The following is a 68,878-nucleotide window of genomic DNA, read 5'->3' on the forward strand; positions in this document are numbered from 1 at the left end:
AACTAAAGAAAAATAGTCACAAACACTTTTGAAAACATAACCTACAAAAGTTTAAATTAGCAAAATTTGCAACAGATTATTATAATTGACAGTATGCAATAGAATATACTATATTACTCGTGATAAATAGGAGGCTGTTGCTTTCCCATTAAAGGTTTACATTTTACGAGAAAATAGTTATTTAAAAAGGTGAGGCCAATAATAATTAAAAATGATAATTATTGACATAATGATGAAGTATCAGGAGCCAACATTAATAGTTTATATCTATATTGACCTACAATTAAGCATGGATATTTGCTAAGTACATTTTAACATTTAGTGAATTGTTCTACACCTAAATTTCTATAGATTTCATCATAACTTCCTCCGCCAATTGCTGATGTCTTACTCTATTTCTGTGTTGCCTTATAGTTGAAGTACTACATTATTTTAATCAGGTCTTTTTTGTTAATGATAGGATAATTGTTGGAAAGAACTAAGAATTTTGAGTGAATAAGGCCTAAAACTCATTGTAAGTGGAAATACAGAATAAATATGTTTTTGTCAGTGCTAGAATAAGCTGTCACTGACATTCTCCTTGTATAAAAGATACGGTGAAGAATCACTAGTTTGTTTTTTGTTTGTTTGTTTCTGAGACTGAGTCTCACTCTGTTGCCCAGACTGGAGTGCAGTTTCGCGATCTCGGTTCACTGCAACCTCTGCCTCCCGGGTTCAAGCAATTCTCCTGCCTCAGTCTCTCGAGTAGCTGGGATTACAGGCTCCCACCACCATACCCAGCTAATTTTTTGTATTTTTAGTAGAGACGGGGTTTCACCGTGTTAGCCAGGATGGTCTCAAACTCCTGGCCTCGTGATTTGCCCACCTCGGCCTCCCAAAATGTGGGGATTACAGGCGTGAGCCACCGTGCCTGGCCAGAATCACTAGATTTTTATATTCTGTCACCAGCCCTGGCATACCCAGTATTGGGCCTATGCAAAAATGAATAAGCCAACTAAGTATATAACTTTACTTTGGGGAAAATGTCCAGAAATATTCCACATATCCACCACAACTAGTTACCAAATCTTTTCAATTCGACTAGAATTAAATAAGTAATTTCATTGAAAGCATCACTTTGACAGAGTCAGTAAACTAGAATTCATTGCCTCATTTGCAGAGTAAGCCAAAAAACCCATAAAAAACAAAAACAAAACAACAAATACATTTATCTCATGGAGAAAATAAGAATAGATGATTTAGTAGAGTTATATCTTCTCTATTTTTTCCATCTGATGGGTTATCAGATTAATCACTGTTAGCTTAGAAACATGAAAAGTAAAACCTAGGAAGACTGAGATATAGAAAGAAAAAAGATAGTGAAGAAGATGGTTCCCAGAAGATACCAGGACAGAGATCGGACGTGGTAGAAGCAGGTTATACCCTCTTTAATTCTGAAAAGGATGCCACATGTAAGGAATAGAGTCACCCTGTTAATGATGATAAAGATTAACACTTTGGCACTCTGATTTTAAACAATTGTCTCTGGAACCTCTGCCATCACAGTCACAGACACTGTTGTCAAATTAATTAATTTTCTTTTTTTTCTATTTTTTTTCAAATTTTTTTTATTATACTTTAAGTTCTAGGGTACATGTGCACAATGTGCAGGTTTGTTACATATGTATACATGTGCCATGTTGTTGTGCTGCACCCATCAACTCGTCATTTACATTAGGTATATCTCCTAATGCTATCCCTCCCCCAGCGCCCCACAACAGGACCCGTTGTGTGATGATCCCCTTCCTGTGTCCAAGTGATCTCATTGTTCAATTCCCACCTATGAGTGAGAACATGCCATGTTTGGTTTTCTGTTCTTGCTATAGTTTGCTGAGAATGATGGTTTCCAGCTGCATCCATGTCCCGACAAAGGACACGAACTCATCCTTTTTTATGGCTGCATAGTATTCCATGGTGTATATGTGCCACATTTTCTTAATCCAGTCTGTCACTGATGGACATTTGGGTTGATTCCAAGTCTTTGCTATTGTGAATAGTGCCACAATAAACATACATGTGCATGTGTCTTTAGAGCAGCATAACTTATAATCCTTTGGGTATATCCCCAGTAGTGGGATGGCTGGGTCAAATGGTATTTCTAGTTCTAGATCCTTGAGGAATCAACACACTGTTTTCCACAATGGTTGAACTAGTTTACAGTCCCACCAACAGTATAAAAGTGTTCCTATTTCTGCATATCCTCTCCAGCACCTGTTGTTTCCTGATTTTTTACTGATTGCCATTCTAACTGGTGTGAGATGATATCTCATTGTGGTTTTGATTTGCATTTCCTGGTGTTGCGTGTCTCAATTTCCTTTGGCTAGGAAAAGGAATTCCCTTCCCCCTTGCGCTTCCCAGGTGAGGCAATGCCTCGCCCTGCTTCAGCTTTCGCTGGTCGAGCTGCACCCGCGGACCAGCGCAAACTGTCTGACATGCCCCAGTGAGATGAACCCAGTTGAAAATGCAGAAATCACCCGTCTTCTGTGTTGCTCACGCTGGGAGCTGGAGGCTGGAGCAGTTCCTATTCGGCCATCTTGGACACGCCAATCAATAAATTAATTTTCAAATGGATATAACCAACATTGAATACATACATACTTTAAGTAGATTGGCACCTATTACATCAACAAAACTAAGTCATGCTGTAATATTTGATTTTATGATTCTTCAGTCAATTAATTTCTTCAGTCAATTCAGATTTAATAGTAAGAATTTCTTGCAAGATGCTTTATAATAAAAATATTTTAAGAGACATTCATGGTTGGGCATGGTGGCTCATGTGTGTAATCCCAGCACTTTGAGAGGCCTAGGTGAGTGCATCACTTGAGCCCAGGAGTTCAAGACCAGCCTGGGCAACATGGTGAGCCCACATCTTTACTAAAAATATAACAGTTAGCTTGACATGGTGGCACATGCCTGTAGTACCAGCTACTTGGGGGGGCTGAGGTTAGAGGATCACCTGAACCCAGGAAGTCAAGGCTGCAGTGAGCCAAGATTGCACCAATGTACTCCAGCCTGGGCAACTGGAATGACACACTGTTTCAAAAAAAAAAAAAGAAAGAAAAAAGAAAAAAAATCACAAATATTTGCTCTTTCTGACCTTTCTTTCAGGAAAACAGGAAGAGAACAGGTAAGAGTCTCTGCAGCTCAAGCCTCTGTGGCTACACTGTTAGGGAAAAAACGGAAAAGGAAATCTGAATCTGATAGTGGTAATGAAAGATACAGTCAGGGAAAGGCTGTACCAAAAAAGTAAAAGCAGTGCTGAAGCATAACAACAAATGACATCAACAAGGACCTGTTCCATGGGCGGAGACCTACGCATTGCACAAGGTCTCACACTTAGAAGGGTTCCACACTTGGCTCTGCTGCTGCCATCATGAAATTATGAATAATTTTTGAACAAAGGATCTATATTTTTATTTTTCGTCAGCTCTAGTCCTAAAACTGGCTTAAGTTAATTGTGTTTCCTAAGCAAAGTGAACAGGCAAGTTGAGAAGTCAAGAAGAGCTCAGAAACCACAACAAGAAGCCTTCCAGAAAGGAAAGAAGGCTATTTAAAGATCAAGACACAAAAGCAAAGAGGGATTGGTTCCTGGTATTTGCTGAAAATAGTTGTTCTGAAGATTGAAATTTTAGATAAGTGCCAGGATTCATGGATAGGAATATGAATAGAAACTATCAATAGGAAATATATAAGTGAAGAGATGATTATTGGTAGTCCTCAAAATTTTAAGGGAGATTTTTAAAGAAGTGTCATTTCAAAGAATAACAGGTGCAAGAACACATTGCAGTAATACTAATTACAGAGTAACACTAATTAACAGAAGCACTCCATTTCAATGAGCAAATAATGTTTTATCAAAATAATGAAAGTATATCCAGTTGTTGGATAGATTTTGGGCATCTAACATTCAGAATGGAGCCCCGGAATAGATAGAGTCTACTTTAAATTTTCAAGTGGAGTTACGAGGTAGTATCTTCAGTTTTTCTTTGACTTTGTGTAAATCAAACATGACTATAAAATTTTAGTAATTTCCTTGAAAATAGAATTCTTATGTACATTCTACGTTAATATATGTTTTTTATTTCTGATAAAATTTTATAAAAATCCTATAAAGGATCATCTCAAGAAATAATACTGCTTGCACCATCTCCCATTTTCAAAAAAGCATTTCTACATAAACCTCTCTACTTGGAGATTTATTTATGGGAAACAAATAGTAGATTAACACATGTCAAAATTGTGTTTATGAACAACTTTTTTCTTAAAGTTACTCAGTGCTGTAGTTTAAAACAATTCTCTGTCAAGTATCAGAAAGTGTTGGAAATGAAGATGATTATAATTTTATGCTAAACAATAAATAAACTGACATTACATTAAGGCAAAGTGCCAATGTAATAGAGTTTAATATAGTTTTATTGGGAAAGAAATTTCATTTACAATTACATAACATCCAGGCTATACCCCTGTTCAATAAAAATCTAAGGGAAAAAAATGAGGTAGCATAAGAAATAACCCCACATGTTAAACCTAATGATCCACTTGTTTGCGTGGATGTATGTGTTGATTAACTGTTAAATATGAAAATCCTACAGAAGATGTAACACTCCCTATTTTGCTTAATCCTTGTCCAAAATATACAATCTGGTTTGTCAGTAAAAACAAGTGGTAAAAATAAGACAGAAATCCAAGTAATCATGTATTTTGTTACTCTCTATCAAAAGTGCAATTACTAACAGCAAATTGAATAAATTATTTTCTCACTAAAAAGATTGTATTCTGGATCAATGTGTGGATGGATGGTTGGACTGTAAGAGCAAGGAGCCTCCTTGAAGGGCACAGGCTTTGAAACTGAACACATACTTGAATTGTACCTGGAACATCCTCAATTCCTGCTTTATGTTGGAAATTTAGATATCATCTCCAAGTCTCAGATTTCATACCTATAAAACGGGTTTCATAAGCTCAGATTATTGCAAGAAATAAGATCACCTGGAACATAATAAACGTTGAATAAAAATAAATCTACATTGGCTTATAAATACAAATCTACATTGGGTCTGATTGCAACAGACTCCATACCTGAAATGGAATTTTATAAGAAAAAATCTAAATGATGGCATTTAAAAAGCTACAATTAATTTCAATTTGATATGTGAAGAAATATAGGGTTATGAAAGAAGTAGAATATTTGGGAGAAATAGTCTGATTTTATAGGAATATTTGAATTATCCTAAAGTGAGTGAAAACTGGGATACATTAGACAAAATTTTAGACATAAGCAAACTCCACATGCTTCGACTTAGATAAATAATCAATAAGAACTATGATGGCTAGAACTTGCGTTCATTTCCCCATGCAAAATGAGAATAGTCCTTGCCCTTATCTCTGTCATAAGAATATTATCATAAAACATGCTTGAAAGCACTTTGAACTATTTGAAAAGTTTGACACATGCATTTGTGTACATAAGCTCCACTTCCTCCTGAGGGGCTATGGTATTATTTGGATTATTTCTTTAAGTGGTGTTCCAGGATGGGCTCTCTTGGCCACTTTACCATAACTCTAATAACTGCGTTGCTGAAAATTACTTCTTGTGTCTGGTTCTCCAGCAGAAATGATTAAATAGCTCACATAATTCAGAATCATGAATTTCAATTTTTTATTTTGGACTCTATCCATGCACAGAAACTTAAATAAGTGGCACCAAAAATATCTTTATTTATACTACAATAAATTGCTTTACCCAGTAAGGTCAAATTACTCTCCTTGTGGCATTACCTTGAATACACTTAAAGAATTAGATAAATCACAGATGACCTTTTTTTCCTTTCCTCCATTTATCTGATTAAAGTCACACCTGATTTTAAAAAATCATACTTTGGAAGTTTTATGAACTCATCTGACTATGTCAAAGACAGATTTTTGCCAAAGGCAAAAGACCCCTGTTAACAAGCATGGAAGCCAAGGATCTTGATGATTACTTCAACAAGTAATAATCAAATTCCAACAAGGCACAGTGTAAAACAATGTATGCTCTCTTGATGTTAAAATCCCTGAAATGCCTCCCTTCCTCTTGATTTGGACCGTGTTATAAGACCAAAAATTTTCTTTTTAAGGCACTAAAAGCTCTTATGTGCTTTACAATGGGGTATATAAAAATATGAGTTTCTCAAATACATAAGAAATAATTCAGATGATCACAAACACTAGCAACCTTTCTTTTATTATGGCCATGATAATCAGATCATTTTCTCAAAAGAATTGCAAAGACATTATTTTTTGCACTGCTTTTGTTCCAGAAAATAGTATCCAGAGAAATCCCTGGTATTATTTGCCATCATCTTGACATATTGCTACTTCTACAAGTAAAAATATTTGCATCATTGACATATACATCCATAGACTTGCTAGCTTATTTCATTTGACATTGTAACATCATATCCGTGGGTTTATATTATAAGAAACTCATGAGAATGTCAATGACACGAAATTCCATTATGTTGGAGGAGAATTAGTGACATTAGAAAAATAGTGTGAAAAATGACTGTATACTTCATTTCTGGGAACCTTGCTTAAAATGAGAAATACTAGAATTATTTAAACTAATTTCTATATGATTTTCTCTTTTGAAAACATTATTTTTTCATATTTAAAAGATAAAGTAGCAAAATGTGTTGGCTAAAATAATCTGGTATTTTTTTTGTCTTGGTCTCTTAATTTATTTGACAATTTTAATGGCAATGTTACTCAGGCCAAAAAAGACAGGGAGGGAGGTCTTCTTCACTTGTCACTTGCTGCTCCAGCATGCAGCTCCACAGCATGAGTACAGAAAAATCTGGTAGGGATTAAGGCAGAGTATTGAAATCTTAAGCCAAATACTATTTCTGTTACTAATAAATTAGAAATCACTAGGTTGATTTAAAAGCCATCTGGGGATAAAACTCAAGTACTTCAAATTTCACAGTAGATAAGAGGGCCCTTTTCTTTTATTTATATTTTTATTTTATTTTAATTCCATTTTGAAGTATGACATCCTGTCTCATCCCTTGGTTACAGCATGGGACAAGTTATTTAGTGACAGCTACAGGAATAGCCTCCACTGCAGTTACTTTCATTCACAGCATGAAGGAAAATGAGTTGGATGCTTTTCAGTTGACAGGGCAGAACTATGAATCTTTCAGATGTTCCCGATTTTGTATGCTGCTAGCCAAATCATTTTTATTCTTCTTACTGATATGGATATTAATGTGCAAGTTTCCCTAAGAGTCTCTTGCTTTTATGCAAAAGAAGGGCTGGGTGTTTTGCAAAAATGGGATCCTATATGAGTTTTCTTTCTGACTTTATGGAGTTCAGGAATACCTCACATTCATTTATAGCTCAGCTGACAGGGGCACAATGCACATTATTACTCATCTGCTCGGTGATTTAAAATCACCTGTTGGCGACTACTGCTGATATTAGCTCAATTATTTTGTTAGATGTATTGCTTATAAAATATATGTATGATGAAGACAAAAATCTTTTGTAGATTTCTAATCATAAATCTTTTTTAAAAACTGTAAAATTTCCATTCAAGGACAAATTCAGTTCTCAGTAGTTAAATGATGGACGTGCTATTTTGATAACAAATCATTATTATTTGGGCCTTCCGGGTGGAAAGTGAACAGCTTTTGTAATCAGGCAGAAATGACAGGGAGTTTTAGTCCTCTATTTATTAGCTGGGAGACATCAAACAATGGAAGGAATAGAATTGATTTTTAGGATAACTTTGAGAATTAAATGAAATAGTTCCCATACAGCTGTGATGGTTAATTTTGTACATCAACTTGACTGGGCCTGGGGATGCCCAGACAGCTGGTTAAACATTATTTCTGGCTGTTTCTGTGAGGGTGTTTCCAGGAGAGATCAGCAAGTGAATTGGTGAACTGACAGGCATCATCCAGTCCAGTAAGGACCTGAATAGAACCAAAAGGAGGAGGAAGGTTGAATTCACTCTCTACCTTAATGCTTGAAGTGGGACATCAACCTCCTGCCCTCAGTGCTTCTGGCCTTCAGACTCAGACTGAAATCTACATCATTGGCTCTCTGGCTCTCAGACTTCAAACTTCACTACTGGTTTCACTGTATCTTCAGCTTGCAGATAGCAGATGGTGGGACTAAGCTTCCACAAACATGTGGACTAGTATCATGTGTGTATATATATATGTGTGTGTATATACATATTTCATACACACACACACACACACACACATTTTATTGGCTCTGTTTGTTTGCAGAACTCTAATACAATAGTACCTAGCAGAGGTCTGCCAGACATGTACAAAAGTACCTCCATTCATAAACGTTTGGATTACCTTTTTCACAATAGTTCCAAGAAGAACACATGTTCATTTTTGCAGTAACAGTTTTCTCAGTAATTAAAAGAAAATAAGCTTTGACTTTAAAGCATCTAGATGGTCTAGATATTGTAGTCCAAGTCTATTGTGACTCAGAATTTGAGTGGAACTCAAGCATCAGTATCAATATTTTAGATAAATTTTAATGATTTATTTATTCATGCTTGTCTTCTAATTGCTCTTCTAACCTCTTCTTTTGGCATCCTTAAAACTTTGTTCCCATTGAAGAGGAAGCATGTGTTTGCAAGAGTTGTCTATTTTTATTACCTATAAGTTTGCAGAAAAGATGGAACAAGAGTGAGACACAGAAAAATACTTTCTCAGCCTACATACGTGGTGAGAGAGGCTGTGTTCACAAGGTTTATTTTACATTAGTCATTTTACCAAAAATATTTACTTAGACGCTGTTTTTCTTTCCCTACTTATTGATTTCAAATACATTTTACATGATTAATGTTTTTTACAAAATAATGTTTGGTTTGTTCATAAATGTTTGCCTTATGAATTATGTGAAAATGAATCTAATTTTTGGAGGACTGAGAAAAATTATATTTTTCACCTAAATCAATAAAGACATTTTAATAAACATATTCTACTTTAAAATTAATAATAGTGTTAAGTGGAAAGGATAAGTAGTATATAAAGTACTCAAAGGAGAAAAATGTATTTTATTGGCTCATTGCTGCCATCTGCGAATGCGCCAAAGAGTTTGTGTGAAAACATATTTTTCTGTCTCTGCTTACAGCTCTTCCATCTCTAGGAGACAACCCTAGAAGAGATTTAATAGATTACATCAAACTCAGGCACCTGTGTTACTTGATTTAACATATAAAATATTAAATATATATACACATGTTTTATATTACATGTACATTTATATGTACATATAATACACAATTATCTTGTATATAATACATATAATATATTCTTTCAGTTATAATGAACTATTGAAATAAAGCCTAGAATTTAACTTGAAGTCTTTTTATATCAGTCATGATAATTTTCATATTGCAATAACCAATAATTTTCTGTATTTTAGTAATATAGTTTATACATAACATCATCCCTTCTCATCCTAAATGCCCACCACCAGGTACACACTGTAGTCTCTTTGTATTGTCATTGTCTTCACTCTCAGAATCAGGCTGACAGAATAGCCCCACCTGGAGCATTTCAGTGGTAGAGAGATAAAGAAGCTGACTAATCTCGTAACGACAAATACCCAACCTAAGGTGACACTTGTCCTTAAAACTTATTGCACAGAACTAGTCACACACATCAGACAAAGTCAAGGGAGATAGGAAGTGAAATTCTTACATGCACCCAGCAGAACTGGCCCTTTTGGAAAATGGCTCTAGTTACTATTAAACTAAAAACTAAGTTGTTAGTGGCAGCAAGAGCATCTTGAACACGTGTATTTACTCAGCAGCTGCCACAGAGATTGGCACCAAGAAGGTGCCCAGAAAATAGATACTGAGTGAGGAAGATTATTGTTAAAAACAAAATTGAATGTCAGTAATTTTAAAAAGCTATCCTCTCAGTAACCTTAAACTACCTGTTGAGGAAAGATTGAGATTAGCATTACATAGACTCAAATCAAATTGGCTTGTGCTTCATGGCAAGTTGTAATCAATAACCTCTAATTCCTTATTTTTAAAATGCAAATGAAACCACCTGCCCTAGGGTAGAATGCAGAAGTACTTTTAAAGCTGCAATATGCTTATAATATTAAATAGATCTCATTTCTGCCATACGGAGATGAAGCCACGCAAGAAAATCCAGCTGGGATAGGTTTATAATCCAAATAAAAAAATCAAAATTGCAATTATAAGCACAGATGGAAATATACAGCTCTGGATGGTGTCACTAAGTATAAATCCAGGAACAATTTTGAAGCAAAAAAAAAATATTGATTAGGCAACATAGATTTCCTCAATTGGACAATCTGGAATGCCTGCCCAAATTCCCTTGATTTTTCCCATGCCTTGTCTGCCAGCATTACATGTCATCTTGTAGTCAGTTCACTGACACCCTGTAGCTCAGTTGAATAAATAAATCAGTAAACAAAGAAAAATATGCTGAGGCATGCTGTCACTTAAGAAATAAATGTAGTTGACTAGAATTATAGAGAAAGGAAACAGGATATTGAAGTATAAAAAGAAATAATGTGTGAGTGATTAAATGTGAGGTCGTGCACAGGGAACTGTAAGACAAGTGAAGGAAGAATTATTACAATGGAGACATTTAGACTAAGATGGACAAGGTCTGTGTTCAAAGTACAAATGTGTATAATTTTTTAAAGAAACCTTTGTTTTTGGTAGCCCATTAGGTTCTATAAACCTAATGACTAACCAACTCCAAAATATAAACTATTAGAGAATCCACATATAGGAGCTTTGAGGTTCAGCCATACTACTGTTATGCTGAGGACTAGCAATATTCATTGAATAATTGGATTGCATTGCCTGTGGCTTTTATATCTCATCTCACTTAGGCATGTATTTGATATTCAGAGAAAATTTAAGGTAACTAATGAATGCTGCAAGCACAAATGAATATTATTTTCATGCAGATTTTTTGGCAACTGGGTAAAACATTTGGAGAGAGTAACCCAATATCAGAAGCATGGATGGAGGCTTGAGGCTTTGCATTCTAATTGTATGCCCGCCTCTAGCTCCATACTTAATCTACTTGGGTCTTCCCTCTGTCTCCTGGCTGCACCATCTGGCTAACTGAACTGAGAGTTCTCATTGTATACGTTATCTGACAATAGACTAGTGATCATTTAAAATTCAAATAAAGAACTATCAAAGAATTGAGTCATAAATCAAAGTCCCTGTTTTTGTCTTATAAACATTCTGAACTTCTAAGTAGCTTTGGGCATCTCATTTACATTCTAGATCCCTTTATAAGGCAGAAGGATATAGCTAAAATACACAGAGAATTTGAAGCCTGAAAGTATTAGGCTTTGTTCTACCAATTACTAGCAGAACTAGAATGGATCACTTCATGTCTCTTAATGAACGGTAGTTACATCAAATTTTAAAAGCGTATAACAAAGTATTCTGTGCTGTCTGTGGGATTATATGAGTCATTCACTTAAACATTTTATATATTGTATGGCAATTTACAAGCATAAGAAAATTTATCAAACTTTAGCACACGGTTTCAAAGAAATAATTCTAGAAAACCACAAAATGCCCAAATATAGTAATATTTTTAATATTTCCAAATCAATAGAAATCTCACATTTATCCAAAATATGGATGCATGATCATTGCATAGCAAATGCTTTGACAAATACACTGATGGTTGGGTTCCCTAAGGAAGGTGAATCTTGGTGTTAAAATGGTTGGAAATCAGTGGTGTAGGGAATCCTTGTTGTATATACCTTAACGCTGTGACAGTTGATCATACAAATTGGTTTATTCTCATCATACCCAACTAAAAAGAGAATTGAGGCTGCGTGCAGTGGCTCACGCCTATAATCCCAGCATGTTGGGTGGCTGAGGCGGGTAGATCACTTGAGGTCAGGAGTTGAAAACCAGTCTGGGCAATAAGGTGAAACCCCGTCTCTACCAAATACACACACACACACACACATACACAAATAAATAAATAAAAATAAAAAAAAATTAGCTGGAGGTGGTGGCACACGTCTGTAGTTCCAGCTACTCAGGAAGCTGAGGCAGGAGGGTTGCTTGAGCCCTGGAGACGGAGGTTGCAGTGAACAGAGATTGCACCACTTCACTCCAGCCTGGGTGTCACAGTGAGACTCCATCTCAAAATAAATAAATAGATAAATAAATAAATAAATAATGAAATAAAAATATAAACATAAATAAAAATACTGAGAAGCCACTAGTGAAAAGCACTCAGAGCACAAAACATCACTTCAGATATGTAATTCTACAAACCTAGCAGCTGAAACTGCCCGCTGTAACCTGAAACCAGTTTTAACCAATAGCTACTGAAACAACCTGCTGCAACTCTAAGAACAGTTCTGTCCACCACTATCACTTACCAATGAGAGTTTGCCGGCTCCTCAAAACCTTGCTAGTGCCAAGACAATTTCTCAAAAAGCAATAAATAACTTTTCTCCTTTTTTGTAAAATGTCTAATCTTCTCTTTGTCCTTCAGACATACCGAAGACCACCTGGTCTGTATGTATGCCCCATATTGTAATTATTTCTCCCCAATTAAAATATTTTAATTCTAGAGATTTATCTCTATATTTTACTTTACTTTGACAACTTTAACATCTTGTTGAAAAATATGAACATTCTATGAGATAGCAGGAGAGTAACTTTTATATGCCTCCTCATGTTTATGTCCTTTTTTGGAAAAGTGTTTGATTTCCTGGAATAGAACTTTTAGGCTCATATTCCATTTGAAAGCTAGTTTGTCTTGTGTTAACTATAACAATATTTAATATTTGCCTCAATAATGGAAACATCCACAGAGATAAACTAGTTTTTGTGTAAGCTCCTTCATAAGGAAAATCATAGCTAACATTTTTTACATTCTTCCTATTTCCTATGTACAGAATTAAGACTGTGTGTGTGTGTGTGTGTGTGTGTGTGTGTGTGTAGTTTTATTTGAATAAGAGTTATGTAATGAGGTAAGCAGAGACTTGTTCAAGGTCACTCAATGCAGATGTTTTGTCTCCAGTGCCTTATTCAGTTGACTAAGAAACTCCATACATAACACAGAACTTTGGTGGCTAGCCAGCAGGATATTGGCATATGTCACAGATTTAAAGAAAATAAAAAGAAAGAATGGTTTTTCATACGTTATGGTATGCCTCAAATAAACCACAATAAAGTGCCAAACAGAAGGTGAATGTTCACTTTGTGGAATGGATTTTATACAGAGGACAAAGGGACTCAATTCATATTCAAAGCAAAGCACACATTTTAGGAACAGTTAAATGCTGATTACTCTTCTGCAATTCTGTTTTAATTAAATACTACCATTAAGCACCATACTAAATAATGTGCTAACATTTCAGTTTGCAGGTAAGATATTAATCTGAGGCTCACCACAAAAGTGTTAAAAGATTGGACTTAGAAGTCCAGTGGTTTTCACAGGACAGTCCTACTACAACTCTGTGTTTATAAAGACATCTGCACCTAAACTGTGTTCACCTACAACTGTGATGATCCAGCCTCTCTCAGTACTGCATACACAAATTCAAATGAAGAACACGAGTGATTAGAATTATGGAAATGGAACCGTGAGTTCTGTTATTCTTTTGGCTCTGACACTACCGGTTTTGAAACATAATATGCTATAAACAATGACATTGCAAATGAACAGAAAGTTTATAAGCAACCCCTCATTTGACAGATTATAAACTGAAGTTTGGAGAACTGAAGGTGTTTTCAAAAGATCACACAGATAGTTGGTGGTGCAATAAGGGGAAATCCCAACTTTGAGCAATTCGTGTTATTTTTATGGGTATTAATTCATTCTGGAAAATAAAAACTTGAACAAGATTACTACTTAGCTATATCTCACACAAAGGACTATAGGTATTGTTTAAAGTTTCAAATGAAAATTATATGTGTACAGGAAACAATAATCCAAGAGACTTAGACTTTACAGTTAAGCGACCCAATCTCTCAGAGCTGTGGTTTCCTCATATTACACAACTGTGTATGTGTGTGTGTGTGCGCACACATGTGAAAGTTCATTATAAAGTTAATAGAAGTATCTTTTGGTCACTTCATCATCATTTCAAGAGATCTTTGATTGTATAAACTTAATATGCTTCATATATGCTATTTGTTTTGATACATTCAGTTAAAATATAAAACTTTACAGAGACGAGAAGTCAAATTATTTTTATTACCTTGCCTTAGAATAAGCAGTCATCAGAATTTTATGGTACTGCAGACTTTAAGGAAAGATTAAAGTCTTCATTTGCTGATGTATCACATGAGTGCCCAGTAAGCGTAAACATAATCACAAATTATGTATTAATCTATAAAATTAGAATGCTAGCCTCCTATTAATTAGTTACTTAGTACATTAAGCAATTATCAGATCTATGAAAGAGTCAGTTTCTTCATCTGTACAACTGAAATATTAAAACCTCTGTTAGGACTTCCTGAGAGGCTAACCAGAAACAGTATATACAAAATACTCAGGATAATGCCTTCTGCATAGTAAACAGCAATAAATGTAAATGTTATTACTACTTTCATCAATAACTATATATTGAAACATTATATGTTCAATTTGTTTTACTGTAACTTGAGTGAAATGTAAGCTTTTGATAAATAGCTTGATGTCTCTTTTGCAATTAAGCCCAAAATCCATAATAGGAACATAGAGATTAAAAAACAGCAGTATTGGACAAAAATTATTTCAGAAAGAATAATGAGAATCAAAAATATACACACTCTTATGAGGCAGATGATATACTTTTGAAAGAATGATGAAGAGCAAAAACATAAGAATAAAGAAAAAGTTGTAAGGAAGAAGTTATTTATTATTAGGTTGGTGCACAAGTACGTGTGGGTTTTGCTACTAAAAGTAATAATAATCATTTTATATTGCCTTCAAAAATAAATAAGAATGTTTTGCTCTAGGAATGTCGAACCTCAAAGTTTTCTTCCTCGGTTTCTAAATTTAAAACCATCTCAGTGTGTAATGACAGACTCTTTCCCCAAAGTTTGTATTATCATAATTATTATTGCCAATAACATGTTCTAAATATCTGGAGAAAGCAAAAACAACATAAATTGTAGCTCTATAAAGATGCTCTTTGCATATCTGTACAAGTTTAAGCAATATAAATGACAGTCTTATTAAAACCAAGCAAAACAACCAAGGGTAGAAAAATAAAGACACTTATTTGTCCCAAAGCTGAAAAGAGAGAGATTTTTTTGAAGGGTTCATAATTTAGTATAGTTGAAGAGGTTAACCATTAAGATGCACTTCATAAAAAAATCCATTTCAATATTGCCTTTTCAATTCCATGGGCTGAAAATAAATAAATGAAAACTTCTGTTTGTTAAGAATGTCCATTACTTCAATATATGTGTAAATTGAATGTTGGAAAAAAGCTTGCAATAGGGTGTCAAGAATTGAGTAATTTGCATTCTTATATTTCAGGGAAAGTTGGTTTAAGCAAAATATTAATGTGACAAGTAACTATGAGCTTGGAGGTAGAAGAGCATATTAATGCACTGATCTTATTTCACTGAAGGAATATGACACTTCTGGACAGCTCAAGAGATTGGCTGCAGTATATGGAAGGAAAGAAAGGCGATCACTGAAGCCACACTGTGCTGCTCTATGACACTCAAGTCATAGCAGACATTAATAAGTCACTAGCTATTTTCACATGCTTGTCATAACCTTTGTGTCACAATTTCAGTGAAGAGAGAATATAAGACAAAGAACTTCAGGGAGAGAAAGTTAAAGCAAGCCTGTCGAGGATTGGCAGGCCCAAATTTGATCTGCCTTCTGTTTTTCTCACTGTTCCCTGAGAAGCTTGTGTCAATCTCACTTGGCCAAGTTTTCAAACATGGCACCTAATTTGGAAAGTGTCTGAACACAATCAAGTTGTCACAGCCCATCTTGTGGGCATTCTGACTTTCTGGTAATGTTACTAATTTGGAAAACAAAATTTAGAGTATTATGCTTTTATTAGCCTCTGTGAAATTAGAATTGATATTTTGCCTTTTAAAGTTGTGAACATAACATATCTTAAGAAGTGCTCTGAAATTAGTAAGACCCTTAAAGTAATATCAGTTCTTGTGTATGACTTTGTGATGCTCTCAAAAGAACTGATGGGAGGTTTATCCACAGACTCTTTAGTCACATATAAATAATGTATAGGAGATAAAAGCAAAAAGCCTAGGATACTGTGTAACGTTTTTGGGGTAAAGACATTTTAATTGAATAACTATTACTATGAATATCATTGATGCAAATACTATGCAGAAATCAATATGCATCAACCACTAAGAAACTTTAAAAATATTAAGAGAAAGAAATCAAGTAGGTCCTGTGTATATTTATGTTACTAATAGTGCTTATTTTTCTTATTTGCAGATCTGGACTTACTGCTGAAATTTGTGTTAATTGTTACTAAGCCATTTTTAAGCACCTAGATCATCTTCATGCCTTTAACAAAAGTTTTAAACAAATTCTAGAAAGAGATTAAAGGTTACTTCATTAAACCTAGGCATATAGAAAATAGCTACACAACACTGTGTAAAGAGAGAACAGTCAACACACGTTTACAGTTAGGAATTTTTAATCTGATGTTTTCTACAACAGAATAATTTATGTTAAAACATTTTCAACCAAAAAAGAAAAATAAATTTGAAATTACTTTTAAAAAAATCATATCTGTTTTCCTTCCTAATTGCATCACTTATTTTTGCTACAATTGAAGGGATTTCTTTTGCCTTTCATTGAACACAAAACGTACTAACTAAACTAGCATCAGCAGATTTAAAAATGTATATGCATACATATCATGAGCATTTATATTTAATTGTATTTTTAATAAGTTTTTGTGAAATAGATACAAAAATACATGCACCCTTCAAATTGTATCCTCCTTATGTTTCAGTTCCAGCTTAGGTTTGTCATCTTCTCCATAAATGTTCTAAGGACCCAGGTTACTTTTGACTGTTTTTACTTTATAACCCCATTGTTCTCATCTAGTTGTTTGAAGCTGCTTATTCTACCAACCTCAAGAAAGGAGAAAGAGAAAAAATAAAGAGGAAGCAATAGTCTCTTAAGGAGTTGGCATCAGATTTGTCTGTTTGGCAGCTGCTTATATTTTTTAATACTAAGCAGAACTTTAAAATTCATATAGTAACTCTCTGAGATGATTTTTTAATATGGATCCACTTTTCTGTTTGTTTGATTTTTGTTTCCAACTTTTAGGTTCGGGGGCACATATTCAGGTTTGTTACACAAGCAAACTAATGCTGTGGGGTTCTTGTGTACAGATTATTTTGTCACCCAAGTAATGAGCATAGTACCAATAGGTAGTTTTTCAATCTTCACTCTCCACTGACGCTCCACCATCAAGTAGGACCTTATGTCTATTTTTCCCTTATTTGTGTCCATGTATAATCAATGGTTAGCTCCAACTTACAAAAGAGAATATGCAGTATTTGGTTTTCTGTCATTGTGTTAATTTGCTTAGGATAATGGCTTCCAGTTTCATCCATGTTGCTGCAAAGGACATGATTTTGACTTTTTTCATGGCTTCCTTGGCTTCCTAGTATTACATGGTGTATATGTACCACATTTTCTTTATTCAATCCACCATTAATGGGCATCTAGGTTGATTTCATGTCTTTGTTATTGTGAACAGTTCCATGATGAACATATGCATGCATGTGTCTTTACAGTAGAATGATTTATATAAACAACTGCAATAAAACTTCAGGATACAAAATTAATATACAAAAAAGGTAACATTTCTACATACCACTAACATCCAAGCTGAGAGCCAAATCAAGGATGTAATCACATTCACAGTAGCCACAAAAAGAAAAATACTTGGGAATACAGCTAACCAGGTAGTGAAAGATCTTTGCAACAAGAATTGTAAGACACTGTTGAAAGAAATTCGAGACAATACAAACAAATGGAAAAACATCTCATGCTCATAGAGAGGAAGAATTAATGTTGTTAAAATGGCCATACTGCCCAAAGCAATTCATGGATTCAATGATATTTCTATCAAAATACCAATGACATTTTTCACAGAATTAAAAAAAGAAAAACTATTCTAAAATTCATATGTAACAGCAACAACAAAGCCCAAATAGCCAAAGCAATCCTAAGCAGAAAGAATAAAGCTAGAGGAATCACACTGCCTGACTTCAAACTATACTACAAGGCTACAACAACCACAACAGCATGGTACAGGTAGAAAAACAGACACATGGACCAATTGAACATAATAGAGAACTGAGAAATAAAGCTGCACACCTACAACCATCTGATCTTCAACAAAGCTGACAATAATAAGCAATGGGAAAAGGACTCTGCCAAGTCTATCCTGCAGACTCTGGCCGAGCGATGGATGAAAGGAGTACTCAGACACAGGTATCCAGTGAAAGAGCAGGCTAGGGGACTGCCAGCACTAGGGACTGAAGAGAGTTCGCAGTCCCCCATGTCGGTGATGCTTGCATTTATTTAGTACAGATTTAATGACAAAGGCTTGGAGCAAACACCGTTTGTGAGTAATTAACAGTGTCGACCCCCTGAGTAGAGAGCAGTCCTGCATGTGAATGATCAAAGATTGATTTCTGGAGACTGGAGTGGACAAATTTATCTATATAAGTTCTTTTACATTCCCTTGTTATCTATTCTTTGCTCTCAGGCTCTGGATAAGAGACTCTGGCTGCCTTCAGCCAAATCCTCTTTTGAAGCTTTTGCAAAACCTCCCAGCCTTCCAAGAAGATTCGTGTCTTTCCCTTTTTCTTATAATTTCTCCCACCATCCTGACTGATCTCTCACAGCACTCCCTTTTGAACAAATGGTGCTAGGGTAACTGGCTAGCCACATTAAGAAGATTGACTCTGTACACCTTCCTTACACCATACACAAAAGTCAACTCAAGATAGGTTAGAGACTTAAATATAAAACCTAAAACTATAAAAACCTAAGAAATACTATTCTGGTCAAAGGCCTTGCAAAGATGTTATGACAAAGACTCTAAAAGCAATTTTAACAAAAACAAAAATTGACAAGTGGGACCTAATTAAACTGAAGATCTTCCACACAGCAAAAGAAATTATCAATAGAGTAGACTACCTACAGAATGGGAGAAAAAGAGTTGCATACTATGCTCCTGACAAAGGTCTAATATCCAGAATCTGTAAGTAACTTAAACAAATTAAGTTAAAAACAGACAACCCAATTTAAAAATGGGCAGAAAACATAAGCAGATACCTCTCAAGAGGAGACATTCATATGACCAACAAGTATAGGGAAAAAATGCTCAACATCACTAATTATTAGATAAATGCAAATCAAAATCTAGTGAGATATCATCTCACACCAATCAGAATGGCTGTTATTAAAATGTCAAAATGACAGATGCTTGTGAGGTTGCTGAGAAAGGGAACATTTATACACTGCTGGTGGGAATGTAAATTGGTTCAGCCACTATAGAAAGCAGATTAGATATTTCTCAAAGAACTTAAAATAGAACTACCATGCGACCCTGCAATCCCCATTACTGGGTATATACCCAAAGGAATACAAATTGTTCTACCATAAAGGCAAATGCTTATTTTCTATTTGTGAGAACTTAGTAACATGTGAACAGACAAGGAAAGCCAGGAAATGTAGTCTCCACCTGGATTCCCACGGATCATACTAAAACAAGATTGGAAAGAGGTGGTGTGAGAATAGGTACTAGGGAAAGTTAGCAAGCTTTGCTGTATTGATGAATTTTCTTTTTTATTTTAATTTATTTTTTATTTGACAAATAAGAATTGTATATATCATGTAGAATATGTTTTGAAATACATATATATGGTAAAATGACTAAAGCTAATTTACATATGTATTACCTCACATACTTCTTTTGTGGTAAAACATACTGAAAATCTACTGTCTTATCAATTTTTAAGAATACAATACACTGTCATTAACTATAGTTACCGTGTTGTACAATAGAGCTCTTGCATTTCATCTTCTTCTCTAACTGAAACTATGTAACCGTTGACCTACCTCTCCCCAAACCCCAATAACCCCCAGTCCCTAGTAACCACAATTCTACTCTCTACTTCTGAACTCAATGTTTTTAGAATCCACATATGAGTATGGTACAGTCATGCATTGCTTAACAACAGGATTATATTCTAAGAAATGTGTACTTAGATGATTTTCTTATTATACAAACATTATCATCTACTTACACCAATTTAGATAATATAGCCTACTACACTACTAAGCTATATGGAATGGCCTATTGATCCTGGGCTGCAAGCCTGTATAGCATGTTACTGTACTGAAGACTGTAAAGAATTATAATGGTGTAAGTATCTGTTTATCTAAACATAGAAAAGGCCCAATAAAATATGCCATAAAACATTAAAAAATGGCCTAACTACATAGGGTATTTATCATGAATGAAGTTTTCAGGACTGTTGTTGCTATGGATGGGTCAATAAGTGAGTGGTGAGTGAATATGAAGACCTAGAACGTTATTATATGCCACTTTGCAAACACTGTACACCTAGGCTACATTGAATTAATAAAAAAAAATTTTCTTTCTTAAATAATTAACCTTAATTTACTGTAACATTTATTTCCACTTTAGAAACTGTTATTTAAAAAAAAAAAAGATTCTTGTAATAACTTACCTTAAAACACAAATACATTGTATAGCAGTAAAATATTTTCTTTCTTTATATTTTTATTCTATATGCTTTTTCCTATTATTTATTTATTTATTTTACTTTTCAAATTTTTTTGTCAAAAACTAAGAAACAAACACACCCACTAACCTAGGCCTACACAGGGGCAGAATCATCAATAGCGCTGTCTTCCACGAGTTTATCCCGTCCTACTGGAAGGTCTTTAAAGGAAATAATATGCACATGGTTGTCATCTCCTAGGATAACAATGCCTTCTTCTGGAATTCCTCCTGAAGGACCTGCCTAAGGCCATTTTACAGTTAACTATTCTTTTAATATGTAGAAGGAGTATGCTCTAAAATATTGATAAAAGTATAGTATATTAAATATGTAAACCAATAATATAGTCATTTATCTTTATTATATTATGTATTGCACATAACTGTATGTGCTACTGTTCATACTGCTGGTAACCCAGTAGGTTTGTTTACACCAACATCATTGTAAATATGAGAATAATGTGCTGCACTACAATGTTAGGATGGTGGCTATGAAGTCACTAAGGAATAAAGATTTTTCAGCTTCATTTTAATCTTATGGGAATCCATCACATATGTGTCCACCATTGACTAAAAGATTATGTGGTATATGACTATATTTGTTTTCTTTCCCTGGCTTATTTAATAAAACATTTAACATAACATCCTTCCTATTCATACATGTTATATTAGTCCATTCTCACACTGCTATGAAGAAATACCCAAGACTGAATAATTTATAAAGAAAAGAGATTTAATTGACTCACAGTTCCACATGGCTAGGGAGGCCTCAGGAAACTTAGAATCATGGTGGAAGGAAAAGTAAACATGTTCGTCTTCACACAGTGGCAGGAGAGAGAAGTGCCAGCAGGGAAAATGCCAGATGCTTATAAAAGCATCAGATCTCACTCACTCACTGTCACAAGAACAGCATGGGAGAAACCTTCCCCATGATCCAATCACTTCTCATTGGTGTCTCCCATGACATGTGGGGATTAAAGGAAGTACAATTCAAGATGAGATTTGCGTGGGGAAACAGTCAAACTATATCATATGTTAACACAAATGGCAGGATTTACTTCTTTTTATGGCTGAATATTATCCCACTCTTTCTGTGTATACACACCACATTTTCTTTATCCCTTCACATGTGGAAGGACATTTAGATTGTTTTTGTATCTTGGCTATTGTGAATAGTGATATCGTGAACATGGGTATATCTTTGAGATGCTGATTTTGTCCCCTTTCGATACCTACCCAGCAGTTGGATTGCTGGATCATATGGTTGTTCTATTTTTAATTTTTTGAGGACCCTCCATACTGTTTCCATAATGGCTGTACTAATTTAAATTTCCACCAACAGGGTGTGAGGTTCTCCTTTCTCCACATCCTCTCTAACACTTTCTAATTTGAAAATTTTAAAATATCCATCATTTCAAGTAAATCCATAAGTACTTTGAAGTTGAGAGTTCCTAGGCATTCTTACTCTTTTAAGATAGTACTGCTTAAAACTTAATCTGGTGAAGAATACTTCCTCTCTGTGGCCTGTTGCTTTATCAGAATTAAAGCTGTTATGAGCTCAGATCCATTGCATAATGTTCCACAGTCCATGATGGTAGCAGTAATAAGTGGCAATATTGCATACCTTTTTGAAAGGAACTGCTCAATGGCACTCCCCTTTTTGAATATTACATGGCAACCAAAGAATTCCAAATGATTTATAATTAGCAGTAGATTGTAGCATGGTAACAGAATGGAGATTAGAATGAAGAATATATTTGACAAGATCACAGAAAATATCAAATAATAACCGCATAGTAAGAAAATATGAATTCTTATTTAATTCACAATGCAGCAATATCCCCATATAGTGCAATTAAAACTTTCATATGTAATCATTCCAACTTGTCCTGGATGCAAGAGTCTTACATGGATCTGCTGTCATAAAAAATATATATAAGTGAAATTAGTGTGGGTTATAAAGGTATAACTTCTATTTATGAGATTTTACAAGTTTGTAATTTGGTTTCTAAAATTTTTAGGTTCTAGATTTGCATGTCCTGTTCAATTAACTTTTATAAACTTTAAAAATATTTGGCAAATAATTGTTAAATGCTTAGTTTAACTATTGAGGAAATACAACTTGCTTACTTGAGAAGGGTCCCAATTTGTGAAAATTACTATATACAGTTGACTGAATGGCAGGATCAAAGGATGAATCCTAATTACCCTAAGGTAAAGAACTTGGATATAAATATGTTAATGTATATTTGTCCACAAAGCAGATGCCTTTATGGTTCAAGAAATGGATAGTATAGTGGACAAATTATCAAGAATCAAAACAGTATTCAATTACTCAATTGCTCATTGCATGCACTCCTTGTTCTTCTGATAGAAACAAAGAATTTAGCAGAGGGAATAAAATAGTCTATTCCTCAATGAAATTTCAATCCAAGAGAGAAATATCAAGACAATAAACAAATAATTACAATTCTGATGAATGTCATGAAGGGAGATGCAGAGAAATTATTAACTGAGGCACCCTATCTACTTTGGGGAGATTCACAAAAAAAGTGAGATCTTAGTTAATACATAAAGGATGATGTAAACCTACCTATTTGTTGAGGTAGTGGTGGTGAACAGGAGTCCTAGGAAGAAGGATTTCCTGTTGTAATGTCTCAGTATGAAAAAAAGTAATTCCATTTGTCTAAAGCATAGATAAGAGCGTAGAGAGGAGTGAGAGATGAACTTCAACATGTGTGGAGACAAAATTTCATAGTATATTTTTTTCCATACTAAGAACTTGGTACACCTAAAAAATGTCAATGGGAAATTATTAAAGGGTTTTTGGTAAGGGGAAAGTGTAATCAGACTTGCATTTCTAAACAATGACTCTGTAAACAGGGAAAAGTGTAGATTAAAGAAAGATTGGATTTGAACTATGAAGAAAGCCAAAGAGGTCTATCCCTACTTTGGGTAGTAAAGGGCAGTGGGTGTCTGGCTTACAGTAATGGCAATGGAGGTGGAAAGAAGTTGACAAAATGATGGAGAGGGTGTGGATCATTAATATTTGGTGAATAAATAGTAAGTTAAATTTTTAATTAACACAAAATAATAACATTTGTTGAAGGAGGAGTAACGAAAAGAGAAGAGTCAAGGATGATTCCAAAACTGCTGGCTTCACCAACTTGGTGTATATAATTATCATTTAATATGTTTTAAAACAGCAGAGGAAGGGTAGTTAGGAAGGTGGGGTAGGGTTATGAAACCATTTGTTTAAATTGTGTTTGCGACATCAAAGTAGAACCATCTAGTAAGGCATTAGATATATAATTTGTAGTTCAAGACAAGTTCTAGATTGAAGATAAAAATTCAAGAGTTCTCAGCCTATCTTTGGCAGCTGAATCAATGACAGTGGATGAGATTACTTAGGGAGACTATTAAGGAACAACAAGTACATATTAAGAAAAGGTAAATCAAGACATAGAATTAAGTGAATGATATTCTTTTGCTTTAGTAAACAAAGGGCTTATACAAAGTTATTCACACACTTCTCCATTATTAGCATGTAACTAGGATCAACAAAAAAAGTAATGATTTTTAAATAATCATTATTGGTTCCAAAAACAAAATCAGCTAATTTAAAAGTTTTAAGAATTATAAAATATAACAATTAAATAATATAAAATTACTTAGTAATATAAATAAATTAATTATAATAAAAATGCCCTAAAGAAGACATTGACTATAACATTCTAGGACTATAAAAATGATTATGTGTCCTAGTAACAGACTGTCTAGTTAATGATACTAAATGCTTCTTATTAGATAATACATTAAAAATTATTTAACTAAAATCTAATTTTTATTCTGCATATGACTGTCTAGAGATGCTCAAGAAAAGCCCAAGTGAAAATCTGAAATAAAGTTTCAGGTTTTATTGAAATATTTTATTGGGCACAATAGTTCTCATAATAAGAAAATAACAAGGCACATGTGTCCATTTTGTAGGACTTAACTTTCTCTCTTTAAGACTCGTCTTTACTCCTCTTGTTAATACTTAGATATACTTTAGTTATTAAGTTCATGATCCTAAAATAGCTGGTAACTTTGCCTTAAAAATTAATGTGAGGTAACCTTGTGAGAGGAGAAAAGGGTAATAGAGTTACGAGACCTACATTTACATCCTGACTTTACTATTTACTTAAATTTTGTTAACTTCAGAGACTTCATATGAAAAATAGTTATACAAATACTTCTATTACTGTGCAAACCAATTTGTAAAGAATAAAAAAAGATGAGATAAGTGATTTTATTACAATATTCAAGGCAGTTTAATTGCTACTTGGAAATGGATCATATAAATAAGGAGCACTATTATCACAAGATTCAAGGAGAAAAATAAAAAGGAGTCTATCTGTGACATAACAAATTTATTCTGGGGCACTCAGGAGTAAAGAAGAAAGGTCCCAGCTGCTAAGCCACCGATAACACTTCTTGAAGACAGCCACACTGACATTAAAGAATAGTATTCTCCTCCATTTTTTACACCTCCACGAAGGGGAAAAAACATGAAGTAAGGCATAACAGTGGGAGCATGGTACACTTGCATAATTGAAAAGTAAATATTAAAACATCATATGAATGTCCTTGAAATGTTGAAACTTTTTGAAGATCTAGGAAGTATCATTTTAGGCAAATGTTAGCTTTGGAAATCTTACATACAATGTAATATTTGAAGAATCAATTAAATATCCATAAGGTAATGTTTTAAATTAAATTAGTCTTTTATTTTTATAAAATTTATTAATTGAATAAGTAAAAATGACTTGGTTTTCTAGGAAGATGACTTATTAATATAATCAGCAATTTCCAAGTGAATTTCTCCCACTTGACTAGTCATTGCTCACACTGGTATTTTTTTCTGTGCAATATACCCTTGGCTTTTTCAGATTGGCAGTCACAGAGTTTAAAAGTTTAAGTAACTAGTTGTCCTGAAACCTTCGCTATAATTTTACATCAATATGTAACTCGACACTACAGACAAGTACCCTTACAACAGCTATACACAATGTGTGACAAGCATCTGCAGTATATTGCAAACACAGTGAAATTAGCTTTCATTTCTCAAGGAAGTCATTAAATAGTAGATGTGAACAATATAAATTACTTCCTGTCATCTTTTACATTTGACCAGTTGAAAGATCCTTTCTAAAATGTAGGGAAGAGGAAAGATACTGGAAGTGTGACACCCCTTTATATTCAATTTGAAAGTTTGTTCGGTTTTATATTCACACCACTTTCTGATGGTCTCTCTTTTCAAAATGAGATTCTTTTGATAGTCAAGCATCTTATATCTTATTCCTCCAGGCTAAGATCTCTATTTTCATTACTTCCTTTGGAAATTTAGAATTTCTGTCTTCCACAATATTAAGTAGAGACTTTTTTAAAGTGCTTATGACTTGACAAAAAAAAATGCATTAGCTGTGAAAACTGACAAGAAATTGTGCTTGTGGAGACAGCAAGCAGCAGCAAAGCCTCTATTACTAACATATTGCTTTTTATTATAAAATATGAGTCCCATTAGTTTTGGGCTACAGCCAAGTCTCTTCTCATAGTTTAAAAAGGAGTTACCTTGACAAGATTCAACTTAAATCACATCTTGATCTATATTATGAACACAAAAGAATCCTTTCTGCATTAAAGTGACAATAAGTGTCTGATTTATAATCCTAAAGCAAAGAAATTCGAAGTAAATCAAATGACTTAGCACTTGTTCCTAGGGTTTTTTTTTTTTTTTTCTTTTTTTCTTTTGGCAAGGGTGTGAAATCTAAGAGGAAAAAAAGAATAAATATAACACCAAGCATTCTGTCAGTATACTCAAGGTATTACGTGGGTATATTAAGCACGTATTTTTAGTTTAGTGAATTTCAAAGAGATAATTCAAAGATAGATAACTGTCTTTTCAGAACTACAATGTAATTTGTGGTATTGCTGTAATTTTGAGTATGCTCTCTTCTTCCTTTTTTCCTTTCCTTTCCCTTCCTCCATCCCTCTTTATCTTCCTTCCTTCCTTCCTTCTTTCCGTCCTTCCTTCCTTCCTTCCTTCCTTCCTTCCTTCCTTCCTTCCTTCCTCCCTCCCTCCCTCCCTTCCTTCCCTCCCTTTTCTAGAAGCATATTGTGGATACACATGTGTCATAATCTTAAATACTCTCCAGAAAATTTATTTCTAGTTAACTTAGTTTAACCACATAGTATTTCTCTACACATCTAAGCATAATAACTCCATGTAAAAGAAAGTATCTCTCCAGAACAACAACAAAAAAAAGACAAACATTTATTTATTTAAAAGATAATCAATCAGTATCAAAAGCTGTTCTGAATGCTGGCAAATGAGATAAAATCCATGCCCTCATGGAACTTGTTAAGGGTGTGTCTACCATAAATATGACAATCATATAATATTTATCTCCTGTGTAGGAGGGTAGATCAGAGAATGGAAGAAAAAGATGGGACCATGATATTGGGGGAAAACTTTTGAAATAAAAAAGTAGTAAACTATGTTTTCAGGGTACTCCGGGGGCAAAATACACTCTAAGATGAAGAAATGCCATGAATAAAAGCCTGTCTTGAGGAAGCAGGAAAAAAGAGCAGCTCAAGAAAGATGGTGAAGAGACGTTAGGGAGTATTAAGCCAGGCATTTGGGCTATCTAGGGTAAGTGTTACTTAGACATAGTTTTGAAACCATAATTCAAGACTTAAGATGACTTCATCTGTAAAAATACCAACCATCTGGAAAAATGATGACTATGGGCAGTAAGAGTATCTTCATTCTTCCTCAAACACCATATTTCACAGGCAAGAGGAGAAGTGAAACTTCACTCGCTTTTTTTTTTTTTTTTTTTTTCTTTATTTTGGTCCTCGGACATCCCTCAATCTCTCTAATATGTACATGGATAAATACTCTCGAAATAGTAACTTCGTAGAAATAACTAAAAATAATACAGTAAACTAAATTCAATACTCTTGATATTTAATAGAGTGATATGCAAAAAATTTTACATACTTATAAAATCAGTAAATATTTTTGCAAAATGTTTGTAATACTGTAAGTTTTTTTGTTATTTGTTGTTTTGTTTTGTTTTGTTTTGTTTTTGAAACGTTTAGAGGATGATTTGCTGGTCAGTGCTCTACTAAAAATCCCATTACAATTTAAAAGTGCTTTAATAGTTTCATAAACAATATAATATGTTTTTAAATTATTGATGCTGTTTCTATGTCTTATTAAAATTAACAAAACAAAAGTTAGTATTTGAATTAAACTGCCAACACGATTCTGCAGTGGTACTACAACTATTTTGCTTATGAAAACTCTAACATGTTACCTTTATTCTAAATTAGTATGATACATATAGAGTTTCACATATTTACTTGCATCAAAGTGAAATATGAGACCTTTACTTTGCTACGGTATGGCTTTTCTATCATGGAAATATTATTTTAAAATTAATGAAAAGAAATACAAAGAAACTAAATTATGAATAACTGTGGTTTGTCATTATTTTTAATAGAAAAACTGCAATTACTTTTGCACCAACCTAACAGCAGTCCTTTACACTACTACCCATATAAGTGTATACTCTAATTAACGTAAAACATAGGAACTAATTAGGATTGGATCCAAATTCTCATTACAAGGATTAGGACTTTTGTTTTACTTGTTTTTAAACAATAAACAGGGAGCCTTTGTCATGTTTACATAAAATCAATGGATTTTACTCAAGCAAACAAGTCTACAGTAAAAGAACAGTTGAAGTAGAAGATCATTTTTAGGTGATGAAACTCCACACTTTTCAGGAAGCATGTTTTATAGATTGAGGAGATAAGACTCCCCCATAATTTTTTAGTGCCAGAGCTGAGACCCCATTCAGCTCTTACCTATAGTGCAGGGGTTTATCTACCACATCACACTGAGTGATATACCTTGGGACTGCATAGTTAGAGTGTTTAATGCTGTGATGATGATTATAATAACATAACTTTTACCAAGGACAGACTAAAATGATAAACCATCTCTCTGCCATGAACATTTTTAACACAACTCAGAGAAGGATTCTGCTTTACCTTTGAAGGATTCTGCCTTACCTTATCCTACTAGATGAAGTAGGCATTATGAAGAGAAAATCTGAAGAAATATACAAATATAACAAATATAAAATGAAATTATTTCCCCCAAACACATAACTGTAATATCATAATTATAATAAACCATATTTTAGTGAGAAATTATCTAGTATTATACAAGCAGATGAAGGAACCTCACTTGGATTCAAGACTGCTTCTGACTGTTAGTTTAACACTGCTGGCCGGGCGCGGTGGCTCAAGCCTGTAATCCCAGCACTTTGGGAGGCCGAGGTGGGCGGATCACGAGGTCAGGAGATCGAGACCATCCTGGCTAACCCGGTGAAACCCCGTCTCTACTAAAAAATACAAAAAAAAAACTAGCCAGGCGAGGTGGCGGGCGCCTGTAGTCCCAGCTACTCGGGAGGCTGAGGCAGGAGAATGGCGTGAACCCGAGAGGCGGAGCTTGCAGTGAGCTGAGATCCGGCCACTGCACTCCAGCCTGGGCGACAGAGCGAGACTCCGTCTCAAAACAAACAAACAAACAAACAAACAAAAAAAAAAAAAACACTGCTACAGCTGAGTCTACAAGCCACCAACTTAATTAATAGTCAATCATGTGTCAAATAGTTTAACCAAAATTGTTGCTTGACTTGACTTAGTATATTAAATAGTTGATTGAGGGAAAATAATTAAAGTTGTCAAAGGATATAATCAATTACTTTTTTATTAAAAAATATACATATCCCCAAGTATTTTTAGTAACTGTAAAGTAATACAAATAAGACTAGCTTTGAAAGTAGAAGATAAGGTTGAATCAAAGTTCTATCACTTACGAGCTAAATATCTTAAGCTAGGCTGTCAAAGTGTTTGTCAAGTGAGGTCAGCCTTACCTGATTTATATGCCACAAGTTTAAGAGAATAATATGATAACATATTCTAAGTTGCTTATAAACAAAAACATAGTATATTTGCATTGGAGACGATAAGAATTGGTTAAAGAAATAGAAATAATCGAGGGGCTGGCAAAATGGCTGAATAGGAACAGCCCTGGTCTTCAGCTTCCAGTAAGACCAATGCAGAAGGTGGGTAATTTCTGCATTTCCAACTGAGGTATCCAGTTTATCTCACTGGGACTGGTTAGACAGTAGGTGCAGACCACGGAGGACAAGCAGGAGCAGGATGGGGTGTTGCCACTCCCAGGAAGTGCAAGGGGTCTGGGAACTCCCTCTATTAATGAGGGGAAGCCATGAGGGACTGTGCCATGAGAGACGGTGCTAGCTGGCCCAAATACTATGCTTTTTCTAAGGTTTTCACAGCCCTCAGACCAGGAGATTCCCTCAGGTGCCTACACTACCAGGGCCCCGGGTTTCAAGCACAGAACTGGGCAACCATTTGGGCAGACACTGAGCTAGCTGCCGGAGTGTTTTTGTTTGTTTGTTTTTGTTTTGTGTGTGTGTGTGTGTGCACCAGTGGGCCTGAAACACCAGCAAGAGAGAACTGTTCACTCCCTTAGAAAGAGGGCCAAAGCCAGGGAGTCAAGTGGTCTTGCTGAGCAGATCCCACCCCGATGGAGCCCAACAAGCTAAGATCCACTGGCTTGAAATTCTTACTGCCAGCACAGAAGTCTGAAGTCAACCTAAGATGCTCCAACCTGGTGGGGGAAGGGGTGTCCGCCATTACTGAGGCTTGAGTAGGCAGTTTTCCCCTCACAGTGTAAATAAAGCCACCAGGAAGTTCGAACTGTGCAGAACCCTCCACAACAAAGCAAAGCTGCTGTAGCCAGACTGCCTCTCTAGATTCCTCCTCTCTGGGAAGGGAATCTCTGAAAGAAAGGCACCTGCCCCAGCCAGGGGCTTATAGATGAAACTTCCATCTCCCTAAGACTGATAACCTGGGGGAAGATGTGGCTCTTGGTGCAGCTTCAGCAGACTTAAACATTCCTGCCTGTCAGCTCTGAAGAGAGCAGTGGATCACCCAGCACAGCACTCGAGCTCTGCTAAGTGATAGACTGACTCCTCAGATGGGTCCCTGACACCCATGCCTCCTGACTGGGAGACACCTCCCAGCAGGGGTAGACAAGCACCTCATATAAGAGAGCTCCAGCTGGTATCTGGTGGGTACCCCTCTGGGATGAAGCTTCCAGAGGAAGGAGCAGGCAGCAATCTTTGCTATTCTGCAGCCTCTGCTGGTGATACCCAGGCAAACAGGGTCTGGCATGGACCTCCAGCAAACTCCAGCACACCTGCAGAAGAGGGGCCTAACTGTTAGAAAGAAAATTAACAAACAGAAAGCAATAGCATCAACATCAACAAAAAAGACACCCATGCAAAAACTCTGTCTGGACTTCACCAACATCAAAGACCAAAAGTAGATAAATCCAAAAAGATGAGGAAAAGTCAACAAAAAATGCTGAAAATTCCAAAAACCAGAATGCCTTTTCTCCTCCAAAGGATCACAACTCCTCACCAACAAGGGAACAAAAATGGATGGAGAATGAGTTTCATGAATTGCCAGAAGTAGGCTTCAGAAGGTGGATAATAACAAACTCCTCCAAGCTAAAGGAGCATGTTCTAACCTAAGGAAAGGAAGCAAAGAGCTGAGCATTGATAAAAGTTACAGGAACTGCTAACTAGAATAACCAGTTTAAAGAAGAACATAAATGACTTGATGGAGCTGAAAAACACAACACAAGAACTTCGTGACACACACACAAGTATCAATAGTCAAATCGATCAAGCAGAGGAAAGGATATCCAAGATTGAAGATCAACTTAATGAAATACAATGTGAAGACAAGATTAGAGAAAAAAGAATGAAAAGGAGCGAACACTCTCCCAAGAAATATGAGACTATGTGTAAAGACCAAACCTACATTTGACTGGTGTACCTAAAAGTGACAGGGAGAATGGAACCAAATTGGAGAACACACTTTAGGATATTATCCAGGAGAACATCCCCAACTTAGCAAAGCAGGCCAACACTCAAATTCAGGAAATACAGAGAACACCACAAAGATACTCTTCAAGAAGATCAACTCAAAGACACATAATTGTCAGATGCACCAGCGTTGAAGAAAAGTATGTTAAGGGCAGCCAGAGAGAAAGGTTGGGTTATTCACAAAGGGAAGTCCATCAGACTAATAGCGGATCTCTCTGCAGAAACCTTACAAGCCAGAAGAGAGTGGGGGCCAATACTCAACATGCTTAAAGAAAAAAATTTTCAACCCAGAATTTCATGTCCAGCCAAACTACACTTCATAAGCAAAGGGGAAATAAAGTCCTTTACAGACAAGCAAATGCTGAGGGATTTTGTCACCACCAGGACTGCTTTACAAGAGCTCCTGAAGGAAGCACTAAATATGAAAAGGAAAAACTAGTACCAGCCACTGTAAAAACATATCAATATGTAAAGACCATGGACACTATGAAGAAACTGCATCAACTAATGGGCAAAATAACCAGCTAGCATCATAATGACAGGATCAAATTCACACAAAACAGTATCAACCTTAAGTGCAAATGGACTAAATGCCCCAGTTAAAAGACCCAGACTGGCAAATTGGATAAAGACTCATGACCCATCTGTGTGCTGTATTGAGGAGATCCATCTCATGTGCAAAGACACACATAGGCTCAAAATAAAGGAATGCAGGAATATTTACCAAGCAAATACAAAGCAAAAAAAAAAAAAAGGTTGCCATGTTAGTCTCTTATAAAACAGACTTTAAACCAACAAAGATCTAAAAAAGACAAAGAAGGGCATCACATAATGTTATAGGGATCAATGTAACAAGAAGAGCTAACTATGCCAAATGTATATGCACCCAATACAGGAGCACCCAGGTTTATAAAGCAAGTTCTTAGAGACCTACAAAGAGACTTGGAGTCCCACACAATAATAGTGGGAGAGCTTAACACCCCACTGCCAATATTAGACAGATCAAAGAGAAAGAAAGTTAACAAGGATATTCAGGACTTCAACTCAGCTCTGGACCAAGCAGACCTAATAGATATCCACAGAACTCTCCACCACAAAACAACATAATATACATTCTTCTCAGCACCACATAGCACTTTTTCTAAAATCAACCACATAATAGGAAGTAAAACACTCCTCAGCAAATGCAAATGAATGGAAATCATAATGAACAGTCTCTCAGACCACAGTGCAATCAAATAGAACTCAGGAGTAAGAAACTCACTCAAAACCGCCCAACTACAGGGAATATGAACAACCTGCTCCTGAATGACTACTGGGTAAATAATAAAATTAAGGCAGAAATAAATAAGTTCTTTGAAACCAATGAGAACAAAGATATGATGTAAAAGAATCTCTGGGATACAGCTAAAGCAGTGCTTAGAGGGAACTTTATAGCACTAAATACCCCATGAGAAAGCAGGAAAAATCTAAAGTTGACACCCTAAAATCACAATTAAAAGAACTAGAGAAGCAAGAGCAAACAAATTCAAAAGACAGCAGAAGAGAAAATATAACTAAGAACAGAACAGAACTGAAGGAGGTAAAGAGACGAAAAGCCCTTCAAAAAATCAATGAATCCAGGAACCGGTTTTTTTTCTTTTTTTTAAGATTAACAAAATAGATAGATAGACTGCTAGCCAGAATAATAAGGAATAAAAGAGAGAAGAATCAAATAGACACAATAATAAATAATAAAGGGGATATCACCACTCATCCCACAGAAATACAAACTAGCAACAGAGAATACTATAAACACTTCTTCACAAATAAACTAGGCAATCTAGAAGAAATGGATAAATTCCTGGACACATGCACCCTCCCAAGACTAAACCAGGAAGATGTCAAATCCCTGAATAGACCAATAACAAATTCTGAAATTGAGGCAGTAATTAATAGCTTACCAACCAAAAAAAGCCCAGGACCAGATGGAGTCACAGCCAAATTCTACCAAAGGTACAAAGAGGAGCTGGTACCATTCCTTTTGAAGCTATTCAAAACAATAGAAAAAGAGAGACTCCTCCCTAATTCATTTTTTTAGGCCAGCATTATCCTGATACCAAAACCTGGCAGAGACACAATAAAGAAAGAAAATTTCAGGCCAATATCCCTGATTAACATCACTGCAAAAATCCTCAATAAAATACTGGCAAACAGAATCCAGCAGCGCATTAAAAGGCTTATCCACCACAATCATATTGGCTTCATCTTTGGGATTCAAGGCTGGTTCAACATACGCAAATCAATAAACGTAATCCATCACATAAACAGGGCCAATGACAAAAACCACATAATTATCTCAATAGATGCAGAAAAGGCCTTCAATAAAATTCAATAGCGTTTCATGCTAAAAAAATTCAGTAAACTAGGTATTGATGGAATGTATCTCAAAATAACAAGAGCTATTTATGACAAACCCACAGCCAATATCATACTGAATGGGCAAAAGCTGGACTCATTCCCTTGGAAAACTGATACAAGACAAGAATATTCTCTCTCACCACTCCTATTCAACATAGTATTGAATGTTCTGGTCAGAACAATCATACAAGAGAAAGAAATAAAGTGTATTCAATTAGGAAAAGAGGAAGTCAAAGTATCTCTGTTTGAAGATGATATGACTGTATATTTATAAAACCCCATCATCTCAGCCCATAATCTCCTTAGGCTGATAAGCAACTTCAGCAAAGTCTGAGGATACAAAATCAATGTGCAAAAATCACAAGCATTCCTATACAACAGTAATAGACAAACAGAGAGCCAAATCATGAGTAAACTCCCATTCACAATTGCTACAAAGAGAATAAGATACCTAGGAATACAACTTACAAGGGATGTGAAGACCTCTTCAAGGAGAATTACAAACCACAGCTCAAGGAAATAAGAAAAGACACAAACAAATGGAAAAACATTCCATGTTCATGATGGGAAGAATCAATAACATGAAAATGGCCATACTGCCTAAAGTAATTTATGTATTCAATGCTATTACCATCAAGCTACCACTGAGTTTCTTCACAGAATTAGAAAAAACTACTTTAAATTTCATACGGAACCAAAAAGAGCCCACATTGCCAAGACAATTCTAAGTCAAAAGAACAAAGCTGGAGGCATCACACTACCTGACTTCAAACTATACTACAAGGCTACAGTAACCAAAACAGCATGATACTGGTACCAAAACAGATATATAGATCAATGAAACAGAACAGAGGCCTCAGAAATAATGCCACACATCTACAGCCATCTGATCTTTGACAAACCTGACAAAAACAAGCAGTGGGGAAAATATTCCTTATTTAATAAATGGTGTTGGGAAAACTGGCTAGCTATATGCAGAAAACTGAAACTGAACCCCTTCCTTATACCTTATGCAAAAATTTAACTCAAGATGGATTAAAGACTTAAGGCATAAGACATAAAACCATAAAAACCTTAGAAGCAGTTCACAATATTTCTTGACAAGATGTCATCAACAATTTTTCACCAATCTTTGATGCTAATTATGTGAGAGGATTAGAAAGCCAAAATAAGGATAATGGAAAAATCAACACGAAAACCTTAGTTGTAGATTACAGTAAAACCAAATAGCAGCCAGGTGATATGTTCCTGGGAAAACTGAAACTACCTGAAATTTCTGTTTCTCCACTGTATTAGGAATTCGGGTACAGAGCTCAAAATTTTGTGGAAATAATAATAAATAGTAGCATGAATTCCACAGTGCTGATTCCATAGTCACTTGTATTTCTATGAGAAACATAATGCACGGGTTTTTTTTATTAGGATTGATCTTTATTTTTATTTTTACATGTTTGAATATGATATAGTAAATAGATGATCACATTAGGTAATGATTTTGAGGAAGTAATGTCCCCAGCACCTAAACTATTCCTAGATCTTGGGAAATTGTGATTGCATTTCTTCATTTTTAGAATACAATGAACCAAGTTACTTAAAAACAGAATATATGCTTTGAAATTTTTTTTATACAAGAGTTGGCACTGATGGTTATAGATACAAACCACAGTTCCACGTTTAATGTTAGTCACTATTTGAAATTATCCAAATTCTCAAACCAAATCTCAACATATGCTTTTCTTACACAACAAACTAGAATTTGATTTTCATCTTATTTATCAAAATTTTACTCCATTGCCTCTATGTTTTGCAAGCCAAATATCAGGGAAGCGGGGAGTTATGCATTTTAAAATAGCTTTTAAAACTAAGTGTTAAAATGATCTCAAAGCATTTTATTGGATTATAAGCAATAACTCCCAAATAGAGTCAATCTAAATTATTAAAAATAATAGCTTTCATTTGCTTTTCTACTTAAAACAGTGTGTTGTTAGAGAGTGGAAATGTAGTATCAAGTCTGAAGATGGCAACTTTTGAAAACAGAGGTGCTCCATCTATAGAAAATCTTTTCATTTAAATCTGAATTATTTTATGGATGCTGAAAGTTTTCAAAAGAATATAAGTTAATGGCTTAAAAGTAGGACAACAATATAATAACATACCATGAGTAATCATTTTTTATTCTTGCGAATAAATCATCTCGTAACTCATGAAAGTAACAGATATTGAAATGGCAACTACGGAAATAATTTAAATTCCTTAAATTATATACATATATTAGCAAAGTGACTCAAGATTGGATTATTGGGCCACAAATGTAATTGATAAACTATGTACATGTGGGAAGTTATTGCTTATTTGACATAAATTATTTTATTCCATGATATTTCTAAATAAGAGCCAAAAGAATTTATTAAAATTTGAATTCTACTGCTAACCATGTTTTTCTTTTTAGATACACCATTTTTATCAATTTAAATTAAATTTTAGGTAAAGAAAATATTGTAAAACTTGATTGAGGGTTTTAAGTGACAGGAACAAATTATTTCTATGAATAATACACACTTGGTATGGAAAAAAGAATAAGTAATCTTTTCTTTCATGTGTAAGCGAAGTACGTTGTTAACAATAATGATTTGGGTGGTGGTTAATTTTTAATGTAGTTTCTCTATTTGTTTACATAAGTAAAAATTGCTTCATCTTATTTAAATTTCTTGGTCATGAAATTGTGTTTTTAATATGTTTATGTGATAGTTTAAAAGAATTTGTCAAATTCACATAGTTTCTACATGATTGGCATTAAAATTTTTATTGCTAGTACTTAATGAGAGCTTTGGATTAAATGTGCCAGAAGTACCTTCTAATTAAACAATAAAATAGAAGAGTTGATTGTAGCTGAATGGATTTTGTTAAAATACTTAAGATTTTGCTTTCAAAGAGTTATATGAAGACTTACATAATTTAATAAGTGTAGTTCTAGTACAAGGAAGAAAGGAATACAGAATAGAAAAACTATATTCTTACCCTATGTAAGGTTACAAATATTCTCACTGTCATATGCTATATTTGTTTTTCTTGTTGGAAATGTCTGTACCTCTTCCTCTAAACTGCTCTTGTATAGTGTCGCTTCAACAGAGAATGCATTTTTATTGCCAATATGTCACAAAATGTCATTACATTCATCTCAGTATCATAATACTTTGCTGAGTGAAGCATTAAAAAGAGAAGGAGAAGGGAGCTTAGAATGCAGTATAGACAGTATTCATTGGTTTATATAGATTACCTGATGTAGTTACTCAATTGAAGAATATCTTCTTGGGGATCTTTTTATTCCCAAATTTTTAGGGCAATTTTAAAAAGTGATAGACTCTTCTTCTCTAGTTTTTAGAGAAGAAGCCACTGAGAATTTAATTAAAACAGTAAATTCTCAGTGGCTTTCTATTAATTCATTCATTTGCTCATTCATTTCAAAAATATTATTGAGTACCTATTTCAAAAAGGCATTTTGCAAGATGCTTATGATAAGAGAAATGAAAAGAGCTTTCATATTTCTGGTCCCCATTGCCTAGGTAGATGGTAGTGACATTAATCAAGGTAGGGGACGCAAGAAGGGGAAAAAGATTTTTTAACAATACTTTTATTTGACCTCTTACTCTATTTATAACAGTTTGCTTGAGAGCCAAAAAAGTATAATATATTGAATTTGTTAAGTTAGCTTGGAAGGTCTAAAATTACATCTTTCTTGAGTTTATTTCATAAAACTTTAATTATCAAAATATTTATGGATTTTCTCTCTCTTCATTACTTGTAAATTTCTGTAGTTTTGAATGAGCCTGAAACTCCAAAATGAAAATCTGTATGTAACCAGCAAAAGAGTCTGGCTGCTCACCACTTTTAGAAAGAAGCCAAAATAATAATATATGTGATAAAAGAAAGAGAGCAAGACTTTTTATTTGTGCCAGCAAGGGGAAGAGCAGAAAACAATTCCATTCTTCAATTTGTAGAGGGAATGCAGAGATTTTTAGAGAAAGGGTCGGGGGGCGGTGCTAGGAGGTGCCAGGTGATGTGATTTGCTCAGATGGTTCATCCTGAGTTATTGTTCCCTCTGGTGAAAGGGCTGGCACCATCATGGGTCCTACCAGGTTATAAATTAATTATAATCAATTTTATTTTTATTTTTTGTTGTTGTTGTTGAGACAGAGTTTTGCTCATCACCCAGGCTGGAGTGCAGTGGCGTGATCTCGGCTCACTGCAACCTCCGCTTCCCGGGTTCAAGCGATTCTCCGGCCTCAGCCTCCCGAGTAGCTGGGATTACAGGCATAAACCACCACGCTCGCCTAATTTTTTGTATTTAGTAGAGAGAGGGTTTCACCATATTGGCCAGGCAGGTCTCGAACTCCTGGCTTCAGGTGATCCACCTACCTCAACCTCCCAAAGTGCTGGGATCACAAGAGTGAGTCACGGTGCCCAGCCAATCATAGCCAATCTTGTAGTCAATCTTCAGCTGGGAGTTGGTTCCCGCATTGAAGTAATCTTTTGTTGGAGAGAGAATTCGGCGGTGTCTGGTCCATATCAAGATCTGACCCTTGAAGCTTCTAAGGAAATATATGACTATATAAATGAGTATGGCGTGTGCTTAAAAAGTATCTAGGTAAATAAATGTGCATAAGTCATGGGAGCATAAAGTGGAAAAGGAAAGGGAAAGAAAACATTTTGGGGTTATAAGGTTTATCTGAGAGCTACATCTTGAAACTGGGTTGGGGGCAGGTGGAAAGTGGAAAGAAAAAAAAAAGCTTGAAAATGCAGTTTGAGGCTAAGCTGCTAAGCTGTTCAGTTACACATATATTAAAGGAAAATATTTTACCTGACCTTATTCCAAAAAAATTAAAGACACACTAAGAAAAATATTTTTCCCTGCAGATACTTTTAACTTGCTCTCCCATCTTATTTAATTTTCCTTGGTACTGTCTGATTCTAGATCTTAGGGAAAAGTTATTTAATCTCTTCAGGCTTAGACATTTTTTCTTTCAACTTTAGCAAGACATATAATATTTACAATTACAATAGTACACAATTTAGTGAAATTGTTTAAATGTAGTAGTAATGCTCATAGTGTACAGTAGATTTGCATTAAACTAAACACATCTCCCTTCTATTTCACTTGGTTGCTAGAGTTGTAAGTAAGGGACACATCATACTAGAATAACTGAACTTGATCATAGCATAAAATGTGCCTCCACAATGTCTTGTGCATATAAAACTGTAAAATAATTTATTTTTCTTTCAATTTGTGATATACTTTAATGTATAGGTGGTGCTTAATCCCTCTGACTCTCTCATCAATCAAAGAATATGGATCAAGGGCACTATGAGGCCACAGTACTGGAAGACAGACACTTTAGATACAAGTGAAGACTAAATCTTCCTATATTCACATAAAGGGACCAATTTTAATTCCCTCTTTTAAACGTTGATTTATATCTGATAAAGGAAGAAGGAGAAAAAGAAAGATAAGGAGAAAGAGATGGAGGCAGAGGAGGAAGACGTGGAAGAAAAAGGGGAGGAGGAGGAGGAGAAGAAGAAAGAGAAAAAGAAGAAAGCACTTGTAATGTGCTAAGTAATTTTCAGGCATCATTAAATTATATCTAATCCTCATTAGAAAATGATGTTATTATTGTAACTTAAAATGATAATTAGTGTTGTAATATTTACTATATGCTAGAAATGTTCTAAGGAATGTACTTTTGTTAATTGAATGTAACTTTGCAATAACAATGAAATAGATACTACTGTTATTCTCAATGCAGTAGTCATCATAATGCTATATTGCACAGTATTCATTAAAAGTGTAGACTCTGAGCTTCCTCCGTAGGACAAGAGAAATAAGTAGGCATTCCCAGGTATGACTTTTCTTTCTGTTATGTAATCTTATCTTTCTTATTGTCTCAATCTTTGCAGAGTGTCACTGCTCATTTATTCCCCAAAATGTAAAAACCCAAAGACTGTGTGACTTCATCAGACTTATTGAATTGTTGAGCTACCAAAAGAGAAATAAAACATGGAATGGCAATGTTTTACGCTAATGAACATAATGTTTGTATTAGTGGCTATTAATATGACTTTCTTGGGGAAGAACTGAAAGGGAAAAAAGTAGGCCTTTAAAGCAGACGCACTTATGTATACATTAATTCCTAGCCATTTGTAATGTCTTTAGCTACGCCATCTATGGAAATACTGCCTCCTTCTTCAAAATTCCTTAGCATTGAATCTTTACCTGTCTTTAAAGAAACACTTAGCATTGTTGCTGTTCAAGCTCACCCTTAGGCATGAATGTATATGCTGCAGTTTATTCTAAGTTATTCAACTTAAGCCCTTCAAGTCTAGCTCTCTGAATTTTCTCTGCCAAAAACGTAGATATGTGGGCTCATTCTTTTTTACTGTAAGTTAACTGGGACTTAACACAAAGCAAGTAAACACATGTGCATGTGTACACACATTTCTAAAGGAAAAATGTAATTCTCAGGAAGAGGACTATGACAACTCATATTTTAAAAATTCTTTCTGTATTGTATAATTTAAGGTGTATAACATCATCTTTTGATATTCTTAACATACACATATGTAATGAAGTGATTACTACAGTCAGGCAAATTAATACATTAATCATCTCGTATAGTTACATTTTTTACAGCAAAAGGACCTATAATCTACTGTTACCAAATTACCAGCACACAGTAGTATATATTAACTATGATCCTCATATTGTACAATGGGTCTCTAGACATGTTCGCCACCGTAACTACAACTTTATGCCTTTTTATCTGTGTCTTCCTATTTCCCTCTGCCTTTCACCACCCCCCAACCACTATTTTACTCTTTGCTTCTATGTATTCAATCTTTCTCTTTTTTTTTTTTTTTTTTTTTTAATTCCACATGTAAGCGAGATCATGTAGCATTTTTTTCTTTCATTCTTGCCTTTGTGTCTGGCTTATTTCACTTATAAAAATGTCTTCTAGGTCCATACATGCTGTCAAAAATGGCAGAATTTCCTTCTTTTAAGGCAGAATAAGATTCTATTATTTATATAACCTTTTTTTTATCCATTTATTCCTTAATGGGCACTTAGTTTGTTTCCTTATCTCGGCTGTTGCGAATAATGTTGCAATGAATGTGGGAGTTCAGATGTCTTTACAAGGTGCTGATTTAATATCCTTTTGTATATATTCAGCAGATGGATTGCTGGGTCACATGGTAGTTCTACTTTAAATTTATTTACAGACCTCCATACTGTATTCCATTGTGGCCGCACCAATGTACATTCTCACCAATGGTGTATAGGGTTCCCTTTTATCTACACTTTCACCATCACTTGTTATATTTTGTATTTTTTTAAAAAGCCATAAAGGAAAGTATTTTCTAACTGCAATGTAGTGTGCCCAGTTTCTCCTGCCCACTACTGAGATAAAATTTTATGTTTTATAATAGTAATAATTATTATTAGCAATGGAAGCTTATTTCTGTTCATCTTTCTTTGTTTACATTGAGAGTTTTGGGGACATTAGAATATATCAAAAATCAAAACACTAGAGATATCTACCCTTTGATAACAACCCCTTAGTTATACAAATATTTAAAATTATTTTTTAAATTTTTGGGCCATTTCGATTTCTCTGAGAACGACTCCTGTGGTAAACTTAGTTTATGGGAATTAAACATGTGAATATCCGGTATATTTTCATTCAAGAAGCCCACAGGTAATATGGGAGAATTTTATTTCACATACGTAATTTTACAAGGCATGCATCCTATAGAGCTATTTGTGTTGTTGTTGACTGATTCATTCATTCATTGGAATGCTGGTTAAAGTAGATGGTCTAATTTAGTGATGCTAAGCTAATTCTGACGAGGAGAGAAATTCTGCCTTACCTTTCTTTGAATGCTTCAAAATAGCTGGCACGTTGCTTTCCATATAGTAGAATTTTAATGACTACTTATTCATTACAGGATGACCCATTGCCAGAATTTTGCTCTCTGAGGTGTCAATGTGAGTTGTTGATGACTGTGAGGATAATGAAGAGATTGTAGGTAGGGATGCTTAGAGGCAGCTCTTACTCTCTTTTGATAATTCAGACAATAAACTACTTAGCCCTATGTTAAGTGAGGCAATGTCAACAAGAGAGAGAAGAAATGAGGGAAAGAAGCAAGGAGATAGAATTTAGTGTACACATTAACTGAGTGGATAGGGCCCAAAGAAAGAAAAGAGACCACAGCAATACTAAAATTTTAAAAATGAGTGCTGTAAGGTGGTGATGCCCGTAATCAGAATGGAGTATGAGAGGAGAAGGTTTAAGAATTGGGGAAGATGAAACACATCAAGTGTAGCGTATGCTGAGTTTAAAGTGTCAACTATCACCCATATAGAAATGCCTGGCATATAAAAGTGCTCACCAGGCCAGGCACAGTGGCTCAGGCTATAATTCCAACACTTTGGGAGCCAAGGCAGGTGGATCACTTGAGGCCAGAAGTTCAAGACCAGCCTGACCAACATGGCAAAACCCCATCTCTGTTAGAAATTAAAAAAGAATTATCTGGGTGTGGTGGTGTGAGCCTGTAATCCCAGCTACTCAGGAGGCTGAGGCAGGAGAATCTCTTGAAACCAAGAAGTAGAGGCTGCATTGAGCTGAGATTGCACCACCGCACTCCATCCTGGGTGACAGAGTGAGTCTCTGTCTCAAAAACAAAACAAAACAAAACAAGTGCTCACCTGAATTTGTTCGAATGGGTGATAATAGCACATAGAGTTGGATTCAGTCCTTGTATCATTCACTTATTGCCAGCGTGATTTCAAGCAAAGTAATTGTTTTATTGGCCATATGTTTTTGTGTTAAAAAGGCAATACTGAAGTGCATGAGTTCTAAGTACCTTTCAGCCTTAATATTTGCTTTCCTATATGACCTTCACAGCAAATTGATAGTGCACAAATAATTTACGATATGCAACTTCAGAACAGAGGATTTTAAAATTTCACCTTGGTTTAAATAACACAAGTCCCAGTTCTATATCCAAAACTCTTGGGGCTAGATGTGTTAATAATTCTAAATTTGTCAAGTTTTATAAGGTTAATTTGATGCATATATTATGTATTGTGTAATTCTCACAGTAGGATCAGCACTTCACATAGTAATCAAACCTTAATATATATGCAGCAAAATGTATGCATAACACTCTAAGCTAGATAAACACTATAAATAGCAATACATTTATTCGGGAAAGGTAGGTTATGTTAAAAAAAATAGTTTTCCAAAAGATTTGTGATTTTGATGCTTTTTGGATTTCAGAGTGGTGGATGATAGATTGTGTACTTGTTAGTTCTGTGCAAAGTCTTAGCTAATTTTCTCACATTTTACAGTTAAAATATGTTAGAGTTAGAGACCAGTAAGAGAGAATGCTTTCTGTTCACTTATATAAGCATGCATTAGCAAAATGCAGAATGGAAGTTATAAAAGTATCTTATAATCCAGATACAATGACCTTTAAAATGAATATGAAGTTGGTGCAAAACTAATTGCATTTTGCCATTCTTCTGGTTAAAACTGCAATAACTTTTTGGACCAACCTAATAATATAAATTGTGAAAGTAATAATGAAATAGTAGTGTAAATATTACCTGTGGAATGCATATCTGGTTAAGATATGAATATCAATAATACTATGACATTTGAACACATGAATAGATTTTAAAATCTACACTCATTTTAGACACAGAAATTCCCAAACCACAGTTTTCCTCTCTTACTTAAAGTGCTCTATTCCTGAACTTCCTTGTTTACCATGCAGCTGCTACTATCCCCTTGTACATTATTAATCAATTATTTCCTATCAGGACAAATACCTGTATATGAGGACCTTTTTATGCAACCATAAAAAAGGATACAGCCATGTTTAAGTATTTGTAAATTTTGGGCGTAACAGAGACCTGGCCATTGTTAATAAATACCGATTGTTACTGTAAATACATATGAAATGAAACAATTAAATATACAAAATTGTTTAAAAACTGACCCTGTGGAGTACTGTGGAAATCACTGCAAACTCAGGAACAAATACCACTGGATCTAATTAATAATCCCCACAATGGTTCTTGGAGTTCACAACACACAAAAATACTAATAATTTTTTCATTTGAGCAATCCAATTCTCTCTTTATTTTGCCACAATGTATGTGGAAGTAAGTTAGATGGAAATAAACAATTATTTCTCCAGTTATTGCACGTCGATGATGTATAAAACTAACTTGTCCTCCAAAGAGTAAGAGTATAAGAACGTAAAATCTAGTTGAAGATGTTACAGATGATTTTAATTATTGTTCTGGGTATAAATCAGAGTAAGAATAATTTTTAAATATATGAAGTCTTATTACAATGATAAATTTAAAAGTAATGGTTACAAAGTAAATAGATCTAAGTGAACAAATAAAAAAAGTTTGCTGCCAAAGTGTATCTTAATTTACAGAACTTAAAAATATACACCTTAGCCCTGGAGTATTTTAGTTTAAAAAAAAAACTTAATGAGGCAAATATTAGGTTTTTTTGTTTTTGTTTTTAGTAAAAGACGCTTTAAGTCACAAAAAAAAAAAAAAACAAGCTTAAAAACTTAAATGACTTTCTGAGAAATGCAATGTATATTTACCTGAACATGATTAGAAACCAAGATATTATTTTGACATATATGTGTTCTTAAAGCTAATTTAAGCACATTTATCTTCCAATGAGTAAAATCATAAGAAAAAAATACTTATTCAAATAGGAAAGCCAGATTTGAGGGCCATAACTTATTAACTGTCCTAGATGTCATCAAAAAAGCTGTCAGAAAACTCTACTCATCTAAGACAAAATATTTTCTTCAGTAAATATTTTGGTTGTGTAGCCAGTTTTTTTAAGATTCAGGGTTTTTATACCGTAAAACAATTGTCGTATTTTAAAAATATTCTTGGAATTATTTTTGCATATCTGAGATAGTGTAGTTTTGACTGAAGGAAGAAACCCACTAAAAGTTTCTTAGGATGCTTTCAATTCTGGAGGATTACAATTCCATTTAGCCTTCAGGTATTTACTCCTCAGTATGATATGAAAGCTACATCTAAAAATCTAAGTAAGTAAATCAGAATAAATATATTCAGAAGTCAAGAAGCTTTTATTTTCGATGGTATAACCTGACAGTCTTTTATTTAGCATCTGAATAGTACCTGGCATAATACTTAGAATAGCATAGACATCAATGAAGTCTGATTGCATGCAGAGAATATACTTGGTCTCAATCGGAGTTTAAATGTCAATCTTCGAAATGTAATGAGTTTCACAATTGATTCATCATGGAATTGTCCAGAAACAATAAGTGTATAGAAAATTTGCTGTATACTGTCCCTCAAACAAGAGAGTTAAAATATGTTTCATGCAAGTTGATTCTTTTCCTTTAACTTCAGAGATTTTTTGTAAGATAACATCTCTTCTGAAGACAGATTGATAATAACTTATGACTTTGAGGTCTTAGGCCAGTCTATGATATTATTGCCAGTTCAAAGAAAATTGCCTTTTGAATGACGTGCAATCTAACCTTCAACACTAATCATTTAGTAGGCCTAGCTAGTGTAGAGTTCAGATATTAAGAATACCCAGATTATAGATGCTATTCTTTTAACTCCCTCTTCTTGAAAAATCAAATCTACGCTTTAAGATTCATATTGAAACTCTATTAAAAAACGAAGCATGAGTCAATGAACTTTCATGTCTCCATATAGAATTTATACCCCAAATACAGCAAGAATAAAACTTCGAAAAATATTATGAATGTTTTATGGTCATTCAAAATCTATTTAATATAGTAAAAAAAAAAAAACTTATGTTTTTACAAGGTGGAAATATTGTCATTCATACAGCAAAAATATATTTTTGTGTTTTAGTCAGTGTTTAAGAAAATCTCGCAAAATTGAAGATGTATAACCTTCCATCTAGACACTTGATTTAAAAATAATATTAAAGTATCACTTCACAGAACAAGTTTTCTCACTTGCATATGCATGTGATGATGGCAGATGGAGAAATGTCTAATGAAACTACTGATTAAAGACAACTTCAAGGGTATTTGAAAGAAAGATACTTTAAAATATATAGATCTTAATTATTTTAATGTCTACTTCCAAAAGAAATCCAAAAGTCTCTGTCTTCTCATGTTTTCCTTGAAGAGAAAGTTCTATTTTAATTGGAAATATGCATAAATCCTTTTAATGATTAGTTAATTTTCTTCACAAATGGAATGATAGAATTCTGACTAGTATTATATTTGCTTTACATTTCTTTTTAACACCTGTTTAGCCACAAATATTGGCAAACAAAGCCATTCATATTAACTAAAATATCTCATCTACAACTTCACATATTTTTTACATGAAAATTCATCTGAAGGGTTTGCTTCCTTATTTTAAAAAGTATTAACATTCCCCTGTTAGCTTATTTCTTTATATTTTACTTGATTGCTTTATTTTCAAGAAAGTGTCATACTATAAAGAGTACAATTACCTTCAATAAAGAATAAAACAGCATGAGGATAAGTTGCAACTATATCAATAGTAATTGGTAACTAGTATAGAAATATGATTCTTGCCCAGGGCAATAGTTAAGGCTGAATTGAGTCGATAGGAAGAAAATCCAAAGCAAGAAAAGCAAATCTGAATTCTAGTTAAATATTGTTGGGAAATAGAATTGAAAACAAAATTTTATCCTGGTTCAGAAATCCTCTGCAGAAAGGTAATAGAGAAAGAAAACCTTTTTATCATTGTATATGTAAACATTACACTAGAATGTAATGAGCATCACAGGCAATCTGCTAGGAGATTATAAAAACAGAAATCTCACTATTAATAGATATACAAGAAGATACAATCCATTACCTATATGTTTTCAAGATACACAATAACTAGCTCTCAAGTAAGAGAACTTGAAAACATCATGTGTCATACATAACCCATCCTAACTTTACCTGGTAATTAAAATGACTACCTGTGTTAGCTAAATAGCTTTATCTGAAAACATACACACACACACACACACGCGCGCGCACACACATACACACACCATTTTCTTATGACAGTAGGTAGTTTTGCAACTTGGGGCAAGGTGATCACCATGGAAGTTAGGTTCCTATCCATCTGCAGAAACTGGCAGATAGGGGTGCTATCTTCCTGGATGATTGTATGTTAAAGAGATTGCTTCCAGGCTCTTGAGAAAGACATTATTGGGTCATAAAAGGCCAAAAAGTCCTATGTAGTCTTCAAAAGGATTTATATGCATTTCAAAGAGCTGAGAAAATACACATTTTTTCAAGCTAAGATGATCTGAAAAAACAAAGAAGAGATAAAAATCTTTCATTTCCAACAGGAAAAATTAAACCTCTTATTTTTAGTTTGTATCTGTCCTAACAATACAAACTACTAAGATTTATTGAAAATAAATCATTAAAAGAGAAGTACTGATTTTTAAAAAAATTATTAAAATCAAACTTAAAAAGCAAGTTTACTATGTCCCTTAATTCTTAAATATACGTAAATAATGAATACATTTGAAAATGTATTCATTATTTCCACAAGAGATGCTGTAACCGCCCAAGGGGTTCACCTTGCTGCTGCCTAGAAAAAGTGGATTCATCAAGACAGAAGGGCCATGGCGGAAGAGTAACTTGCGCGGAGTCTGCTGTGCCGAAGACCGAGAGTGTTATTATTACTCAAATCAGTCTCCCGGAGCATTTGGGGACCAGAGTTTTAAGGATAATTGGGCGGGTATGGGCTCGGAAAGTGGGGAGTGCTGATTGGTGGGGTTGAAGATGAAATCACAGAGGGTGGAAGTGAGTTCTTGATGAGCTCTGGGTGGGATCGCACAACTAGATGAGTCAGATTATCAGTCTAAGTGGTGTCATCTGCTGCATCAGAATGCAGGGTCTGCAAAATATCTCAGGCCCTGATCTTAGGTTTTACAATAGCGATGTTACTCCTAGGAGGAATTTGGGGAGATCTAGACTCTTGCAGCCAGAGGTTGCATGGCCCCCAAACCGTGAGATATCCAGTCTTGTAGCTAATTTGTTAATCCTATTAAAGGCAGACTGGTCCCTAGGCAAGAAGGGGTTTTTCAGGAAAGAGCTATTACCCGTTTTGTTTCAGAGTTTAAACTATAAACGAAATTCCTTCCCAAGGCCAGCTCGGTCTATACCCAGGAATGAAGAGAAAGTTTAGAGGTTAAATGGAAGATGGGGTCAGTTAGGTCTGATCTCTTTCACTGACATCATTTCCTCAGTTATAATTTTGCAAATGTGCTTTCAGTGCTATTCTTAATTTAAACACTGTCAAAGTTATTCTGTTACAGATCCAAAGATCCTTTGCAGTTTATAAATTTTCCTTTACCATATTCAAGAAGACTTTTGCTAAGGAATTATGGGGAAAAAAAGAAGCCATCCTTTGTAATTATTGCTTTCTGAGATTTGAACTGATTAGTAGTTCATTTAGGGAGAAATCTAATCAAGTCTTAGAGATTCTGAACTGAATAGGATCCCCAGGATTTATCTTTCTTTAGGTACCTTGCTGATCAAAATGAGATGAGACCTTCAGTTGCTAATGAAAACTGAAGAAATATTAGATATCTATGAGTTAGTTTTGTTCTTTTACAAATAAAATGGCAACACAGATTATTTAATGAAGTTTCATAGATGAAACTACGACTAGTACCTACATTTCTTAACTGAACAATGTTTCCTCATTATACCACATGGCCCCTTCATAGACTCTCATTCCTGATAATACAGTAGTCATCCCCATTATCAAGTGATAGGGTCCAAGGCCCCCTAGTGGAGGCCTGCAACCCCCTGTAGTACCGAATCCTGTATATGTTTTTCCCTATACATACAAACCTATGATGAAGTTTAATTTATAAATTAGGCACAATAAGTGATTAACCACAATAGTAATAAAATGGAACAATTACTACAGTATAGCAAAATAAAAATTATGTGATATGGTCTCTCTCTCTGTCAAAATAATGTACTGTACTTACTCTTCTTCTTCCTGAATCTGTGTAACCATTCCTTACTTCCAATAACTAGGTTGGTGTCACTCATTTCAGGGAATTGTTTGCTGAAGTCTGTGTACATTCAGTGCTTTCTGGAAGAACACCTTGGAACACGTTGTCTGTTCATGTCTTCTCCCCACAAATTTAATGCCCATTCCATCTTTAATCACTTATCATGAACTTTGATTTAACATTTGCAGTCTGAAGTGTGACAGCAAAGTTAGCAAATTTATTTTTTTCTTCACAATTTTATAGATAGAAGATTCTTACCAAGGTTCTTAGCAACCTGTGCACAGGATTATTTTTTCTTCTTTCTTTCTTTATTAAGTCAAGAAATTTTGAATGGGCATGGTGGCTCACACCTGTAATCCCAGCACTTTGGAAGGCCCAGGTGGACAGATCACCTGAGGTCGGGAGTGCAAGATGAACCTGGTCAACATAGTGAAACCCCATCTCTATAAAAAACAAAAGTACAAAAATTAGCTGGGCATGGTGTTTCACATCTGTAATCTCAGTTACCTGGGAGGCTAGGCATGAGAATCGCTTGAACCCGGGAGGCAGAAGTTGCAGTGAGCCAAAGTAGCACTACTGCACTCCAGCCTGGGCAACAGAGCAAGACTCCATCTCAAAAAAAGAAAAAAAAAGAAAAAACTTCAACTTTTTTACCTAAAGGAAGCACTTTAAATGTTCTCTTCAGGACTCCAAATTGCCAGCATCATCACTCTTGCACTTTGGGGCCATTATTAAGTAAAATATAGGTTACTTGACACAAACACTGCAATACCACCACAGTAGACCTAATCATCAGAAGGGCTACTAAGTGTCAAATGAACCGGGAGCATGAACACGTGGCTACACTGGACAAAGGGTAGATTCGTACCCTGGGCAAGACAGAGTGGGACAGCACGAGATTTCATCACACTACTCAGAAAGGTGTGCAAAATAAAATGCATGAATTCTTTATTTCTGGAATTTTTCATTTAATATTTTTGGACTGTAGTTTGCCATGTGTAACTGAAGCAGTAGGAAACAAAACCACACATAAGGGGGAATTACTGTATCTCTCTTAACTTCTCACATAACTCAAAATGGAATCACAAGTTTAAGGTTCAATACATTGAAATAATTCTGTAGAACTGAATAATATCTTAGTATATTCTTTGAAAATTTATTCAAGAGTTTTAACATATTTTTTCATTCTCAGAATTTTCCCATTAGTCAAAATTCTTAGAATTTCTCTCCAGAATTTATTATTCCTTTTTAGTCTTTATAATCTACAATGAGTTCAGAAGCCATGGCCTTTGAAGTATATGCAGATTGCCTAGCATGCTTTAAGTTTTAGGCACATTTAATATTATATGTTATTATATATGCAAGTGTATAATTACATAACATATCACTAGAAACATCAAAGGTTATTTATTTGGAGAAGGGTGGAAGGATAAAAGAAACAGTGAAAACATACCAAAATAACTTTTCTCAATGCAACAGCATTCCTCTGGGTCTGTATTAATAGTGCAGCACCACTGGGCCATAGCTGGCTGCAGTGCTTAAGTGAGGGTATGATATGGATTTGCTAAAAGTACTTCAGTTTGAAATGGAGGTTCTGCAATTCCTAGTTATTGATGGTATAGTTTGTAACATTATTTTTATTCAACCCTGACCAATGGAAAATTAAAACAACTTTGATCACTTTGGAAATTCTAGGCTTGGCTTTTCATTTGTAACTATCAATTATTTAAAGAATAGTTTAAAAGGGCTCTTGGAGCTCTTTTTTGGGGGAAAATTACAGTAATTTAGGTAGCAAATGTGAATGATCTCAAGTTTTTAGTTCCATATGGAATAAAAATGCCTTATAAAACAGTCACATTGCCATCTACTGACAGCTTTTTATAAAAGAACCAACTTTTTCTCGTTAGCCCAACTGTCTGACTATGCACTTAAATGATCTATTACTTGATATGTGGCAGTATAAAAAAGGGGGAGCATAGTTATCCATTACTCAATACATCTACTTGAAATAATCTCACCATTCACAGCAACCATTTCAAGCTATTCAATGTTTCACTTTTATATACTGCAATTAGATACATTTATTAATGGTATTATTGCTTAGTATTTCATAGCTGGTAAAACTGTTTTTAGGAAAGTGACTACAGAGGGTATGTTAATAAATCTGCCCTGCATGTACAGTACATAGGGACTTGCTAATAGGATTTTCATAATAACAGAATTTATCTCACAGCACATTTTATAATACCAATCACTATATAACAGCACTGTTGTTATTGCATTATGTGAAAAATAGGATTTGTGTTAAGGACATGCATTATAACCTGAAACACAAAAGAACAATGGTACTTGAAGTACCTGTGGATCAAACCATTTTCATTCACATCTTTTTTTTGGAAATTTTTTTGCTCCTGCCAGAGTTGATATAAGAGACACATCTAGTGCTGTTATAAAAAGATCAAAAATTTACATCAGTACTTCCAATGAACTAGTAGCTCTAGAGGGTAGCATCCTGATAAACAGTAACTATGATCCTATGGATGGTAATAACCAAGTCTTCCCATAGTTAGTAGTAATCATCTCACATACCAAATGCAGTTCATTTCCCAATTTAATTCTGTAGAAGTATGTTATTAATTTATCTTTCTTCCATGTTCTAAGACATGGAGCTTACAATTAAAACTTAACTTTAAAACACAGTATTATCTTTCCACAAAAGTCTTGAGTACTTATATCAGTTTTTCAGATAATCACATGCTGTGCATGTTTTACAACTTGAAAAAAAGAAAAAAGAACATACACTCATTTTGGCCAGTCATAATAATAGCTTGCAAAATAATTAATACACAAAAGCTGAGCTATGACTCTTTTGTAACAATAAGTATGTAACTCAGTTGCCCATAATCTTCACAAACAGCAGACATTTCTTTAACCTAAAATTGCTTAGAATAGCTTAAATATATTTAAAATTAATTCAGGAGATATATTGTTTTACATGTTTTTACTTGAAATAAATCAATGAATGGAGAACATACATTATTGCAGAATTGAAAGGCATCCACTATTCAAGTAGGGCACACCGTCATGTATTTTGTCATAACTGTCTCTACCTGGATTTATTATGAAATAGAGTGAGTTAAAGGTTTCCTTGACTAAAGATCCAAGAAAGCAGAACATTCTGCTCTGAGAACTCCAGCTGAGTTTGAATAAGAAATCATTCAAGAATAGATGAAAGGCCTAGATTTTGCTGCCTTTCAACTGGTTCTAAATTAATGTTAAAGATTTTTGCTACATTTCCTGACCTTGCAAAATAAGAGTATTTTCAAATGATAATTCGGTTATAGCCACTATCCAAAAAGTCAAGATAGAAAGATATTTAGGCTTTCCTTTTCCCCCATGCAATTCATTTAAAATAATGCAAAGAAATATGTGTAGATTGTAGAACAACTCCATTAAAAGAACTATGTTTTGTTTCATAGAAACTCTATAATGAATTTTTGTACTTAAACCGTATTTTTTTTACTTTATCCTGTGTATTTCATATTAAAACTAGTATATTTGGAATAAAAAAGTATTATTTTAAATTTAATATGACAGTTAACCATAAAAGTAAAAATACAAAGCAAATCAAAACAACAGGAAATACAGAAAATTTTGCAATAGCAGAAGTTTGAACTGGTAAGAGTGAGGGGTGGCTTTGGGCAGAAGTCAGCCCATAAAAAAGAGAAAGGATCTATGGGAGCTCTACTTCTGTTTCTCTCCTGAAACTATATTAAAACAAAAGATTCCTGTCCTCACCTGTGCCTATTCAGAGCTCTGATACAGGTATCTTCAAGAACAAAATCAGAACAACACAGAAATCCTGTGCTTATGGGGAGCTGATAAAATGGGGAATAAATTTGGACAGTTACTTTCCTATACCTTCTCCTTCAAACTCCCTGATTGGTGGATTAGTATCTATTGCAGAGATCTTTGATTCTAAAGCTAATTCTTCTTGGGAGTCAAAGGGTGAAACCATTTACTTAAAGGATTTGTTTAATGGGGTCAGTCATTATTAAATGGCTTATTGATAACTGGGGTTTTCCCCTCTGGGGCTCATCCATCCACCTTTCCCCCAAAAATTCCTTTAGTGTATTGGAGTTAACACTTGATTTTGACTTTCCGCAGGCATTGACAGTTGTTTTTATTCCTAAGGGAAAATAAACTCCTAGACACAAATAACAAGACACGAGAAAGAAAGACACTACTGGTTTTGTCAGAAGTAGAGTTATTAAAACGTATTCATCAAGATTTAAAACTAGCCAAATAATAAACTAAAAAAGAAATGGGAAGATAATATAAAAATGCAGCAAGAGTAGGAAAAAATACTAAATAAATATAATATACCATAAAAATAGATAAATAAAATAGGTAGAATTAACTTATATGGCTAGAGATGAGAAATGTATTAGCAAATGGGAAGATCAGCTCAAGAAAACTTCTCAGAGAAATAAATAATTTTAGGCCAGGTGCGGTGGCTCAAGCCTGTAATTCCAGCACTTTGGGAGGCCGAGACGGGAGGATCACGAGGTCAGGAGATCGAGACCATCCTGGCTAACACAGTGAAACCACGTCTCTACTAAAAAAAATACAAAAAACTAGCCGGGCAAGGTGACGGGCGCCTGTAGTCCCAGCTACTCGGGAGGCTGAGGCAGGAGAATGGCGTAAACCCGGGAGGCGGAGCTTGCAGTGAGCTGAGATCCGGCCACTGCACTCCAGCCTGGGCGACAGAGCGAGACTCCGTCTCAGAAAAAAAAGAAAAAAAGAAGTAATTTTAAAAATGTAAAAGATTAAAAGATAAGCTAACGAATAGGGAGATTAGAAACCAAAGTGCTAATATTTAGATAATATATTTATTTCAAAAACATAAGAAATAAAAATAAAGAGTAGTAAATATTCAAAGTAATAATGAATATACATTTTCCAGATTATTTTTGATAGAAGATGTCCCAGTTTGAAAGGGCCCTGAAAGTTCTAAAGAGAAATGATAAAGAAAAACCCATACTTATATTTTGCAGGGGAATTATAGAATATCAGAAAGTGAAGAAGGCTTAAATAGAAAGACTGCAGGATAAGCAAGCTTTGGGTTGTAAATGACATCAGAACCACAAGCAAGATGCCAAGAGTTAGGGCTGATAATTGTGTAAAGAAAAATTATCAAAAACACAAAAATAAGGTCGAGAGAGTACGCAAACACTATTTATCAAGCTCACTCAAAGATTATTTAATCATGTAGGGGAATGTACTTCTCTTTGAATTTTACTATTAAGTAAAGAGTTCAGACTTTCAAAGTTATACATTCACTTCTTATTGTTTGATAAAGATGTAAGGAATATTCATTTTAAAAAGATAACCTCCAACATAGTTTTTACTGTCCTGTCAGATATTAACCAATTCTATATTTAAACTTTAAAATACCTATAAATTCCGAGTTCCTCAAAATACTTTCAGAAACAACTTTACTCTCTTACTGGTTCAATCATTAATGAGTTAACAAATCTTTGGGAAACATACATTTTATATTTGTATTTTGGTAATTCTAAGTTGTGAAAGTTATGCTTTGATACCTGGGATCTGGAAATAATATTTTGTAAGAAAAGATATTTACAGAGACAAAAAGCAGTGGCTCACGCCTGTAATCCCAGCACTTTGGGAGTCCGAGGCGGGTGGATCACAAGGTCAGGAGATCGAGACCATCCTGGCCAACATGGTGAAACCCGGTCTCTACTAAAAAATTACGAAACTTAGCCAGGCATGGTGGCGCATGACTGTAGTCCCAGCTACTCAGGACGCTGAGGCAAGGGAATCGCTTGAACACGGAAGGAGGAGGTTGCAGTGAGTCGAGATCGTGCCATTGCACTCCAGTCTGGCGACAGAGCGAGACTCTGTCTCAAAAACAAACAAACAAACAAACAGAAAAGACATTTACAGAATCGTTTGTATGTCTACATCTTCCATCACCCGGAATCTTTTTCCTGAAAACAGGATCTATGGGAAAGATATTTGTACCCTCTACATGAATTTGTAAAGATTAAATAAAATAATACATATAGAGCACTTACCACAATACATGGCTAAATAAGCACACAATAAATATCAGTTATTGTAACTTTCACTCTTAAAAACGACCAAAAGAAATATGTAACTAAGCCTAAAAACCATTTATGTAACAACACAGACTTGGAAAAATTCAGACCCTTGGAGCCAGAGAGAAAGCACATGGTTTCAGAAACCTCTGTGGCATATTTATGTTTTTTTCTGCACCTATGTATACTTTGATATCTAATAAAAATCATATTGAGTGTGAATTGTTTATTTATAGTTGCACACTTTGAAATTATCCAGTTGAATATCTGTCAGGCACCAAAAGGAACATGTTATCTGTTGTCTTCTTTATTTTCTATTGAAGTTTAAATGTATGAAGTAATTTCTCTGGCTGTTCCAGAAGAGTTCTCATTCCTTTGGTTTGCAGATTAGAAAGTTGGGAATTTTAAGGGCTTATTCTTTACAAAAATGAAGAATTCAAGTTTTCAGAAAATACAAAGAAATCAGAATTGTAGCTTAAAAAAATACAGAGTTAAAGATTGCCTTAGCTTTAGGAAACTTATCAGGTAGATATTAGAGCGAAAAGGACAAACTAAAGAAAAAAGGTTCTCTTCACATGTTTTTATTTTTTGAAGAACATTTGAATCCTTCGCTTCTCAGATAACATAACTATTGTGTTTATTCAAATGGATTTTTTTTTCATTGAGGTTAAAATATATTAAGGCTTATATGTGTAATTAAATGGATATTCAAAAATTACACTGTTGCCACTTCTAAAGACTGCTTTAATACTGAGAATACAGTGGAAATGGTACAATATGTAACCATAAATGATGTGAAATTACTAAGCAAAAATCATGTCTGGTTTTATTTCAGCATGGAACAGTGAACATTTTTAGTGACCAAAAATTAAATGTTAATAAAACCAGGAAGGAACACAAAGAACAGAAGAATAGAATATAATCCTACTTTTAGATGAATAGATTATATGATTATACATTGACATAGATAATACATGCATATAGGTGTGTATATATGTGTATATATACACAGATAATGATGTATATTTGTGTCTATTATTTGTTCATTAACAGATACAAGATGGAGTAAGATAATTAGGGTTGCTAGCCTTTTCAAGCATGTTCTTCCATACTTCTACTCTGATCAGGTGAAAGTCTACTTTGATTTAGATAAAATATTGAATGAGTCAGTGGAAAAGTAATTGTCTCTTTGATGCAATGAAATGTTTTGACATACTAGGTGAAAACATTGGTCAGCAAAATTGGGCCACATTTTAGAATAAGCAACAAGAAAACAGAACCAAGATGCAGGCATATCTTGGTGATATTACCTTTTGGTTCCAGGCCACTGTAAAAAAGCAAATATGGCAGTAAAGTGAGTCACACATTTTTTATTTATTTTTCACTGCATATAAATTTTATGTTTACATTATAAGATAGTTTATTAAGTGTGCAATAGCATAGTCTCTAAGATAATGTATATACATTTAATTTAAAAATGTTTTATTACCAATAAATGTTATTGGGTATCTGAACTTTCAGCAAATAAATTTTTTTGCCAATGGAGCATCTTGCCTTAATGTTGATGGATATGGATGACTGATCAAGGTGGTGGTTGCTAAAGGCTGGGATGGCTGTGGCAGTTTTTTAAAATAAGACAACAGTGAAGTTTGCCTCACTGAGGGACTTTTTATTTCACAGAAAATTTATCTGTAGCATGGGTTGCTATTTGATATCATTTAACACACAGTAGAACTTCTTTCAGAATTGGAGTTCTTTCAAATCTTGATGCTTTATCAACCAAGTTTATGTAATATTCTAAATCCTTTGTTTTCATTTCAACAAAGTTCACAGCATTGTCACCAGAAACAGATTCCATCTCAAGAAACCACTTCCTTGCTAATCTATAAAAAACAACTCCTCATTCCTTAGTTTTATCATGAGACTGTAGCAATTTAGACACATCTGCAGGCGCCACTTCTCTTAATAATAATTATCTTGCTATTTCTACCACATCTGCAGTTATTTCCTCCACTGAAGTCTTGAACCCCTCAAAGTCATTCATGAGAGATGGAATCAACTTTTTCCAAACTCTGTTAATGTTAATATTTTGACCTCTTTCCATGAATCACAAATATTCTTAATGATTCCTAGAATGGTGAATAACTTCCAGAACATCTTCAATTTATTTGGCCCAGGTCCATGAAAAATGACTGACTGTGGTAGTTATAGCCTTATAAAAGGCTATTATTTTTTTAAATAATAAGACTTGAAAGCTGAAATTACTTGATCCGTAGGCTACAGAAAGGATATTGTGTTAGCAAGCATGAAAACAATACTACCGTCCTTGCAAATCTCCATCAGAGTTCTTGAGTGAACAGGTACATTGTCACAGAGCAGTTAATATTTTGAAAGAAATCTTTTTTTTTTCTCTGAGTAGTAGATCTTGACAGTAGGTTTATAATATCCAGTAAACCATGCCTTAAGACATATGCTGTCATCCAGGCTTTATTGTTTCATTTATAGAGCACAGGCATAATTGATTTAGCATAATTTTGAAGAGCCCTAGGATTTTTGCAATGGTTAATGAGCATTGGCTTCAACTCCAAGTCAACAATTGAGTTAATCTCTAATGAGAGAGTCAGCCTATTCTTTGTAGCTTTAAAGCCAACCTTTGACTTCTCCTTTTTAGTTAGGAAAGTTTGGATGACATCTTCTCTCAATAGAAAGCTGTTTCTTCTACATCTAAAAACTGTTTAGTGTAATTACCTTCCTCAATGATCTATCCTAGATACTCTGGATAATTTGCTGCAGCTTCTACACAACACTTGCTGCTTCACCTTGCACTTTTATGTCACAGAGAAAACTTATTTCCTTAAACATTATGAACCAACATCCGCTAGCTTCCAACTTTTGTCCTGAAGCTTCTTCACCTCTCTTAGCCTTCATAGAGTCGAAGAGAGTTAGGACCTTGGTATGGATTAGGCTTTTACTCAAAGGAATATTGTGGTTGGTTTGATCTTCTATCATAATCACTAAAACTGTTGATATCAGTAATAAAGCTGCTTCATTTTATCATTCGTGTGTGTGCTGGAGTAGCATTTTTAATTTCCTTCAAAGTTTTTTTCTTTGCATTCACAAATTGGTGAACTGTTGAGTTAAGAGGCCTAGCCTTCGGCCTAGTTTGGTTTTTGATATGCCTTCCTCACTAAGCTTAATCATTTTTACCTTTTGATTTAAAAAGGGAGATATGTGACTCTTTCTTTCATGTGAACATTTAAAGGCCATTGGAGGGTTATGAATTAGCCTGATTTCAATATTACTGTATATCAGGAAACAAGGAAGCCCAAGGAAATGGAGAGAGATAGGGGAACGACCACTCAGTGTAGCAGTCGGAACACACAAAACATTTATCGATGAAGTTTGGTAATGTACAAGCATGGTTCATGGCACCCTAAAGCAATTACAATAGTAACATCAAATATCATTGATATGGTATGGATATTTGTCTCCTCCAAATCCCATGTTGAAATATGATCCCCTCTATTGGGGGTGGGGCCTAGTGAGAGGTGTTTTAGTCATGGGAGCAAATCCCTCATGAATAGCTTGGTGTCCTCCTTACAGTAATGAGTTTACATGAGATTTATTTGTTAAAAAGAATCTGTCGCTCTCCACTATCTATCTTGCTTCTTCTCTCAGCACATGACATGCCTGCTCCCTTCTTGCCGTCTACCATGAGTGCAAGCTTCCCGAGGGCCTCACCAGAAGCACATGCTGGTGCCATGCTTTTTGTGCAGCTTGCAGAACTGTGAGCCAAATAAACATCTTTTCTTTATAAATTACTATATTAGTCCATTCTCACGCTGCTATGAAGAAATACCTGAGACTGGGTAATTTATAAAGGAAAGAGGCTTAATTGACTCACAGTTCTTCAGGGCCAGAAAAGACTCAGGAACCTGACAATCATGGCAGAAATTGAAGCAAACACACCCTTCTTCACATGGTGGCAGCAAGAAGTGCCAACTAAAAGGGGAAAAACGCCCCCTATAAAACCATCAGATCTCGTGAGAAATCACTCACTATCATGAGAACAGGATGGAAGTAACTGCACCCATGATTCAATTACCTCCCACCAGGTCCCTCCTACAATACGTGGGGATTATGGGAACTACACTTCAAGATGAGATTTGAGTGGGAACACAGTCAAACCATATTACCCAGCCTCAGATGTTCCTTCATAATGCAAAATGAATTAATATAATTACTGATCCCAGATAATCATAATAGATATGTTAATAATGAACTATCTAAAATATGGTGAGAATTACCAAAATGTGACAGAGGCACAAAGTGAGAACATGATGTTGGAAAAGTGGCACCTGTAGACTTACTAGATGCAAAGTTGCCACAAACCTTTAATTGTAAAACATGCAGTATCTGTAAAGTACAAAAAAGGAAACAGCAATAAAGGAAGTATGCCTGAATCTCTTCAACATTATAGTTATGACATCCCTCGTGTATGGTGACCAGATTTAACTCATTAACTAAAACCTCACATGGCAGCTGTTAAAGCAACAGAGAAAGTAACTGCTGCCAATTGTAGTCAACCCTAGAAAAACGTTTTTGTGAAGGTCATAAATATGCTTCACATTCTATTTCAATAACTTATATTTATGTTGTTATTGTATTTGAATTATAATTCATTTGCATGTCCTCTATTGTCAAAATGAATTTCAGATTTTAGGTAGGAAAAAAAGAAATCACTTGCTGTGAAAAAAATAAACCTTTAGTATTTCATTGGATATATAATGATAATATCTGTAAAACTAATAGCAAAATTCAAATATGCTTTTATTGAAAAGTTCTTTAGCACTCGCTCTTATCATGTCTCATTTTCTCTGATGTACTAGACCTAAATTGCCACTTATAATGTGTGATGAACATACAGAAACTTACATGTTGCCTTTTGTTTTATCTAGAAGCAAGTAGATTGTACAAATAGGCTTGATTGCTCTGTGATAGAAAATGTGACCATCTGTAACAATTCATATTGTGAACTTATTACATAGATAATTATTATGATTAGTGTTACAATTCAGCAATCAGAAATCTGTACAGGATCCAAAGGAACACAGCAGGATAATACTCTATCTAAATGGGCTCAGGAAAAATGCAATTTATTTGACACACTCCACAAGAGAGACAGAATCAATTGGACATATAACGTAATCATTTTTCTCTCCCTTAGCAGCTTGGCACAGGAGCCAGCATCATGCATGGAAGGGAGTTTGCCATACAAAACCATGGTTATTGCATCTGCATGAGAATAGATCAACCCTTGGGTACACTCAAAATATTACTGGAGTTCCCTTTATTCAGATAGGACAGATTTTCCTAAAGACACTCTCCTTTTCTACCACACAGGACACATATTTCACCTACAAGTGCTATCTTTATGTCACTCACTTAGAAAATTAAACCTTGTCATCTCTCTAACTCTACTTGGTTTCAAGTGCAGCAATAACATTTAGATTAAACTATATATTTTGCAAGAAAAATCCATCCTCCCTCCATATTCTTTGTGGCTGGCCTGTGAAGTATTCTTTGAAAACCAGTGAATCATATTCTGAGAATTATAAGCTTATTTAAAATTTTTTAACACTGACTGGTCTTCTGAGCTTGAGAGACATGATAGCTTTTTACTACCAGCTGATAAAATATGTAATTGTTCAATTTCCAAAAAGCTGTTTCATTGTCTCTAGTTACTCCACATCTGCTACACTAAATAAGATATGACAGAAGGGAACTTGGTGGGAGGTAGAGAGGAGGAAGGCAAAGGAGTCCTAAAGACATGCAGGTGGAAAGTTGTTATCCCAAACATCTGGACCTGTTTACTAGGTAGTTGCTACCCTGGGATGGATACATGCTCTATTTACAAAGTCCCTTGGTAGAATAAAATTTTTTTCAAAAAGGAATGTCTTATTGCATAAAATACCCAGATAAAAAATATTAACTTTCAGAAATAATCAAATATGTAATCGTTAAGATGGAGCATCATTTGTTTCCACTTAATGGAAAATTAAAAGGATATGTAAGTGTTCAGTACAAGTTTTTAAAGAGATATTAATTTCAATATTTATTTTTTATTTCTAAGCTCTGTATTCATAAACAAATGACATTAAAATAAACAGAACTTCATTATATACCATTCACTTCAAGACATTTTATACATATTTATTGTCTATTTTGTGCCACATATTCCAGACACCATTTTATTAAAATTATTTATGTACTTAAGGAGTGAGTGATTATATATCATCACAGTTCTTGGCTTTCCTTTTTTCTTTATAGAGCATATTAATTTTGAATGCACATGGCACACTTTGTATAGGTATAAAAAGAACAGACAAATGCAAAGCATGACTGTTTCCATAGCCATTTGCTTTCTCCATTTGGAGGATACTAAATATAAATGTGTCTTTTGTTTTCAGAAATATTCTATCTATTCACGTTTTCTTTGGTTTTCATTTTTACAAAAATCATACTACTGTTGTTGAAAATAGTATAAATCTTGCATCAAAGCAATTTTCTTGTTTTTCCATATTCCAGATTGTCAGTCTCCATAGTTAACCAAATTCAACATTTCTACCTCTTCCTTCTTTTAGTTACTTCTGTATTTTCTAAATCACATGTGTATTCTTTCTTTAAGTATTTAGTCCTACATAATATCTATGGGCCTCCTAAAGTGGAAAATAGAAGAGAAAAATTGGCCTTTTGTGTCCTGCCCTCTTCGTGCCAAAGCATATATACATAAACACATGCATAAACCTATGCATATGCACACACATACACACACACACACATTCATACATACTTTCTTCCAATAGAATTATATAAGGGTTTGATTAAGTTAATAGCTACTGTTTGCATTATGTGACCCTGTAAATATTATTTGTAGCTAAGCTAAGTAAAATATTCCATATAGTATCACTACATTATCATTATAGTTTATATTTTGCTCAACTCTTTATTGTCCTGGAGGTAATTTTTTCATTTGGTTCCTTTCCAGCATGGCCATCGGTAGTTTATTCTCAATCAATCTCTAAATACCTTTTCAATGAATTGAAACACATTCACATAACTCTTCAGTCAAACCTTTTCTTTGAGACATCCCTCCTGAAGTCTTCTGTAGTCCAGTTTCAATCTGAACTATGTGCTTTCCAGAATCATTGCTCACTGGTCAACCTGGCACTTTCTTCCCTTGACTATCAAATCGGGAATTCCTTTCATTCTTCTTCTGTGGGAAGGCCTTCTTTCCAGGGTCCTCATTCTTTCTCTTTCTTTTTTTCTCATGCTACTAAACAGAGCACATACTCCAATAGCTTCCTGAGAATGTGCATGTGCATCAAAACCTTGAGGACATGAAAATCTTTTTCTTCAAGCTTCACAAATCTTTCATAGTCTGGTTAAATATACACCATCTTGCCTTAGAATTTTTAAGACACTATTTCACATTCTTCTAGCTTCTAGTAAGAAGTCTGAGGACATTTTGTGGTATGATTTTTTGTAGGTGACATGTTTTCCTTATTCTCTCTTTAATAATTTAGGAACTTTATACCTATTGTGAATTTTTAAGATGACTGTTTTTGGAGGTTTTTTAAAAATCATTGCTCATAATAATCTTCATATCGTTCTGAAAACTATTATTCAGTTATGAAACATTTGCTTAAATTTAAAATATAAATTTATTTTCTTTATTGTTTATTTTTCTGGAATTCACATTATTAGATGTTGGTACTACTGGATGGATAGTTTTAATTTGGATATATTTTTTCTAGTGTATTTCCTTGTCTTTTGCTGCTTTAGTTTCCTGAAAAATTTCCTCAATTTTTATCTTTATACACATACACAAAGATATTTTTCTATATAGCATTCTCTATATATTTTGTTTCCTCTGAATTCATTTAGTTTTTTCTTTGTTAAGACTTCTTTTATGTAAATACTTTCATCAAATGTCTGATGATACTTGTTCATTTGTATATATGTAAGAGGGAGGATATAAAAGAAATTTTCAACTATCCTTACTTACAAATTCTGAAATTAAATGAAACGAACATATTTTGGACTACCTAATTCACATTTTGCCTTTTGTATGCTTTCATAGTAAATATATAACTCAATGTATTTTCTGGCATGAAGAGATAACTCTAGTGGAGAAAAAAGAAGCATGCATGATTAAAAGATGAGATGAAATACATAAAATTTTCATTTTGTTTTGTTTTTGTTTCTTATCAGTTGGGAGCGATTAGGTGTTAATCTGGAGCACAAGTTTTCCTCTTGCCTCTGAATATAAAAAAATAGAAATCTAAAAGGACTATATTTATATTAAGATTTATGCATAAGATAACCCTTCTTTACATGAGAATAATAAAATAATGCACAATTAGAATGGTTTCTGTGATTGACTTTCTATTATTCTTGTTACGCTAAATGACTTATCTCTGCCAATATGGCAATCTAATTCCTCTTGGCAGTGACTTGTTTAGCAGTGACCATACAAATGAACAAAAGTCCTGTGTGAAGTTTCAATTCTTAGATAACATGGGATGAGATAGTCTCTTCATCTGGATATTTTCTTATTTTGATATTTTATCTGAATCTGCAGTCTTCCTGCATCCATAAGCACAAAGCCGAATAAACATGGTAGAGAAGATAGGTGAAAAGAACCTCATATTTTTGAGTACATCATTGGACCAATGTGTCAAGAGCCCTGGATTAATTGTATATTACTATTGTATTAGATAATAAATATTCTTTTATTGAATCAATCTGGGTCATGCATTCAGCTACAGGCATTTCAGCTAACACAATAAATTGCTTTATATTTAATATAAAGAATATATTCTCAAAGGACAACTTACTATAAGATTAAAAAACAGGAAGAAATTAAAAACTTGTACTAATAAGTAGAAATCTCATGCTTGCTTTCAAAGTAAGTAGCAAAGGTCTATTTACACTTTGTGGTACAATAAAACTAATTCAGTCAATTGAAGAGGTGGCTATGAGAGTGTTTCAGGTTACAACAGTGTTTCAGATTGTACATAAATTTGAAAATAAAAACTGAATGAGCTTTCTTTCAAAAAGTTTTTGAAATGCAATCCTCTATATAAAATTTTAGAGGAAAGATTTTTACATTGTAGTATTATTATAAAAGTAGTATATTATGTGAATGTTTTAAAAATAGAGCCATTTATTTTGTCTTATTTAGTACCATATAACTATTTTTAAGACCCCTATTGAAATACGGATTATTTTTGTCAATTTTTAAAGTGATAGCATTAGTATGATTTTAAATTAATACAAATGTAAAAATTAAAATTAATTTTATTTTTAAATTTTTCAAATAATGCTCATGAATATTACTATATGTAATCTCAAAAACAATTCTACAATGAAATAAGAACGTATTATGATTGATATTATATAGATCAAAAAATAATGCAGGAAGAAATTAAAATACTTGTACTAATAAGAAGAAATCCCTTGTCTCAAGCCAGGTTTTCCGGTGATGATCTATTTCAAACTTGATAAGCTTATTCTATGATGGCCTCAGCACATTACAATTATTATGACTAAAATACTCTTTTCAAAATAAATCTTCATATTAATGACAATATTCTGCTCTCTGTTTGCTCCCCTATTCTTTCAGGTTTAGATTAATTTTGAGAGAGAATCTGAAGATGGATTAGATAGTAATCCAGAAAAAACTATTTAGAATGGCACAGGTTTTGATTACAGTAAATAGATTATCTTAAATAAAAACCCTATATTATTCTTAGTAATAAAATCACAGAGATTAGCATAGTAGGAATACTGATTCTGTATCCAGGAACCTGTCATCTTGAAGGATTTAACCATGATAAAATGTAATGCCAACCAATTTGGAGTTTTACTTAATATCTTCTTCCTATCAAGTGGAAAATACAGTTTTGTGGGGGAAATGACACGAAGTATGTCTTTGTATAACGCAATATACACTCTATCTGTAACACTTTTATTTGAACCACAGGATATTGCCAATACATAATCATCTCAGGCCTACAAATGGCAATTTCATCTGATTCAATCTAGTATTTTTTGACATTTATTTGTACTAAAAAAAATCTGAGAAAAAGACAGAATAAGATCAAATTATCAGCTTAATTTACATGCATTACACTTTTAAAAATAATTCTTATGTACACAATCACTAATTTTAATTTGAAATATTTAGTTTATATATGTCTCACTAAAGGAAGACTCATGCTGTAGAATCATAACCACAAGTTTAAAAAGCCTACTTAAGTAAATTTTTTTTGTGTGGATGACAAGGTCCCTATTAGAATGTCACATCAAAAAAGTATTATGCAAAATTTAATATGTAACAGTAACATGACAATGTAAGAATGCAAATATTTACTTTATGCTATAACATCATCACATCCACAAATAACATCTTTTTGAAGAATTAAATGACTCATAGTGAAAAGAATCTAAGACAATGACAAAAATAAATTCAGAAGACAAACTTTCAATTATGATCTAGATATTAAATTTTTTCTAATATTGAAGGCAAAACCTTTTCCTACTGTTCAATGCATTCCTAATCTTGTCCCAGTGCCTGTGCTTTCTATTTGATAGGCACTTTATAGTGTTCTTATGTTATGTTTTATATCAAAATATGATTATTCTCTTAATGACTCATGGTTAAAGGAACTCAGAGAGGGAAAAGCCTACATAACCAATAAAGATTTTAACGGTATATTTGAAACTTTACAGATTATAAACTTATACACTTTTACTTTACTATAATAATGACATTTATTTTATAGCGCTTTATGTTTTACAAGGACTTTGATTTATATTACAGTATCTCATTTAGTGTTTTTTGTTTGTGTTTTGTTGTTGTTTGTTTTTTTGTGAGACTGGGTCTCACACTGGCGCCCAGGTTGGAATCCAGTGGCATGATCATAGCTCATTGCCTCTTCAAACCCCTAGACTCAAGGAATCCTCCCACCTCAGCTTCCCGAGCAGGCAAAACTACAGACACACATCACCACACCTAGATAATTAATTTTTTTTTTTTTTTTTGTAAAGGGAGGGTCTCGCCATCTTACCTATGCTAGTCTTGAACTCCTGGTTCTTTCTATGTTTTTGTTTTAAGGTTTTACGTTATACTTGACTGAGAACTGTAATAAAATAAGTTTTAAGAAACTATTCAAAATTCTACACAGAAAAAAAAAAACTACTAAGAATTTTCCCTTACTGTTTATAAACTTAAGCACAAAACAAAACTTGTAAATAAAATAAATATAATTTCATATTTATACATAAAAAAACATTAAAGATACTCCTAGGTTTAAATATTTCAATTGCACCTTTATTAAAATTAATTCACATACTATAAAAGTTACCCTTTTAAAGAGTACAATTTAGTGGTTCTTTGTATATTCACAGAGTTGTATAACTATTATCAATATCTAACTTCATTAGCAGTGCATGTTTGTAATATTTTTTAAAGAAATAAACAAATTACACGTACTTCATTTTAAAAACAAAACCAAAATGAAAACTTAGATGATTTTTTTTTCCCTTAGATGTGCTTCTACACAAAGTATACTCAGCAATTTTGACTTCATGCTTGGGAAAAGACTTCCAAGGGATAATATTATCATAATAAATTCTCTGAAATGTTTTATATGATCTGGACTTGAGATGTCCACCCTAAAACTGTCTTCCTTCCATGTGTACAATGAATGTGGTAATTAAATGCATGAATGTCCCTAATTTCTTACCCTTTCTATATCCAGGGGTTTTTGCCATACACATGTGTAGTGCCCTCCCACTCAGGTCTCTCAAGTACCATGAACATGAGTCAGTCAGTCATGCTATTCATTCACTTATGATTTAATATATGCTGTACATATTGGTTGAGTACCATAATATATGTCTACTATCACAAATAATGTGCTGCTCGTGGCCAGTCGCAGTGGCTCATACCTGAAATCCCAGCACTTTGGGAGGCCGAGGAGAGCTGATCACAAGGTCAGTAGTTTGAGACCAATCTGATCAACATAATGAAGCTCCGTCTGTACTAAAACTACAAAAAATTAGCCGAGTGTGGTGGTGTGCGCCTGTAATCTCAGCTACTTGGGAGGCTGAGGCAGGAGAATTGTGGGAACCCGGGAGGCGGAGGTTGCAGTGAGCCGAGATCACACAATTGCACTCCAGCCTGGGCAGCAGTGCGAGACTCTGTCTCAAAAATAAAAAAAAAATAATAAATAAATAAATAAATAAATAAACAATGTGCTGCTCATATTCTAGAATTGAGAATATCGTTCTGAAAGTATATTCTAGTGGAAAGACCAATACCAAAAGATAATAAAAATAAAAATTGATCAGTGTTATAAAGAAAAATACAATCAAGCTACACAGGGAAGCAGTTGGGAAAATTCAATTTTAATCATGTTTATCTAGGAAGGCTTCTCTGAGAAATTAATAATTTGACATAAATTGGAAGGTCAAATGAGGGAGGTGACATCTGGAGTGAAATCTGAAGAAGGAGTAAGCACAAAGAACCTGATCAGGAATGAACGTGGTTCGTTTGCGGAATTGGCAAGAAAGCCAAAAGGTATTAAGTGCCCAAGAATATGTTGAAACTTCAAAGCTTTCTAAACACAATTTCCTATTTTGAAAGAAAAAAATGACTGGATAGCAGAAAGTTTCCAACATTAAAGCAAATAGTCAATTTGAAATTACTTGTCCTTTTTAAAAAAATTTGTTTAATGCTTTAAGAGTGCCAATCTCCTAACAAGTACCTCAGCATTCAGATCCCGTCTTTCAGTACACTGGTTATACTGCCGATCTCACTTAAGATATCTGACCACCCAACATTTTAGGCAAAGCAATCTTGAATGCCATTTTTATAAAAGAAAAGTTAATTACTTAATCAATATAAATTTTAGACTTTTGAGCAATAATTCTAAATTATTAATATAACATGTTCCTGTGTGTTTTGATGTATACGTACTAACTTTTTTTAACTTTTACGTTCAGAGGTGCAAGTACAGGTTTGTTATATAAGTGAACTTGTGTCATAGGAGTTTGCTGTACAGATTTTATTTTATTTATTTATTTATGTATTTATGTATTTATTTATTTATTTATTTATTTATTTTTTGAGATGGAGTCTCACTGTGTCGCCCAGGCTGGAGTGCAGTGGCATGATTTCGGCTCACTGAAAGCTCTGCCTCCCAGGTTCACGCCGTACTCCTGCCTCAGCTTCACGAGTAGCTGGGACTACAGGCGCCCGCCACCATGTCCGGCTAAT

General features: G+C 34.2%; 1 long non-coding RNA gene across 2 annotated transcripts; it reads right to left on the reverse strand.

Annotated features, from left to right (window-relative positions):
* Window positions 1-9,075: 9,075 nt before the first annotated feature.
* Window positions 9,076-49,778, reverse strand: LOC103884632. 2 transcript variants are annotated; one of them, XR_001902621.3, is made up of 4 exons: window positions 47,954-49,778; window positions 42,210-42,342; window positions 38,706-38,878; window positions 9,076-9,207 (listed from the first exon to the last, which is right to left on the reverse strand). It is a non-coding gene; the product is annotated as an uncharacterized LOC103884632 (long non-coding RNA). The 2 variants fall into 2 exon arrangements; XR_647307.4 differs by lacking the exon at window positions 9,076-9,207 and adding an exon at window positions 36,814-38,418.
* Between the last annotated feature and the right edge of the window lie 19,100 nt (window positions 49,779-68,878).

This window comes from Papio anubis, chromosome 3, assembly GCF_008728515.1.
Source record: "Papio anubis isolate 15944 chromosome 3, Panubis1.0, whole genome shotgun sequence".
Taxonomy (NCBI): Eukaryota; Metazoa; Chordata; class Mammalia; order Primates; family Cercopithecidae; genus Papio; species Papio anubis.